Source organism: Scatophagus argus, chromosome 22 (assembly GCF_020382885.2).
Source record: "Scatophagus argus isolate fScaArg1 chromosome 22, fScaArg1.pri, whole genome shotgun sequence".
NCBI lineage: Eukaryota > Metazoa > Chordata > Actinopteri > Scatophagidae > Scatophagus > Scatophagus argus.
In genome coordinates this window covers 18,096,374-18,168,462 of record NC_058514.1, presented here as the reverse complement: position 1 = coordinate 18,168,462, position 72,089 = coordinate 18,096,374, and the positions used below count along the sequence as shown (strand labels likewise).

Sequence of the window (72,089 nt, the reverse complement as noted above, 5' to 3'; positions counted from 1 at the left end):
ATTAAAATAATGTTGTATTTGGAGGTATCTGAAAAAGTCACTCTGTTCTAGGCCATGTTTGTCCTGCAAAGACTTGAAACTCTGTGTCTTACCCATGTGTGGAAATGAAAGATATGTTGTAAGACCTTTCTTTATCCAGTTTTCAATTCTTTTATCCATTCTATTTGGAGTGAACTCTGAATCATAAGCACATCATCTTATCAGTTCCATTTGACTTGACCAACTTACACCATATTTTAAATGTAACATTTATTCAAGGTTTTTTTTTTAACCCTTCAAATTGAGCTGCGAGACCTCTGTTGGTAATTATTGCTTGTAGAGGAAAATTTACTGCCATTTCTAATTCCAACTCTTTCCATTTGGCCTTGTGTAATGGGGAGTCATTACACCAATACGACAGAGGAACTAGCTGTGAAGCATAAAAATAATCTCTTAAACAAAGTAGAGCCATGCCTCCACTGGTTTTTCTTAGTTGTAAGATATTGAATCGGATTCTTAGTTTCTTTCCTTGCCAGACAAATCTGGAGATCCATTTATCCCATTCCTTGAACTGGTTGTCATTCACCTCCACTGGAAGAGTCTGGAAAATATACAGCAATCTAGGAAGGATACTCATTTTTACCAGGTCTATTCTTGAACTTAAACTCAAAAAAGGGTTAAGGTTCGATCTATGTAAATCAGATTTTTTTTTCAAAGACAGTGGTCCATAATTTGCTTGTGATGATTTTGAGAGACCTTTTGTCAAACAGAATCGTAAATATTTTAATGTTTCAGCTTCTCAATTAATGTTATGTTTGTCCTTAAGATCCTTTGAGACAATAAAATTTTGTGTCATAACTTGTGTTTTCAATATGTTAAGCCTGATACCTTCCCAAAGACATTCAGTAGTGTCGTCAAACATGAAAATGATTTTTCAGGCTCCTCCAGATTTACCAGGACATCATTTGCAAATAAAGCTACTTTCTGTTCGATCCCTGCCACCTTAATGCCTCTGATACCTTCATTTTGTCTTATTGCTTGGCTTAAGGGTTATATAAATAGAGCAAAGAGGAGAGGGGAAATTGGGCAACCGTGCCTAGTTCCTCTCTCCAATGTAAAGAAATCAGTAAGATCTCTTAATCTTTATTCATGCTGAAGGCTAATCATATAGACTCTGAATTATTCTAATAAATCTATCTTGAAATCCAAATTTTCCCAAAACTTTATACAAAAACAACCATTTGACTGAATCAAAGGCTTTCTCTGCGTCTAATCCCACTATCATTGATTTAATTTTATCCTTAGTTATCTGTTCTAGAATGTGCAGGGTCCTTCTTATGTTGTCTAGGATTTGTCTGTGTCGGATAAATTCAGTCTGATCTAGGTGGATGAGGTAACAAGTTTTCCAATCTACGAGCTAAAGTAGATGTAAATAATTTGTAATCCAGATTTAGAACACTGACAGGCCTATAGTTGCCACATTCTTGTTTGTCGTTATCCTCCTTGGGAATAATTGAAATAACTGTCCTTTTTGCATGATCCAGTTAAATGTACTAGTTAAGTAATAGTGGAGATAACTGTGGTTTTAAAGATCTGTACCACTCTGTGGTAAAACCATCAGAGCCTGGAGACTTACCAACCTTCAATTTAGAGATAACCAAATCCAGTTCTTTGTTAGAGATTGGCCGAGTTAACTCATCCTTATTTGAACTTGTGAGTTTGGGTAATTCTAGGGAACTCAGGAGAGCATCAGTTAGGTTGGGAATATATCTCACGGTAAAATACACTGCCTGGCCAAAAAAAAAAGTCACCACCTGGATTTGTTTATCCTATTTTTAATACTCTGCACTTTTCTTGGTCGGGAATACTGCATGTGCAATGTCTGTAAAAACAAGAATTTCCCTCCAGGGATAAATAAAGGAATTCTGATTCTGATTAACTAAGCAAATAGGTACGAGCCTCCTATTGGATAATTACTGCATTGGTGATTATCTTTCAGCTAGCAACAAGTTATTGAACCCCAACTGGTGCAATGAGTTGCTCCTCATTTCTTAAACAACCATGTCGAAAGACACATCCCGTGGTCGTGGAAAAGATGTTAGTCTGTTTGAGAAGGATCAAATCATTGGCATGTATCAAGCAGAGAAAACATCTAAGGAGATTGCAGAAACTACTAAAATTGGGTTAAGAACTGTCCAACGCATTATTAAAAACTGGAAGGATAGTGGGGATCCATCGTCTTCGAGGAAGAAATGTGAAATGTGGCCGGAAAAAAATCCTGAATGATTGTGATCGGCGATCACTTAAATGTTGAAATCAAATCGAAGAAAAACAACAGTAGAACTCAGGGCTATGTTTAATAGTGAAAGTAAGAGCATTTCCACATGCACAGTGCCAAAGGAACTCAAGGGATTGGGACTGAACAGTTGTGTAGCCTTAAGAAAACCACTAATCAGTGAGACTAACTGGAAAAAAAGGGCTTCAATTTGCTAGAGAGCATGAAGATTGGAGCAATGGAAGAAGGTCATGTGGTCTGATGAGTCCAGATTTACCCTGTTCCAGAGTGATGGGCGCATCAGGGTAAGAAGCGAGGCAGATGAAGTGATGCACCCATCATGCCTAGTGCCTACTGTACAAGCCTGTGGGGGCAATGCTATGATCTGGGGTTGCTGCAGATGGTCAGGTGTAGGTTCAGCAACAGTATGTGCTCAAAGAATGAAGTCAGCTGACTACCTGAATATACTGACCAGGTTATTCCATCAATGGATTTTTTCTTCCCTGATGGCACAGGGATATTCCAAGATGACAATGCCAGGATTCATCGGGCTCAAATTGTGAAAGAGTGGTTCAGGGAGCATGAGACATCATTTTCACACATGGACTGGCCACCACAGAGTCCAGACCTTAACTCCATTGAGAATCTTTGGGACGTGCTGGAGAAGGCTTTGCACAGCGATCAGACTCTACCAAAATCAATGCAAGATCTTGGTGAAAAATTAATGCAACACTGGATGGAAATAAATCTTGTGACATTGCAGAAGCTTATCGAAACAATGCCACAGCGAATGTGTGCCGTAATCAAAGCTAAAGGCGGTCCAACGAAATATTAGAGGGTGTGACCTTTTTTTTAGGTGGCGACTTTTTTTTTGGCCAGGCAGTGTATCTCAAAACTCTCCTGAATTTTCTCTAATTTGTCTTCGACCACTCTTGTTATTGGATTTTTTTATTTTATAGATCATATTGGTATTTTCGACCTGTTGTTTGTGTAATTTGTAAGCTGTTTTGCTGATTTGCCTCCTACTTCGTAATTCTTCTGCTTCAGGAAGAGCAGCCTTTTCTGTGTTTCTAGTGTATATAGATTAACAATTTCCCTTTGTAGTTGTTTAATTTCCCTTTTGTGGTTAGTATTACCTCAAGTATTACCTAACCCTATTAATATCAGCAATTTGTAACTGCTTGTTTTTCCTTGTAGGTCCACCAGTTTTTGACCTTTAAGTTTCCTCAAATATGTCAAATTAGAATCAGAATCAGAATTCCTTTATTTATCCCCAAGGGGAAATTCTTTTTCATACAGACATTGCACTTGCAGTTTTCCCGACCAAGAAAGAGAAGTGAAAGATATAAAAATAGGATAAACAACAAGATAAGTATAAATCTCAAAAAATACAGGTATTTACATGTGTACCATATATACACTGTATATACATTGTTGCCCATAAAGTTGGAATAATTTTGTTTTCAGACACAATCCTCTGTTCCTTCCTCTTTAAATGCATCAGTAATCACTTTTGACCAGGTGCAATGATTACATCATGTGTCCCAATTACCCAGGTGAAATGAATTCATGCATAGCATTTGTTTGGCACTATAAAAGACAAGACATTTGCTGTGTTGTCCATTCCTGCTTAAAGCCTGTATGCAATAGGTCCACATTTTCAGAATTGTCTGAAATAATTTTCAACCAGATTTGACACAGAACTTCCCTCAGCTATGCCTCGTCCGACGCCACTGGCAATATGCCAAAGAGTGCTTGCACTCTGACAGGATGGATACAAACACGCCGATATTGCTGATTTGCTTGGAATATCCCAGGGCACGGTCTGTAAATTCTCAAAGTTCATCGAGAGGAGGGTCATTTGAGGCCAAGAAAATCTCCAGGACGACCACGACTGACTACCAGAAGAGATGATCGGCAACTGCTTAATCTGTGCCGTAGAAACCGGAAAATGCCAGCAAGCCGCCTTCATCGTTTGTGGAGAAGACACCATGGAATCAACGCTTCCATCCCGCCAAACTGTAAATCAAAGGTTGCTTCAGCATGATTACCGAGCAAGACGAATGACCAAGTGTCCACGCCTAACTGTTCAACACAGAGTTGCTCGACTTCGCTGGGCTAGGGAGTACAGAAGACAACGGGTTTGACGATTATGTGGCGAAAACCTTTGCGATGACTGCATCCAGGAAACCACTCAAGCTGGTGGTGGCTCAGTGATGGTATGGCATTTTCTCCATAATGATGGCATTCATTATGGAGGAAAGACACTATTGGTGTTGCTGGATGGAAACGTCAATGCCATTGTGTACAGGGACATCCTGGAGAACCATTGCCTCCCATATGCAAGACGGGTCTATGGGAACAACTTTCGTTTGCAAGACGATAACGCTAGAGCACATAGGGCAGCTGCAGTGAGAGAGTATCTTGATGCAGAGAGGGGGGCAGCAGATGCCATAGCCCGCTTGCTCCCCTGATATGAACCCTATTGAGCATGCCTGGGATGCCTTAGGCCGAGCCATCAATGAGAGGTTGTATGTTTTGGACACTCGGGTGAAGAGAGGGGCTGAGTTGTCCACCGATCACCACCTGGTGGTGAGTTGGATCCGCTGGTGGAGGAGGAAGCCGGACAGACTTGGCAGACCCAAACGTGTTGTGAGGGTCTGCTGGGAACATCTGGCGGAACCCTCCGTCAGAGGGGTTTTCAACTCACACCTCCGGGAGAACTTTGACCAGATTCCGAAGGAGGCTGGGGACATTGAGTTCAAGTGGACCATGTTTTCCACCTCCATTGTGGAAGCTGCTGCTCAGAGCTGTGGCCGTAAGGTCTCTGGTGCCTGTCGTGGCGGCAATCCCCAAACCCGGTGGTGGACACCGGAAGTAAGGGATGCCGTCAAGCTGAAGAAGGAGTCCTATCGAGCATGGTTGGCTTGTGGGACTCCCGAGGCGGCTGACGGGTATCGGAGGGCCAAGCGTGCAGCAGTCCGGGTTGTGGAGGCAAAAACTCGGGTCTAGGAAGAGTTTTGGGAGGCCATGGAGGAGGACTATTGGTCGGCCTCAAGGAAATTCTGGCAAACCATCCGGCGCCTCAGGAGGGGGAAGCAGTGCCTTGCTAATACTGTTTACAGTGGAAGTGGGGGGCTGCTGACTTCGACTGGGGATATTGTCGGAAGGTGGAAGGAATACTTCGAGGATCTCCTCAATCCTGTTGACGTGTCTTCCGTTATGGAAGCAGAGGCTGAGGACCTTGAGGTGGGTCCATACATTGCCCAAGCTGAAGTCACTGAGGTAGTTGGGAAGCTCCTTGGTGGCAGAGCACCGGGTGTGGATGAGATTTGTCCTGGGTACCTTAAGGCTCTGGATGTTGTGGGGCTGTCTTGGTTGACACGACTCTGCAGCATCGCATGGCAGTCGGGGTGGTCCCTCTTTTTAAGAAGGGGGACCGGAGGGTGTGCTCCAATTACAGAGGGATCACACTCCTCAGCCTCCCCGGGAAAGTCTATGCCAGGGTACTGGAGAGGAGAATCCGGCCGATAGTCGAACCTCGGATCCAAGAGGAACAATGCGGTTTTCGTCCTAGTCATGGAACACTGGACCAGCTCTACACCCTCTGCAGGGTGCTTGAGGGTTCATGGGAGTTTGCCCAACCGGTCCACATGTGTTTTGTGGACTTGGAGAAGGCATTCGACCGTGTTCCCCGTGGCATCCAGTGGGAGGTGCTCTGGGAGTATGGGGCCCAGGGTCTTTTGCTAAGGGCTGTGCGGTCTCTGTACTCTCGGAGCAGGAGCTTGGTCCGCATTGCCGGCAGTAAGTCGGACCTGTTCCCAGTGCATGTTGGCCTCCGGCAGGGCTGCTCTTTGTCAGAGTGCGAAGCAGCTGGGATGAGAATCAGCACCTCTAAATCCGAGGCCATGGTTCTCGACCGGAAAAAGGTGGTCTGTCCCCTTCAGGTTGGAGGAGAGTTCCTGCCTCAAGTGGAGGAGTTTAAGTATCTCAGGATCTTGTTCACGAGTGAGGGAAGATGGGAGCGTGAGATTGACAGGCGGATTGGTGCAGCGACTGCAGTAATGCGGTCGTTGTACCAGCCCGTCGTGGTGAAGAGAGAGCTGAGCTGCAAGGTGAAGCTCTCAATTTACCAGTCGATCTACGTTCCTACCCTCACCTATGGCCATGAACTTTGGGTCATGACCGAAAGAACGAGATCGAACGAGATACAAGCGGCTGAAATGAGCTTTCTTCGCAGGGTGGCGGGGCGCTCCCTTAGGGATAGGGTGAGGAGCTCTGTCACCCGGGAGGAGCTCAGAGTAGAGCCGCTGCTCCTCCACATCGAAAGGAGCCAGTTGAGGTGGCTCGGGCATTTGTTTCGGATGCCCCCTGGACGCCTTCCTGGGGAGGTGCTCCGGGCATGCCCCTCCGGGAGGAGGCCCCGAGGAACACCCAGGACACGCTGGAGGGACTATGTCACTCGGCTGGCCTGGGAACGCCTTGGGGTCCACCCGGAAGAGCTGGAGGAAGTGTCTGGGGAGAGGGAAGTCTGGGCATCCCTGCTCAAGCTGCTGCCCCCGCGACCCGGTCCTGGATAAAGCGGAAGAAGATGGATGGATGGATGGATCAATGAGAGGGACAATATTCCTTAAACTCAGGTTCAGGCTCTGACCGAAGAGTAGGACGCCCTGCCCACTGACAACATCGACAGGGTTGTGGACAGTATGCCACGACGTCTTTGTAAATTACATTTAACGTGAACATTGTTTCTAAGTATATACTGTTTTCATCTAGTTCATTGGTATTCTTTGAAGCCAAGTTATTATTTCAATGTTTTCATTGGACGTCAAAATGGGAGCTTTTATTTTGAAAGGGCTTCACTTGTAAAAGCGGACGGAGTCAGCAAGCGTTAAAAATTGCGCCTGTGTCTAGAGAAGAACGTCCACGGAATGAGAAGAGATCACGATCGATAGTAATCTGCGAGACAAGAAAGCACAAGGACTCCAGGGAAGAAATTGAGTTAGTAATATGCATTAATGGGACATAGATGTGTGCAGAAGGAGAGGGAGAGGAAGAAAGAGCTCAGTGCGTCATGGGAGGGCCCCCGGTAGTCTAAGCCTATAGCAACATAACTAGGGGCCAGCCTAGGCCAGCCCTAACTATAAGCTTTATCAAAGAGGAAAGTTTTTAGTCTACTCTTAAATATAGAGAGGGTGTCCGCCTCCCGGATGAAACCGGAAGATGCTTCCACAGTAGAGGAGCTTGATAACTAAAGGCTCTGGTTCCCAATCTACTTTTGAGGACTCTAGGAACCACAAGTAGTCCTGCATTTTGCAAATATGATCTCTTATGCTGGTTCTTGTCAGTAGTTGTGCTGCAGCGTTCTGGATTAGCTGGAGAGTTTTTATAGATTTATTGGGGCAGCCTGATAGAAGGGAGTTACAGTAATCCAGTCTAGAGGTAATGAATGCATGGACTAATTTTTCTGCATCTTTCTGACTCAGGATGTGCCTAATCTTTGCAAGATTGCGGAGGTGAAAGAATGCAGTCTTTGAAATATTTGCTATGTGCGAGTTAAAGGACATGTCCTGGTCAAAGATGACTCCTAAACTCCTAAATTTCTTACAGTGGAGCTTGAGGCCACAGCTAAGCCATCTGGCAATGCAATATTCAAATTCAAGAATTTCCCTTCAGGGATAAATAAAGGAATTCTGAATATCACTGCATAATTTGTTTCTAAGGTGTTCGGGGGCCAGAACAATAACTTCAGTATTGTCTGAATTTAGAAGTAGGACATTGCAGGTCATCCAGGTTTTTATGTCTTTAAGACATGCCTGAAGCTTGACTAGCTGATTTGTTTCATCTGGTTTCATTGATAAGTACAATTGTGTGTCATCCGCATAACCATGAAAATGTATGGAGTGTTTCCTAATAATATCACCAATGGGGAGCATATACATACTGAATAATATTGGCCCAAGGACAGAACCTTTAGGAACTCCATGACTAACTTTTGTGAGTGTGGACGATGTATCATTAAAATGAACAAATTGAAATCGATCTGATAAATAAGAGTGAAACCAGCTCAATCTGTGCAGTAATATAGAGTGGTCAATTGTGTCAAATGCAGCACTAAGGTCTAACAGTACAAGGACAGAGATAAATCCCTTGTCTGATAGGAGGAGGTCATTTGTGACTTTGACCAATGCTGTTTCTGTGCTATGATGAGCTCTAAACCCAGATTGAAAATTTTCAAATAAGTTATTATTTTGAAGAAACTCACATAACTGATTGGCGACTGTTCTTTCAAGGATCTTGGAAAGAAATGGAAGGTTAGATATTGGTCTGTAGTTGCTTAAAACCTCTGGGTCAAGTGTGTGTTTTTTAAGGAGAGGTTTGACTACAGCTACTTTAAAGGACTGGGGTACATAGCCTGTTATCAGGGACAGACTGATCATGTCTAATAGACAGGTGCTAAGTAAGGGTAAAGCTTCTTTGAGTAGGTTAGTAGGGATGGGGTCTAAGAGGCATGTTGTTGGCTTGGATGAATATATAAGTGAGTATAGCTGATGGGGATCAATAGGTGAAAAGCAGTTAAGATGATTATCTGTTTCTACAGTTGGTTCTAAGACATTAGTGTTTGATGTTAGATCAGTACCAGCTGAGGTCAGTAGGTGCTGAATTTTGTCTCTAATGTTTAAGATCTTGTCATTAAAAAAGGTTATAAAGTCATTGCTGCTAAGGGTCACAGGGATGCAAGGCTCGATAGCACTATGACTCTCTGTCAGCCTGGCTACAGTGCTGAAGAGAGACCTGAGATTATGCTCGTTATCCTCAATTAATTTCGAGTGATAGGCTACTCTGGCAGTCCGTAGGGCCTTCCTATATAATCTGAGAATGTCTTGCCAGATTGAGCGAGATTCAAAAAGTTTGTAGGAATGCCATTTCCTCTCAAGTTTTTGCATGTTTTGCTTTAATTTGCGAACCTCTGTAATTATACCAGGGTGCAAGTTTCTACAGCATGTGCAACAGCATGTGAATCCTCAACAACCAGTGTCTTCAGCTTTTACACAGCAGCCCAATGTTACAGTGACAGCATCACTGGCACACACAGATGTGAGTTATCTGGCTCAAGCAGTCCAAGATAGCATAGTTCTGAACAGGCTCCCAATGCCAGAACCGTCTGTATTTACTGGTGACCCTATCCAGTTCAATGAATGGAAGACATCCTTCATGTCACTCATAGATAAAAGGAACATTTCTTCAGCTGACAAATTGCATTATTTGAAAAAAATATGTAGGAGGCCCAGCTCGAAAGACACTTGTGAGAGACCAGAGTGGTCTCCCCGATTAACGGGATCTCGGCAAGATCGGACTCAGGCGGAAGAGGTTGAAAATAGGAGGCAGCAAAGTGTCAGGTGCCAGGAAAAACCCTTTTATTTTCCCGGAACACGAGGTTTTCACAGCCAGACAAAATGCAGGAATAATGCAGGAACTAAACACCAATAACAAACACTCACAGCAGCACATGGTAGTTCTCCCTGATGATGAAGAAGCTTATAAAGATGTATGGAACCGCCTCAACCAACGGTATGGTCAGCCCTTTGTTATACAGAGAGCATTCAGGGAAGTCAGTCTGAAGTCAGGCCATAATGCCAAGAATTGCCGCAATAGACATTCATGTGATAGCTGCAAAGGGAGGCATCCTACGCTTCTCCATGATAACAACTACACTAAAGCCAAACCCACAACAGTCTCAAATCACAGCACTACAGAAGAAACAGCAACCACTTTGTCTCTCACTGTGGAGACTGAGGAACCATCCACCAACACTTCAATGATCGTGTCCATGTGGGTTTCCTCTGTCAGCAATCCAGGTATGGAAAGACTTGTTTATGCACTACTTGATACCCAAAGCGATACAGTTTTCATTGACCAGGAAGTTAGCAATAGTTTACAAGCTAAGACACATCCTGTAAGGCTGAAGTTAACGACAATGATGGGAAAGGATGCATTGATGCATAGTCAAAGAGTGTCAGGTCTAAGAGTGAGAGGTTACAGCTCTACAATCCACATTGATGTCCCTCCTGCCTACACCAAGGATTGTATACTGGCAAATTGAACACACATTCCCACCTGTGAAACGGCAAGGCATTTGTGGCGGCACGAGGGCGAGACCTCCGCGTGCTAGAGAAAAAGGGCTATGGAAATCGATACCAGTTGCCAGAAAACGCCACCCTGGGAATCTCACCCAGGGAACTCTTTCCAGGGGACTAACTCCCCAAGAATAGGTGACATTCAGGTTCGTCCACAGCTGAGGCAGAGACCGTAGCTCGTAAAAATAATAATTTTATTTACAATAAAAAAAAGAAGAAACCAGACACTGAAAATACATGAATTCAGAGAAGAAAGCACAAACCTGTCACTCAAATTATAAAGAAAAACCAATCAGGGCTGAACCTCTTGGGCTTGATCCAAACAATAATAAAAAAGAGAACCCCTGGAACACCACACGTGAAGCAAACCAAAACTGGGACAACAAAATCCACCCGGCGTGCAAACAACACAAAAGGGACACCGCCACCAGGACCATCCACCACCGTAGGTTCAGCACCTGAATGGGGGAAAGTTGTGGGTCCTTTCTGTGTTTTTAGTCATCGCTGAACTACACTTTTCGGTGCAGCGATGCAACTCCTAGCTGCCCGCATTGTTTACACTCAGGATCAGCTGATGGACCTGAAGCCGGCCACCGCTCAGGGAAAACACCAAGAGTAATCCCTGCTGAATGCTGGACCAAGACTCACAGAGAATGCAGGGGAAATAAAAAGGAGGGAAGCTTTGAAGCAATGGAGGCTTGTGACTAGGAAGTTTAAGCCGTGTCTCCCCTCTTTCGTCATGGGAAATGTGAAGTCACTCATGAATAAGGACTGACGGCACTGTCTCAGAGTCAGAGGGAATACCGGGAGTGCAGTTTGATGTGTTTTACGGAGACATGGCTGGACCAGGACATACCCGATGACAATACGACAGTAGCATTATTTTATGTCACTAACTGTGTGTATAGTTCTCCTCGTAGTTTTGTGTCTCTCCCTCCCTTTCTCTCTCTCTCTCTATATATATATATCTTTCTGCAGGTATCTCTCCATCCAGATCTTCATGTTGAACTGTAGCCGACTCTATGACCAACCCAATGTCTCCTGTTGACATCTGCCTGTCATTCTTCTGTGCACCGACTATCGGCGGGATGGTTCTCCCTTGCGGGCCGAAATTGAACTGAATAGAATTCATAGGATAGTGATTTTCAACAGCACATAAAAAATACATGAATGATACAGCAGTTCATTATAATTTCAGTCTTGTGAAATGTTAAAATCATATTGAGGTGGTATCAAAAGTGAAACTAAGCAGTTGAGATTTTGTTTTACTTGTCTTTTTAGTAATGTCGTTCTCATGTTGTCAACTGCTTTCCTGCCTGTACAATATCCATTGCACATCTGCCTGTCCTGGGTGAAGAAGAATCTTTATTGGCAGTATATATATTTTTTACATACACATACTGAATTTGACTTCTGCCTTTAACCCATCCTTAGTTGAACACACATGCAACACCCGGCAAATTATATGCAAGGGCACTTTGGGCCCTTGCGCAAGAGCACATGCCCTTGCGCAAGGGCACAAGCCGCTTCTCCAACCTCTAGGCCACGGCTGCTCTGTTGCTCACTCTAAGGTTTCTTCCATTTTTTCCTGTTAAAGGTTTTTCTGGGAGTTTTTCCTCGATGTGAGGGTCGAAGGGCAGAGGATGTTGCTGATGTTATGTTAAGCCCTTTGAGACAAACTGCTTGTAAAAATGGGCTATACAAATAAAGTTTCTTTTCTTGTCTTCTCTAACGGGCTTCCATACGGTCTGTGCAGACAGAGACTGCGCTGCTAGCGGTAAGCACAAAGGGGGAGGGCTTGCTGTGCTCGTTAACAACCGGTGGTGTAATCCAGCTCACGTCACAGTGAAGGAGCGCATCTGCAGCAATATGCAAGGACTACGTAGATATTACTTGCCCAGGGAGTTTTCACATGTTGTCATGGTGACTGTTTATGTTCCACCCTCCGCAAACCCCAGCATGGCATGTGAAACTATTCACTCTGCAATAGCCCGGATACAGACTTAGCACCCGAGTGCATTCATTGCAATCTCGGGTGAACCATACTAACCTGGACAAAACACTCCCCAATTTCACTCAGTTTGTGAACTGTCCTGCCAGAAAGGGAAGAACAATAGACCTGCTGTATGCTAATGTAGGAGATTGTTACAACTCTTCCCCTCTTCCTCCACTAGGCAGGTCAGATCACAACCTAATCCACCTCTCCCCTTGCTATGTGTCTCTTGTAAAGCGTCTGCCCATAATTTCAAGGACTGGGAGGAGATGGACAGACGAGGCCAATGAGACACTCCAGGGCTGTTTTGAGGTGACAGACTGGCCCGAAGATGTGGCATCCCGAAGATGCCACATCCCGAAACTAGAGGCCTTTGGCTCTGCCGTCACACTTCATGAAGACCCTGGAAAGACTCATCCTGGAACAGCTCCGGCCCATGGTCCAACCACTTCAGGATCCCCTTCAGTTCGCCTACCAGCCCCGCCTTGGAGGAGATGCCATCATCTACCTGCTGAACAGGGTCTACACCCACCTGGACAAGCCGGCAAGCACTGTGAGAATCATGTTCTTTGATTTCTTGAATGCGTTTGACACCATCAGGCCAGCTCTGTTGGCTGAGAAGCTGACAGCGATGCAGGTGGATGCCCCACTGGTGTCCTGGATCGCAGACTGTCTGACGGCAAGTCCGCAGTATGTAAGCTTGAAGTGCTGCTTGTCAGATGAAGTGATCAGCAATACCGGGGCTACACAGGGGACCGTCCTCTCTCCCTTCCTCTTCAACAACTACACCACAGACTTTAAGCACTGCACAGAGACCTGCCATCTTCAGAAATTTTCTGATGACTCTGAAGTGGTTGGGTGTATTACTCGGGGGGATGAGAGAGAGTACAGGACAGTAGTGGACAACTTCGTCACATGGAGTGGGAAAAACCGCCTACAGCTCAATGTGACAAAGACCAAGGAACTGGTGGTGACCCCTATCAACATCAAAGGGGCCACTGTGGAGGTGGTGGAGGAGTACAAATACTTGGGGGTGTACTTGGACCACAAACTGGACTGGTGCAAGAACGTGGACACTTTACAGAAAGGGCCAGACCCGCCTCTACTTTCTGAGGCGGCTGAGGTCCTTCAACATCTGCAGGACGATGCTGAGGATGTTCTATGATCCGGTGGTGTCCATTGCCGTCATATGCACTGTTGCCTGCTGGGGCAGCTGCCTGAGGGTGAGGGACACTAACAGACTCAATAGAATCATTAAAAAGACCAGCCATGTTGTGGGAGAGAAACTGGACTCTCTGACAGTGGTGTCTGAGAGGAGGATGTTGTCCAAAATAAGGACTATACTGGACTTTCCCTCTCACCCTCTCCACAATGTGCTGATCAGTGCTACAGGAGCTCATTCAGCAACAGACAGTTACACGATGCACCACAGAGCACAGGAAATCATTCCTGCCTGTCCCCATCAAACTGTTAAACTCAGCACTGTGACGGACACACATACTTTTATATATACAAAGTATATATAAACGGTTTTACACTTTTCTTAGACCTGTCTAACGCTGAGGGATAACCTCTGTATTCTAGCTGGACTAGAGGGCGCTCAGCCTTGATAACAATCGTGATAAATTTTTTTGTTTGTTTTGTTTTGTCTCGACAAAAAAAATTTTCATCTAATGTATGAAAATGTATTTACTGTATAATTATGAACCTATACCCGATCCTTTTCAGTCTTAAGTCAGTCTATGTTGTCCGTTTGTTTACGTCTAAAAACAGCTTTTCCCTGTAGTTTGGTGAGTCTGTGCCGGCTTCCACGACCACTGGATCCTCTCCAGAAGTGATTACTTTCACTGGCAATCCCCGGGCTGCTAGTCCTGACATTGCCTCCGCCACCGTCTCATAGGTTTTAGTCCTGTCCTCGTAGAAAACGGGCTGGGAACAAGGTCTGGAATCTTACGTTATTTTCCCTCCCTCTGTCTGGCCAGAATGGCCGGTGCATAATCATGGTCAAGGTTGATTTTGCAGTTGTTCCATGTGAAACCTTTCTTTTTCCATGCAAGTTTGAGCACTTTTTTCGTCCTAAAACTCAGGAATTTGACGAGGATCGATCTGGGCTGAGCGCTCGCTGGGGACTGGGCTGCTATTGCTCGGTGGGCCCTGTCTATTTGTAAATCTTTCGTATCTGGAATGTCAAGGTTCTCTTTGTGCAGCATTTCCACAAATGGAATCATTGATGCAGATCCGTTTTCAGATCCCTAGGGTACCCCGTATATCCTCACATTTTCCCTCCTTGCACGCCCTTCTTGGTCTGCTAATTTTGACCAGAGCTGCTCTTGTATTTTTAGCATTTCTGCTAGTACCTTCTCCTTACACAATCCTCACCTCAGCTTCATCCATCCTAGAATTAGTCTTGGCTATTTCTCCTCTGATATCTTCAAGTTGTTTTTTATTGGCCAGAGGCCAGAGTGACAACGTGTTGCCAGAGTGGAGAGGTTTCCAGTAAGTGACTTGTGGTGAAGATCCAGGTTACAGAGAGTCCAAATCTGGAGAGTGCAGGACGGCTTTCCCCTATTTGCGACAACTCGCATCATGTCTGACAATGAGAGGAAAAGACTTAACAGCTAACAGCTGATGAAGCTTATGAAGTTACCATTCACTTTGATCCAGTGAAGGGGCTTGACAGAGTTGAGCAGAGATGATGAGAAGAGCTGTGTTGAGAATATTTCTGCCTACATGAATAGTCCAACACTTTTAGAACTGATAGATGAGGGTATGACTAGGGTATGTTACAATGTTTATAAGATAATAATGATTAGGTGATTTCAAACAGTGACAAGAGTACAGTGCTTTCCAAAGTTAATGATGAGTTTAGCGATGAGGTTGAAACTGATACTTCTGTATGGCCATCTTTGATCCTGTCATCTGTTGTTAATGCTAACAAAACACACAAGTGGGTAAGACACATGCCAGAACTGACCACACTTTTGAATCTGAAGTTCATGATACTGACATACTGAATCTGCTGAAGCTGAAAAGCTTCCCAGGAGAAAAGAGCCGTCAGAGCTATTTCAGATTGATGTGGACTACACAGCATGACAATGACACTCCACAGCAGTTCTGAAATCAAATGATAGGGCTGAAACAAAAGATAATGTTCAATGCTAGACAGGTAAATTCAACTTTCAAGCATGATACTGCCACACTCTGGGGTGTGTTCTTGAATGCAGTCTACTAATGCATGGGAGAGAGACATGAGAATGTGAGACAAGAACTGAAACCACTCCTGTTTCTGATGAAGCTCTGGTAAGACGGGTTAATAAGATCACAATGGAGGAAAGTGGAAGCACAGACATGGACACAGCACACTCGCTTAATCCGGGGAGTAGAAGAGCTTAAGTTGGGACAGCTCGTATGAGCTCGCAACCGTCATGTGACTGCAAGAGGGTATGGGTCATTGTCCTACCCAGCCAGCATGTGAGTCATTAGTGTCTCATGTATCCAGGTGTTAATGACCTTACTCAGGGTAGGTGCAACAGGAGTGACTCCAACTCACTTGAATTGTTGAACAAACATCGTAGAACTAGAATAGCTGATACTATTGTCTCTTTGGCCCCCAATACGACTGTGAGGAACCTCGGCGTTATCTTCGATCAGGACATGTCATTTATCCATCACATTAAACAGATCTCTAAGACCGCCTTCTTTCACCTCCGTAATATTGCTAAGATTAGGAGGGTCCTCTCTCAGAGTGATGCTGAAAAACTTGCCATGCTTTCGTTATTTCTAGGCTGGATTACTGCAACTCACTATTGTCAGGATGCCCAAATTACTCTATTAATAGCCTGCAGCTGATCCAGAATGCAGCAGATAGAGTTTTAAATCAGTAAAAGCGATCATATCTCCCCCATCTTAGCTTCTCTTCGCTGGCTTCCGGTAAAATTCAGAATAGACTTTAAAATTCTCCTACTTACATATAAGGCCCTAAATGGACTAGCCCCATCATACCTGCAGGATCTGTTTAGTAAAGCATATAGTTAGCCCCAAATAAAGTGTGTAGGACTGGTAGGCATAGTTGTATAAAGAGTTCGCTCGAGATGATGGGGGACATAGAGTGTATCCCAAGCCTTCAAATGTCAATCAATCTAAAAGATAACATCCCAGTTCAGCACACATATGCTGCAGTACTTAAAACCTTTTAGAAAGAAATACAAATCCTACTCTGAACATGTGGACGGAGTACATTGAGTTTTGCCACCGAGAGGTCAGATGCGTGGGAAGCTAATCTCAGCACATGGTGAAACTTTGAGTGACCCAAAAGACATTGATACCATAATGTCTCAAAAGAAGAGAATACCCAGTACAGCTGGAGAAGTGCAGAAGTTGTCCGGCTTCCCACACTATTAATGAATGTACATCTAGAACTTCTCTTGCATTGCAAAACTATGAGCTATTGAAAGCGAAGGGAAGTTCTACAATGGCGCATGGGAATCCTAATAGACTGAACATGCTCCCGTCTGTATACATGGGGAGGCGTTGCAGCGGGTGGACAGCATAAAGTTCCTGGGCATCCGCATTTCCTCTGACCTCTCCTGGTCTGCGAACACTTCATACCTGGTAAAAAAAAGACCCAACAACGGCTCTTCTATCTCAGGAAGTTGAAACGGACTGGACTCTCTTCTCAGTGTGGCAGGACACAATTGGTGGTCCGATCAGTTTCAGCTGGGTTGGGATTTTGGCCAATCATTGTGGCAGGAGATCGCTTAAAAGCGGATAGAGAGCACCTGTCTTCCTTTTTGGCTTGTCGGAGGCTGGGTCATAGCACTTCCTGGCATTCCCCCAGTTCCGTCCCGGCGTGGTGGTAGAGGCCGTTGGGGGTGCGCTATGCTCCACTGATTGCTCGCTGCGGGTAGGTGTGTTGTTCTCCTGTGTCCTATATAATGTGTCCTATATGTATAACCCAGCTGCTGTGCAATGTCAGCCGATCAGCGAGGGAAATCACTGCTGCTTTGCCTCGTACCGGAGATTGTTTGGCTGTAACAGCGACTAACTGCTTTGCCTCGTACCGGAGATTGTTTGGCTGTAACAGCGACTAACTGCTTTGTCTCGTACCGGAAATTGTTTGGCTGCAACAGCGACTAATGGCTTTGCCTCATACCGGAGATCGTTGGCTGTAACAGCGACTAACTGCTCTGCCTCATACTGGAGATTGTTTGGCTGTAACCGCTACTAACTGCTTTGCCTCATACCGGAGATCGTTTGTTGCTGACAGAGATTGACCGCTTCTGCTTCACGCTGGATACGGCGTGCCGTCAGAGGGATTAACGGCTTGCCTCGCCTTGGGCTTGATTGCTTCGCCCCGGGTGCGTGCCGTTCCACTGCAGCTGGCTTGGCCTCTAGCTGGCCGTTCGGCGCTCCCTTGGCTGGTTGGGGCTTTCTCCCTGTGGTGTAGCCTATATATATCTATATGTATATGTCTGCGTGCACTAATGTGTGCATGTGTGTGTATGGCGAAGAGTGAGTAGCGGGAGATTATTCTGTTGGTTCTCTTGTGTGTGTGTGTGCGCTTGTGTGTATATATAATTTCTTTTTTTTTCCTTTCGTTTGTTTTGTTTTCTTGGTTAGTGGTTGCTTGTTTCTCTTTTTTTATAACCTGTTGATTTTTGTGGTTTCCCCCATTCAGGTGCTGAACCTACGGTGGTGGATGGTCCTGGTGGCGGTGTCCCTTTTGTGTTGTTTGCACGCCGGGTGGATTTTGTTGTCCCAGTTTTGGTTTGCTTCACGTGTGGTGTTCCAGGGGTTCTTTTTTATTGTTTGGATCAAGCCCAGGAGGTTAAGCCCTGTTTGGTTTTCTTATTTGAGTGACAGGTTTTTTTTTCTGAATTCATGTACTTTCAGTGCTTGGTTTCTTCTTAGGAGGGTAGTCCACTCAGCTGAGCGGACAATCAGAACAGAGAGCTGAGAAGATCCTCAGGCAGCCCCATCACCCCGGACACTCACTCTTCTCCCTGTTGCCATCAGGCCGTCGGTTCCGCTGCCTGAGAACCAACACGGAGAGGATGAGGAAAAGCTTCTTCCCCCAGGCCATCCATCTGCTCAACAGTGAGCATTAAACTGGACAATCCTACTCCCACCTGCACTACATGCACTACATGTAAATACTGCACATGTAAATACGGCACATTCTCACATTTTTAATTTTATTTTTCATTAAGGTTTTTATTTTACAATATTTAATTTTTACTTTTTACTTACCTATTTTTGCACATTGTATCGTGTATGATTGTGTATGTGACAAATGAACCTGTCTTGTATCTTGTATCTTGAATGGAAATGAAACAGTAATAATAGGAGATGGAATCTCAGACTAAATGGGTTGAAGGAGCAAAAAGAAGAAAACACATGTGAGATGATCAAGGATATCATCGGAAAAATTGCGCCACACTGGAAGGAGAACATGGATTTCATAAGACTCTGTGCATCGTTTAGGTCCAAACAACACCGAACATCCTCACCGGATAATCATACAGTTCACTGGAAGGCTCTTCAGGGATGAACTCTGGTGTACCACCAAACATCAAACCATCTGCAAGGATCAAGGAACTTTATTGTCATACCAGCTCACATTTACATGTTTATGGTATGAAATTGGGACTCAGGTCCCAGGAGCAATAAGTATAATATAGAAATATAAAATGAAAAATTGAATAAAATAATAATATAAGCTAAGTAAAAATAGAATATATAAGCTAAGTACAATACAATATAAAAACTAAATATTTGAGAAAAGAAATAAATAAATAAAGAAGCCAGTTTTAGCATGTGCAACATAAATATGCATGTGCTAGTATGAGGTAGTCCAGGAAGTATTCCGTAATATTGCACTTGTAGGTGTAAAGTGTTTGTAGTGCAGGTCTGTGTTGTTGGGGGTGGGGGGTGGGGGGTCTGCAGGGCATGGCTAGAGTTCAGCAGTCTGACAGCTTCAGGGAAGAAGCTGTTTCTGAGCCTGGTGGTCTTGCTCCGGATGCTCCTCAGCCACCTACCTGAGGGGAGGGGTTGGAAAAGTTTGTGTGCAGGATGGGTGGAGTCCTTCATGATGTGTAGATGTTTGAGGTGGTTGGAAGGCTGCTTCCCATGGTCCTCTGTGCAACCTTTACCACCCTCTGCAGAGCCTTCCTCTCAGCAGCGGTGCAGTTGCCATGCCACACAGTGATGCAAGGGGCAGAGGACGCTCTCCACCGCACAGTGGTAGAAGCTCCTCAGGACTGAGCTCCCAAGCCCAGCTCACCGCAGCTTCCTGAGGAAGTAGAGACGCTGGTGCGCCTTCCTGACCAGCCGGGAAGTGTTGGCGTTCCAGGTGAGGTCCTTGGTAATGTGCACATCCAGGTACCTGTAGCTGGAGACAACAGGCAGAGGAGAAGTCCCGGAAGAACAGTTGGACGAAGGAGTTTCTGGTGGGGGTCCACAGTGACGTTGATAGAGTCTTTGAAGTGGGCCATGACCTGCCTCTCGAAACACTTCATGACTACCGGGGTCAGGGCTGTAGGTTGCTGGTCGTTCAGGCCTGTCACTGTGGAACACTTTGGGACAGGGACAATAGTGGCAGTCTTAAGCAAGATGTCTGTCAGGGGTAGGGGTCGCTCTGGGATGTTGTCTGGGCCAGCAGCTTTGCGGGGGTTGATACCTTTGAAGGTCTTCCTCACATCTGTTGTGGACACACAGAGGGGCATGTCAATGGGTGGTGGTTTAAGTCTGGTGCAGGGTGGGGGGGTGTGTCATCATCCTCGAAGTGAGCATAGAACCTGTTGAGTTCGTCCGGCAGGGAGGGGTCCCTTGGGCATTGTGCATCTCTGATGTTATAGTCTGTGATGCACTTTATGCCCTTCCACATACTTCGGGGGTCGTTGGAGGTGAGGTGCCCCTGAATTTTGCAAGTGTATGTGGCTTTTGCCCTCCTGATGCCTGCCGTTAGTTCTTTCCTCACCACTCTCAGTGCTGATGCCTCACCTGCCCTGAACACAGCATCCCTAGCTTTCAGGAGAGCTCTCACCTCAGCATTCAGCCAGGGTTTCTGGTTGGGAAAGCAGGTTACTGTCCTGGTGGTGGCGACATCATCAGCACACTTGTAGATGAAGCCGAGGACGGAGGAGGTGTTCCTCCAGGTCCACCTCTCCCTCATACGTAGCTGCCTCTCTGAAAACCTGCCAGTCTGTGCACTGGAAGCAGTCCTGGAGCACCGAGGCTGCATCACTGGGCCACACAGTGACAGCCTTCTTTGTTGGCCTGATCCGTCTCAGCAGGGGGCGATAAGCTGGCGGGATGGAGATGTGGTCGGAGAGACCAAGGTGGGGGCGAGGAAGAGCTCTGTATGCATCGCCAATGTTGGTGTACACACAGGCCAGAGTGTTGTTTCCCCATGTGGGTACGGTGGGTATGCTGATAAAACCTGGGCGGTGTCCGTCAGTTTCACATTAAGTCCCCCGCAACCACGTAAAACCCCTCTGGGTGCCTAGTCTGTCGCAAGCTAATAGATTCATGTAGCTCCTGTAGCGCTTTGTTAGCATTAGCACCCTGTGGGATGTAAACAATGGTGACAAACACCGTGGTCCCGAGGCAGATAGTGCGGCTGACATTTCACTGTCATAAGTTGTGTCGCCTCAGAGTAGTAGGTTTTTACCAGTCCACAATTTGTTCACCAATCTTCATTCATGTACGCACAGAGTCCTCCTCCTCGTGACTTCCCCGACCGGTGGTCGCGGTCCGCCCGGAAAAGCTGCAGGCCATCGATCTGGAACGCTGAGTCCGGCATGTTGTAGTTTAGCCAGGTTTCCGTGAGGCAAAGGACAGCACAATTCCTCATCTCTGTGGAAACACTCAGCCTCAGACGTAATAGGTCCACTTGTTGTTGTCCAGGGAGTGGACGTTGGCCAGGAAGAGAGTTGAAACTGAAAGGAGCTCAACATCCGCTTTGCAGAAGATCTTACCAAAGAACAAAGAGAGGCATGTAAAGCTGTATGGCCAAAAACGGAACAAGCAAGACAGACAGGACTTGAGACTATGTTCCGAGGCCCCCTTGCCTTCATCAATGGACAGAGAGTCACACCGTAATCAAAGTAAGAGGTTGGACTTTATTCCCACAAACAAGTGAGTTTGGATAAGCAAAGGACACGTCTAGGGTTGTGCTACTATTAAGGTTCAGGTTAACTAATGCCTACTCTTATTTAAACAGTTCAGTTCTATTAATTCATCTCAGTCTTTGTTTGTTTATGTTATATGTTCCAGTTAAAAAATGACATTTCTCTGATATCTGGTAATGCAAAGAGTCTAAGAGACATAACCAAAAGAAAAAGGTTTTTTTTGTTTTGCAAAGGGAAACATGTTAATTTTATTTTTCTACAAGAAACGCATTCCAAGGTTGAAGATGTCACTTTCTGGTCAAAACAATGGGGAGATGAAGTGTATTTCAGCCACGACACTTCAAGATTAGCAGGGGTTGCCATTCTACTGAAAACTTTAAGGGTCAGGTTATCTCTCATGTGGCAGATGTTAATGGTCATTGGCTGATACTTGATGATTTCAAATTCATCTTAGTCAATATTTATGGCTACAACAGGAGCACTGAAAATTAAAGCCTATTAGAACAAATTGGCTTACAATTAGATAATATTAAATCAACATACTCAATTCCAACTATAAATCCAGAATTGACTACTGGTTAATTGCAAACAACCTCCTAAGTTATAACTTCAGCTCTGATATCTCTGCTGCTCCACCAGCTGATCACAGTATTATCTATCTATGTGTAAAGCCTAACAACAGGAGAACTTGTTTAAACAAATTTTGGAAGTTCAACTCTAGTCTAATTGAGAATGATGATTACTGTCAAAAAATTAAATCACTAACAACACCTGTCAAAACATGGGAATTTCTGAAATATAAAATACGCCAATTTACCATCTCATTCAGTAAAAAACATAAAAAGAATCTTGAGAAAAAGGAACTAGACATTATAAATACTAAATCTTCAACCTAAATTCGATGAAATGTATATTCAAAGAGCACACAGGGCCTTTATTAGATCTAGAGCTAAATGGGAAAAAAACTCAGCATACTTTTGTGGCCTTGAAGAAAGAAAACAAAGAAAAAATAACATCAATCAATTTACTATCAATACCTTGATAGTAAATTATATAGAAATCACAGAACCAAAATCAGTCTTAGAAATTCTAAAATTCTATAAACAGCTTTACAGATCTAAATTCTCTAATGAAGACTGCCACACATTTTTAAAGGATATAGAAAAATATATTCCCAAAGTTGAAGATAACTTCAAACAAACATGTGATAGCCAAATACCAATGGCTGTGATTGGCCACCTCTCTCTTAATAAAGCATCTAGCCCAGATGGCCTCACAGGAGACTTTTATTGACATTTTTGGGAAGACATAAAAAACTACTTCATCAAGTTTTTTTGGAAATATTTGTATTTGAAACTTGTATACTTCCTCCCACAATGAGACACAGGCTTATTATCTCGATTCCTAAACCTGGCAGAGATCCTGGCAGATTCATAGAAAACAGAAGACCTATTACTCTTAGAAATTCTGATTATAAACTACTCACCTATATTTTCTCCACTTGTCTTCAAACAGGAATTTCACATCTTATTGCAGAATCACAATCTGGGTTTTTAAAAGGGAGATCAAGCCACAATAATATAAGCTTGGTAATGGACATTATTGAATATAGAAATCAAATTGAAAATGATGGTTTTCTTTCCTTTTTAGACTTCTATAAAGCATTTAATTCGGTAGAGCACCCAATCAAATTTAGAAACTTAGTTAGTGGTTTGTATCAGAATATCAGCATTGTACTTTCTCATGGCACCACCCCCAGCTTAGTTAGTGTAGGAATTCCACAAGGTTGTCCCATTTCACCATATTTATTCATATTGGTCACAGAAATGTTAGCAATATACATTTAAAATTGAAATGAAATTAACCATTTAAATGTCTTAGGTACCGATGTTGTTATCAGCCAACTGGCAGATGACACCGCAGTTTTTTGTACTACTCTACTACTGTTGAAAAAATACATTTTTTTTCTAAAGCTTCAGGGTCCTTAAACTTACCTCACGTGTATTTTGTATTTTATATTTTTATATTTTTCTTAAGTGTGCAATTTTAATTTTCTGCTGCTATTTATAAGTGTGCTTTTAAGCCGAGAATCTGCACAAAATTTCGTTATGCTTGCATAATGACAATAAAGACTCTTGAATCTTGAATCTTGAAATAAATGTGAACTTTTCGCAATTCATGATACAACACTAAAACACATCTGTAATATCCCTATCAAATCGGAAATCAATTACCTAGGAGTATACCTTACTAAAGAGCAAAAACAAAGTCAATACTTGAATGTAGAACAAAAAATAAAAGAGAGTAAAGCCAAACTAAATTCGTGGCTCCAAAGAGACCTTTCAATTTATCTAACCAAGATGGAATGTCTATCAAGATGTATTTATCCAGCCTACTCTTGCGCTATCCCAAATAAATAATAATAAAATCTATTAACCAAATTAAAGATGGCGGTCTAAAAGTTATTGATTTGGATTGCCTTAATGGAACTTTAAAAATTAATTGGCTGAAATCTTGGAACAAACACAGCAACTTATTTTGGTACTGTATTCAAAATGCCTCATTTAATAAGACTGGAGAATTGAGATATCAATTTCAAAAATTCCACAAACAAATTCTATCCATCCATCCATCCATTTTCTATACCACTTATCCGTCAGGGTCGCGGGGGAGCTGGAGCCTATCCCAGCTGACTAAGGGCGAGAGGCGGGGTACACCCTGGACTGGTTGCCAGTCAATCGCAGGGCCAACACACAAAGACAGACAACCATACACTCTCACACACACACACACACCTAGGGGCAATGTAGAGTTGCCAATTAACCTAACGTGCATGTGTGAGGGACCAGAGCGGTCTCTCCGAATAAAGGGATCTAGGCAAGTTTGGATTCAAGTGGAAGAGGTTGGAAACAGGAGGCAGCGAAGCTTCAGGTGCCAGGAATAACTTTTTATTTTCCCAAAACACAAATGCTCGACACACAGTCTGAGAGCAGGCAAAATGCAAGAACAAAACAACAATATCATAGATTCACAGCAGCTCATAGCACTTCTCTCCAAGATAACCAGAAGCTAAATGAGGCTCCTTTAAATAGGGCTGCTGGTTGAGCCCAAATGGTTCAAACCATTATTGAGGGGATCACCGAAAATTAGTGATGGGTAAATGATACCGAAGCTTCGGAGCTTGTGTCACTCTTCCTGAAGCAGAGTGATTCAAAGTGTTGTGTCAGAGCTTGTATCAAAACACCAGTGTCACGTGACCGATGACGTACGAAGCTTCAAACGTCATCGCGCTTCGTTGCTTCAAAATGTTTCGAGGCTTTTCATTGGCCCATAGTGTGTAGGTGTGTGTCATTGGCTCATGGCATTTCAATGCATTCTGAGCCAATGACATCTTGACAGGTATGACAAATTTGAATGATTTGGCACTGGGGAGCTGGTCAGCCAGAAGAGGAGCCGACTGAAGCCTGCAACTGTCGAAAACATTATATTTCTTAATACAAATCTATAAAGACTCATAACTTGCCTGCCTTTGTGAGTAATCATTCCAAATCAACCATACAAGTCCCCAAATCACAAACCCTTATCTTTAAAAACACTTCACACACACAAAAAAAACATGTTTCTAAATTCAAACACCATGATCATTTGCAAAGTAGGATCTCTAATCTTGTTAGGGACTTTTAGTACAGTTTTTAAATAAATCTCAAAGCTTTAAATAAACCCTAGCACCAACATTTAACCCCTAATATAATTTGAATTTATTCTTTAAGTTAATCTGGAATGTGTTTTAGGGTATGGGGGAGAGCATCTGAATATTTTATTGTAATGACGATGAATGCCCACACAGACTTTTCTAAACTTTTATTGCTGTCATGGGAATGAAACAGTGCCAGTGCTTCAGTCGTGCTCTTTAGAGGTTGCTAAAGTCTTGAAGCTTTGAATCTTTTTTGGCATAATTGTTAAGAAAGCCTCAGTGCTTCGTGAGGCCTCACTTGCCCACCACTACCGATACAATATTAGTAACCATAATAAATCAAATACAAAAATAAAGAATGCGCATTTTCATTTACCCACACATCATACAGTCACACACCACACAATAACTTTATACAAACACTACGTAACCAACACCGTAAAGAAATATAAACTCCCCTGAGTGCAATGGGATGTGCCCCCTTTCCCTGTGCTCGATAAAGTCCGCCCCTGCAGTGCCGCATGCTTCCACAGAGGAGCAATGGAGCCGGACCGGGAATACAGGTGAGTATGTGTATGTGAGTGTATGAAGGACGAGAGTCTTTACAAACAGACAGATTAAGAGAGAGACGAGTAGTGGGTACCTCACTACATGCCTGGATGCTGGACCGGGGATAAAACTGTCACGGGTGAGTTGTGGTTGTGGTGAGTGAGCGACGTGGCGGGCCGAGTTTCCGGCGCCGAAGTGTCCATGGCGCACGCCATGCCAAACATGTCACCGAGCACCTAAAATATGTACAAACTGATAAAGAGTCCATCTCTGTGTGTGTGTGTGCGTATGCGCACCCGTATGTACATGTGCCACAAAGTCCAAATAGTCTTATGTTCTCCGACGCTGCCTCGCAGGCCACGTCAATGACCCAGTGTCCGTCGCGGGAGATAGTGGGGGGGGGCTCACCTTCTCATGTTTTTGGTATTGTGGGAGGAAACCAGAGTACCCACAGAAAATCCACACAGGCAAACCCTTCTATGCAAATCTCAAGGAAATTCAATCGAATGAAACTGGACTTAGTTATTTGTCTTTGAAGACGTTTCACCTCTCATCCAAGAGGCTTCATCAGTTCATGCTCGCTTGACTAGTCCCAGCCTAGTCAAAGACAAATAACTAAGTCCAGTTGCATTCGATTGAATTTCCTTGAGATAACCATGACCTGGATGAATGAGAATATTCACAGGCCCTTCTATGCAAACTCCTCATAGAAGGGCCCAAACCGGGATTCAAACCTGGAACCCTCTTGCTATGAGGCCACAGTGCTAACCACTGTACCACTGTGCCGCCCACAGACAAATTCGATTATATTGGAGAATGTTAAATGTGTGAAAATGACATTGAAACTGTGGACCATATTTTCATCTCTTGTGGTATGATACAAGCATTCTGGAATAATCTTCACAGCCGTGTCCTAGAGGTTGGAGAAGCGGCTTGTGATCGGAGGGTCACCGGATCGATTCCCCCACCGGACGGGCAGGAAAAATTTGGGTGTGGTGGAGTTATTAATGCGAAAAATGCCCCCCCCCCCCCTCCATTAGCTGGCTGATGTGCCCTTGAGCAAGGCACTTAACCCCCAAATATGCTCCCCGGGCGCTTGATGCTGCCCACTGCTCCTGTGTGTGTTTCACTGCATGTAATTTGCCGGGTGTTGCATGTGTGTGTTCAACTAAGGATGGGTCAAATGCAGAAGATGAATTCAGCGTGTGTCTGTAAAAATATATACATTGTCAATAAAGCTGATTCTTCTTCGTCTTAAATGGATTAAAAGACAAATTGTATTGTTCCCAGCTTCAGTTTCTAGAGATGATATTAAAAAGTAACATCATGATGGTATGATCTTGAAAAACACAAAGAACTATGTAGGAATGTGATCTTATGCTTAGCAAAACTTTTTATTCACAAGAATAGAGTACTAAAATCACCCCCCAAATTTAATGTATTTATGAATGAATTTAAAATATATAAACTAAAACTAAGAACAATAAAGACACAAAAAATATATGATCTCTTAAAGAATTTCCCTACTGAATTGAATAGATGAGATCATTCTAAAATTGCCCGTTGTGGAATTTGTCTTATTATGTTTTTTATTTACGTAGTTATATATTTTTTTCTCTTTTCCTTTCATTGTGTTCATTTTATTATTTATTTTATTCAATCTGCTATTGCACTTTATATTGAAGGATTATGTGATACGTTGCATTAATGTCAGTGTTATGTTCCTTTGTCAATTTCTCTATAGTTCTGGATTATGTATTATGAATACAATGACACTTTTGTTACTGTTATACTTTGTCAATAAAGGGATAAAAAATTGCTAGTACACCATGAAAAAAAAAACACGTGTATTGTCGCAGAAAATATACGTCACTTAAGCGGCATGACGTTTTCATGTATGTTATAGTTCTTCTATATTTTCCTAATTATAGCTACAACAGATGTTTGAAGCGTCAAAACAAAACAAAAACACCACAAATTCTTACAGAAAGGTGTTTCGCTACAAAAAGGGGGTACGCAGAATAAAAAAATGGTTACTTGGTTTTGAATTTTTTCTTTTAATTAACATTATTAGTATTGTTATTGTTGCTGTTGTTGTTGTTGTTGTTTTTGTCATATATAAAATAATTATAAATAAATAAATTATAAATAAAGAAATTTTACCGGAAGTTGCTCCTCGAAGAGGAAGGAGAGCGCAAAATGCGCCGCATGCGAGTGGTCGAGCCTTTTAAGATGAGATGGCTGCTATTGGAGTCCACTTCGGTTACACAAGCGCGTGTGTAGCAGTATTTAAGGTGAGTTGCGCCTAGTGAACACCGACCTGTCCTTGTCCTAATCGAACAGTTTTGGGTGGATTTAATTTAAACTCTAAAATCCCGCTGAAATACCGCATTTTGTTGCGGTAGTAACGCGGCATATTAATACACTGTCGAGACGTTGTGCGATAGCTCCGTAACGTCAGTCTAAGTGCAGTTGTAGATATCTGTTATGGTACCTACATCTGGCAATTTCATTTCTTCAACAGTTTGCTTTTTATGTAGTCTTTAACCGTGCAACTGCGCCGTGTTCACTCGGCGAAACGTAGGCCTCGCACTTACACGGTTTTGAATCCTAGAAGCAGCACAGATGTTGCTGGGATTCACGCAGTATGTATTTAAAATGTATATTTTTCTCACACTTGATATTTAACACTTTATTCTTTACTTAATTATTGTTGAGGGGAAATCCAGCAAATGTTGGAAATGAATTTCGCTTTATTTAGCATACCCATTAAAAATGCCTGGAAATGTAGACCAAGTTGACTCATCCCTACAGTCTATAATCTTCTTATCACAGTATTGATGATGTATGACAATCAGGGTTAGAACTAAAGCTTTTTAAAAATATATCGCTTAATCGATCAATTTTTTAGACATTCGTTTTCTATCACTTATCCAGGTTGTAGTGGCCGCACGCTAAGCAAGGTAATCTATAATGTATAGGGCCATTATTGTAGTATAACTATTTAAAAATGTGGGTAGTTAGTTGCGTACCTGTAGCTCAATCTGTGTATGTGTAACCAGTTTGTAAATGTTTAAAAGTAGCTCTTCATGCATATTAAGATGAACTTTATTGAAGATTTGTGAATATTTGAAAAATATATACAAATATTTATTCATATTTGCATATTGAATGATATTAATCAGTAATTGGTATCTTTAAAAAAAAATCCAAAATGTGACATTAACATCTACTTTATCAAATCTCTTTGTAATATGTCGATGTCTGTACTTGTCTGTACTTGTCTGTCTGTAATTACATTGCTGAGGCGAAACTGAACCACTGACTATTTTGATCGATGTTTGTACTTTATGTGGTCTTTTAGTCTACTACAACCTGAGAGAAGTAGGAAACAGGTTGATTTTAGCCCCACTCTTTATGGTACTTTTACGATGATTTAGACAGTAGGTCAACTCAGCTTATGTGGATTACTAATGTCAAAATATCTTCTGCTTTTAGCGAGTGCTTTTAAAGTGTTCACTATGGATGTACACGCATAGATAGTTGAAAAAAATGCACTCATCGGGTATATTTGTTTTTATTGGCTGAAATATATGTATACTGATTATGACCTTCACTGCCAGATATTAAAAAATTATGAGATGCACTTAAATGCACCATGAGGTCTCTGTCTGCACCCACATACTTTGCCGAACAAAGTGGTTGACAACCTAATGTCCCTCCAGAGTTAGTAAAGTTTATCTTATCCCGACAGGCTTGTGACATATAATTGCCAGTCTACCTGCATTTGGAGCTTGGTGCATTTCAAGATTGTTTTACACATTTACAGATCTTTGCTAAAATGTCATGTTTTCGACAGATAGACTGTATAGAAAATGGATGGATGAAGAGATGTTCACCTATCACACTTCCATATAAAAATTATGTGTACAAATAGGGCCAGTGACAGGTCTCACGAAATCATATATAGATATAAGGCACATTCATATGTGCACATTTCCAGGTGGTCTGTGAATTATAAATTGCATGCACACAGTTAAATATAATACATATTAATATAATAAATGTGATTTTTTTTTTCTTAATTTTTGGTTTTTTTGGTGCATGCCATTTTTGACTTTTGTGCACATACTACATACTACTACTCCTCTTACACATTGCTTTAGAAATAAGAACACAGGAACAAAAATGTTTTTTGCAGTTGAAGTGTGTGTGTGTTGTTCAGGATGGGCGGGCTGATGTGGTGGCTAATGATGCAGGAGACAGAGTGACTCCGGCTGTGGTGGCCTACAGAGACAATGAACAGGTACAACATATGCCTTCTCTTATGTCAGTTTCCTCAAGAACCTTTTGACCTGGTCAGAAAACTGCTTATTTTGACTTTTGGCTTATTAGCCAAAAATCCATCAGATGGAATTTTATGGTCCAAGAGGCTTTTTTGGAGAGTTGAATTGTGTGTAAAGTTTCTCAACAGTCAGACATATGGTGTTAGGGACATGGCCTTGAAAGATTTAAAAATTTTTGGCCCTTAATTACAGCAGCACCATCTTACCAATTGTGCTTATATTTTTTGGGAAGCACAGTCACTTAACAATCATAATGATAAGCCAAGATGGCAAACTATACAACACTTTTATCGCAAATTGGGAAACAGAGGAATGCTGGGAGAAAGAATGCTGATTGTATTTGTGAGTTAACATACTTATTTAACATACCACCACTTACTTAACATACCACTAAATGCCATTATCATAATTTTCTAAACTGACAACTGTCCATTGTATACTTCTGAAACTTTAAACTTGATCCAGCATATTTAAAAGTGATATGCAAGAACTGCATTTAGTGCTTTCTCTGTCCCATAATATTAAGATTAAGATTAAGATGAACTTTATTGATTCTACAATGGGGAAATTCACTTGTCGTGGCAGCTCACAAGAACAGGAAAGAGTGCAAAAAGCAAAAAGTGTGCAAAAGCAGTTACAAAAATATAGAGATAATGAATTAACAAGTAAACACAGTACAATATACAGCTATATACAAGTCGACATAAGGGAGGAAAAGAAGACAAGACTGTTGAGTTGTACAGTCTAACAGCAGTGGGAATGAAGGACCTGTGGTAGCGCTCTTTCCTGCACTGTGGACGTAGCAGTCGGCCTCTGAAGGAGCTGCTGAGAGCCTCAACTGTCTGATGCAGAGGGTGAGAGGTGTTGTCCATGATGGATGTCAGCTTGGCTAACATCCTCCTCTCACCCACCTCCTCCACAGAGCCCAGTGGGCAGCCCAGGACAGAGCTGGCCCTCCTGACCAGCTTGTTCAGTCTCTTTCTGTCCCGATCCCCAACAGACCACAGCGTAGTGAGTAGCAGAGGCTACCACAAAGTCATAAAATGTCTGTAGGAGGGGCCTGCACACTCCAAAGGACCTCAGTCTCCTCAGAAAGTGGAGACGACTTTGGCTTTTCTTGTACAGAGCATTGGTGTTATGTGACCAGTCCAATTTATGGTTGAGGTAAACACTCAGATACTTAAGACTGTCCACCATCTCAGTGTCAGAGCCCTGGATGTTCACCGATGTATGTGGTAATGTCCTTCTCCAGAAGTCAATCTGCTAGTGTTATAGATAGATACTTTATTGATCCCGAGGGAAATTCAAGAGATGAAGTTCGAGGTGTAAAGGGTGAAGAGGAAAGGTGAGAGCACTGTTCCCTGGGGGCCCCCCATGCTGCAGACCAACACCTCAGACACACAGTTACGCAGTCTCACATACTGTGGCCTGTTGGTGAGGTAGTCGATGATCCAAGCAGCCAAATGTCCATCCACTCCTGCTTTCTCAAGCTTCCCTCTCAGCAGCACTGGTTGAATTGTGTTGAATGCACTTGAGAAGTTGAAAAACATGATTTTCACAGTGAGTCTGCGCCCAGTGCAGCAGGTAGATGACAGCGTCATCCACTCATAGCCGTCCATTGCTGTGGTCACCACAGAGCAAAGGTGGCTGAGTCTCTCCATGGTCTTCATCAGGTGGGAGGTCAAGGCGACAGACCTGTAGTGGTTTGGCTCTATTGGGTGTGCAGTCTTAGGAACTGGAACCACACAGGAGGTCTTCCACAGGACAGAGATCTTCTTCAGTATTCAGGGAGCAGATGAACAGACAGTAATCAATTCAATTCAATTCAGTTTTTCCAATTCAATTCAGTTTATTTATATAGCGCCAATTCACAACAAAAGTTATCTCATGACACTTTCCAATTTGAGCAGGTCTAGACCAAACTCTTTAATTAAATTGTAAATAGAGAGAGCCCAACATTCCCCCTTGAGCAAGCACTTGGCAACAGTGGCGAGGAAAAACTGCCTTTCAGAAGGCAGAAACCTCGGTGCAGACCCCGGCTCAAGATGGGCGGCCATCTGCCTTGACCGGTTGGGTTGAGAGAGAGAGAGAGAGAGCGAGAGCGAGCAGGAGAGCCAGAGAGAGAGAGAGAGAGAGCAAAGGAGAGAGGCAGAGGGGGTGGGGTGTGAGAGAAGGAGCACACAAGCAGAGATGCATAGCAGCAGTAATAATACCAGAAGTATCGGAAATGTAGATAATGATAATGACAATGAAGTATACAGAAGGCATTATGGTGATTTTGATAACAATAGTAGTAACAATAATGGTAGTAGCTGTACTGAGTCGTAACAGATTTAAATCAGATTATGACTAAACAGTAGTAATTGCAGTAGGTTTTGAGCAGGACGACAGCAGGACCGCGGCAGGAGGTCCAGTCATGATCGATAGGAATCTGTGGGACAAGAAAGCACAGGGACCCCAGGGAAGAAGTTGAGTTAGTAATATGCATTAATGGGACATGAATGTGTGCAGAAGGAGAGGGAGAGGAAGAAAGAGCTCAATGCGTCATGGGAGGGCCCCCGGTAGTCTAAGCCTATAGCAGCAGCAATTCGATGTCTTTAGTGCAGACTTGTTCCTTAACAGAGATGTGCTCCGGGTTGCACCATCTCTGGATAATAAACACCGCCAGCCCCCCACCTTTTTGCTTACCAGAGTCCTCCACTCTCTGGTCAGCACGCACAAGTTTAAAGCCATCCAGAGAAACCACAGAATCTACTGTAGTATCAGTCCATTCAGCTAGGTCTCAGTAAAACACATAAGCCTGCACTCCCTGTACACTCTGAGCGCCGTAAGCTTGTCGGTCTTATGGGAAAAAGAACGGACATTTCCCATAATAACGGAGGGTTAATATGGTCGTACCTCCGTTTTCTCTCCTGGATTTTTCCTTCCGCTCTGCAGCCTCTCGTTCTCCTCCGTATTTCCGCAGGAATCTCTGGTTTCTCTGGAAGAGCAGGGCCGCACAGAGCTAACAGCTGATCCTTGGTGTAAACAATAGAACCATGGCTGAAGCTGAAGGGGTCCCCCAGTGGAGTGCCACAAAGGTCAAAAAAAGGCAGAAAGCCAAAAACAAAACTTGTAAAAGTGGTATCTAGAAAAAAGTGGTAAAATTTACAATTTTTATTTACTGTAGGTTTCAAAAAGACCCAACACAAAACACTAAACATTGTATAATATTCTATGCACAGAACGTTGCAGTATACAGTCAGACACAAAGGTAGGCACATTAGTGTCTCATTTTTCTAGATACTGGTATTTTGTATTTGACCCTCTGATTGTATTTAACCCTCACCGTCTCATTTACTAATTTCAATTAGTTGTAATCGATCATTCCTTTGCCTCTATGGCAAATAAAGAATGACTATAACAGATTATAAAAGTGATTATGTTATCCTCCAAAATGGAGGCCATGTTCTTAAATGCACACCCATTTACCAGTCCGTGTATAAGATCGTTATATGTGGCATTTTTTGTAGTGTGGCTGGCCCGAGAACCACACATCTATCAAATTATTATGAGCTTGGAAAAGCAGCCTTGTTTTCTGATTTTTGACAGTGTGTTTTTTAAGAAATAGGAGAATTTTCTCAATCCAGAAATGCACACTTTATCCTTCAGTTTATCACAAATCTTGAAAATCAATACATCTGGTGATTCATGGTTTTCAGTGAACAGGAGGGTAATAAAAAAAACTGCAATCTAAAAAGTAACTAGTAACTAAAGCTGTCAGACAAATGTGGTGGAGTGCAAAGTACATTATTTACCTCTGAGATGTAATGAAGTACAGGCATAAAGTGGCGTAAAATGGAAATATTCATTACAGGTACCTTGAATTTGAACGTAAGGACAGTACTTGAGTATATATACTGGAAACTGGTGGAGATGGAAAGCAGATTGGCAGTTGGTGTCAGAGATTTGCAAAACATGTGAAAAAGCTTGTGTTAAACCCTTATTATACCCCTATCTAACCCCCAAACACATTTCAGGCACAGAAATTTTCCTGGTTTTGAGTCTTGTTAAGTTGTTGTGCCTTGGTTTGTAAAGATTGCTACATCATTAGTTTTATCCCCTAACACCTGTCATTTACATTTTCAGATTCTGCTTTTAAAAAGATATTGTGAATTGTGAAATTGCTACAAAACCTCTATAGCCCTTTCACGGAATTGCCCGGCTGCTTATTGTCTGATTTTTATCTTCTGCAGATTGTAGGTATTGCAGCAAAGCAAGGACAAGTCTGCAACTCTGCCAACACAGTTGTTAAAGTGAAACAAGTGCTGGGGAGAAGGTGACATACTTAATACTGTCTTTTGAAAATGTTAACGGCAGGTGACTGAGTGTCATATCAGAAATATATTGGTCTACTACTTCTAGAAAAACATGATGTGATAGTGATAACAGAGGCAGGTTGGTTTAGCTGTTTGTCATACAACACTGAAGCTAGAGCTCTTTATCAGTTGTAATCTATCTGGAAATTATATATTACCTCATTTGTTGAGTAACAGCACTGAACTAATTAGACAAAAATGAAACAATGCTTTCTCATACAATATTGTTTCTGAAAACATTTGCTTTTACAAAATAATGAGTAGCCTTTTTATTTATTTACTGATGTAATCATCTCATTGGCCAACCTTCAGGCAAAAGCACACCTGGCCATTACAGACTTGCCTTACATTACTAAATGTGTTGTAATGTGTTGTACATTCTGAATATATTTTTCTCTGTCTCAACTGACAGCTTTGATGATCCAGAGATACAGACTCACAGAACACAGACCAAGTGTCAGGTCAGTTTTTTTCTGCAACAGCTGCACTCTGTGTTTTCTATAACAAGACAAGAGTTTTTACTCTAGATTAAGGCTTTGCGACATACATTGTTTGTATATTCATCATACTGTATAGTAGTGCAGCTTTTATACGCTATGTGCAATGAGAAGCATGATGGCTTGTGTCTTAGTTTTAATTTTGAAATTATTTGCTGAATCCACAATTGACTGTACTGATCAAGCAGTGAATCCTCAGTCTGAAAACTGACTCCTGTGGACAGGTGGTCAACAGAGAAGGAAGGCCTCATTATGAGATTACAGCAGGAGAACACCCAGAGTATGTTGCTCCAGAGGATGCTGCCAAACTCATTTTCAGCAAAATGAAAGGTAGTTTGTGAAAAGCACATAGATGCACACTTGGTAAAGACACAGTATTAATATCAATATAATTTCTATTTTCACAGAAACAGCTCAGTCAGCTCTGGGCTCTGATGTCACAGAGGCAGTCATAACAGTCCCATTTGAGTTTGCACATGTTCAGAAGCGTGCTCTGAGGTAGGTCCCATTACTTAACACTACAGCAGCACTATTTTTTGTGAGGAAGTGGAAATTTTTCCATTTGTACCTTCAATTAAGTCTACCATTCTCTTTGTTTTACACAGGGAGGCAGCTGAAGCTGCAGGGTTCCATGTGCTGAGGCTCATCCATGAGCCTGCTGCTGCTCTGTTGGCCTATGACATCGGACAAGACGGTGGGGAGTCTGGGCGGAGGTACAGCAATGGTGCTGATTGGTTCACTGGTGTTTGACTTTTATTCAGTAATCACATCATTACTGATAAAATCAAGGACAGGATGGGATTTTATTCAGTTTGTCAATGAGTAGAGAGTCTAATTTGATATAAGGTACAACTAACTAGGTGTACCTATTACTCTGACACTGAGAAACAGGTGTCATTAATGTACATGGTAGCCCTGGATAGTTTCTGTTCAATGATAAGTAACAATCCAACATCATTTTACCATTCATCTACAGCACATGCTTAATATCAGATTTTGAGCTTGTGTAACCATTGATTAATGATAAGTTACTTGCACAGATTAATGCTACTTAAATTATATATTATATAATTTTTATCCTGGTTAGCCAATTTAAACGTAAAATAGGCAACCAGATTTTCATAAATTTAATGGATATTTCTCTATTTCTATTCTTCTTCTTCTATTCTTCTTCAAGGGGGGGCTATTGGCACATGTGTCTGATTTACACCTTGTTTATATTATTCATGGCTCAATGGATTCATTTCGACCGTTAATAGATTCCAAACAATTTTGCCCTCACAATGATCTGTGCTTGTTGACAGCCATGTCCTGGTGTATAAGCTGGGTGGAACGTCCCTGAGTGTGACAGTTCTGCAGGTCAGTGGAGGCATATTCCAGGTTGTCAGCACCCACACTGACCACAGCATTGGAGGAGAGAGCTTCACCCAGGCTTTGGCCCAGCACCTTGCCACTGAGTTCAGACGGTAGATTCTGTGTTTTCTGCTGTTTCTTGAAGTTCAACTTCCTGTGCACAGTTTTATTCGTAGAGAAGTTTCACCTCAATATAGCTATACATTTTCATGCCATTGTTTTTGTCTAATTACACATCTAAATACTGCTAGTCCCCAAAGCCCTCCCCCTATTCCAGCATATTTAAGAAAAAAAAATGCAGAAGACATATGCATAGGACAATCACTGCATGGCATATGGCCTTATGGCTATGTCGTGTGTAAGGAAACCCTGACCAGAATGACTTTCTGTGTAGCTTCAACAATTGCTAGAAGAACATTCATTGCCCCTTTTTTAACGTCTGTGGGAGATTTGATGATAGCTGAGCTCACATAGGTTCTCCAGTGTGTGTATAATGTATTTATGTATCTATGTGTGTCAGTATGTAGTCAAAAGCTCAAGTCCCAACCATGGTCCATGTCAGTGATGATTCTTGATCAACACATATTGAGTTTGATTTCACTGACTCCCATTCAAGAGTAGGTGTTATGGGACGTGGGCCACCCACCTAGACCTTACACAGACTCTGTTTTGGCATTGACTTTGCAGGGTTTAGAATAGTTTAAAATGCCAAACTGCTTGTTGAGCAATTTTCAACCAATTCAGTAAACACCAGTTTTTCTAATTTAGTAATAATTGTCAATATGAAAGCTTGGGATGTCTGTGACTGGTTGTCTGGTCAATTAAATTTTTTCCTCTTTTATTGCTTTTATATGTGGAATCATAATCAATGTCAAAGTGAAAACAGATTTCCACAAAATAATGCTAATTAATTAAAAATATATAATGTAAAATGACTGTATTAATGATACATTCCCTTCAAGTCAGTATTTAGTTGATGCACCCTTGACTGCAGTCAGACCACTTAGTCTGTGTGGATAGGTATCAGTCAGGCTTGCACATCTGGACAATGCAATTTTACTCCATTCTTCTTTGCAAAACTTATTCAAGCTCTGTCAGGTTGCATGGGGATCGGACAGAAACAGCCCTTTGCTGCACACATTTTACCTTCCACTGCTACTAGCCTTCTCTAGACTTCTGCTGAGAAACATCCACCATGCTTCACAGTGGTGACAGTGTTTGTGATGATGTGCACTGTTTGGTGTCTGCCAAACACTGCATCTAATCTGATAGACAAAATGCTCAGTTTTGGACTCATCAGACCACAAAACCTTTTTCCAGTTGACCTTGGAGTTTCCCACATGCTTTTGAACCAACTCTAGTCAAGATTTAATATGAGCTTTCTTCAACGGTGTCTTTCTTCCATAAAGCTTTGATTGGTGAAGAACACGGGCAATGGTTGTTGTAGGCAGTCCCTTCCATCTCAGCTGCTGAAGTTTCTAACTTCTTCAGAATAATCATAGGTGTCTTGTGGCCTCCCTCACTAGTCTCCATCTTGCACGGTGTTATGCCTGGCTTGTTCAAGAGTACAACAAAGAAGAGAGGTTCTCAAAGCGACCATGGAAAATAAGCATTAAGTTTTTTTTATTAATTTACATTACTTTGTAATCTTTTTTTTTAATATTTTTTAGAAATCTTTTTTATTTTGGCATCACAGAGATTTTTTGTCAATAAAAGCCAAATCATATTGACTAGGATTCCATTATAAAAGCAATGAAAGGGGAAAACATGCAAGGGGACAATGCTTAAAACATAGCTTATGCCAAGTTATTTGACATTCACTATCAGTGCAATAGGCAGGAGCAACATGCTCCGGAAGTGCTGAGAAAAGATGAAGCACAAGAGCTCCAGGGGAGGGCGAGTTAGTACTGTACAGGTGATGGGACATGATGAGTGAGTCCCCTTGCTCTGAAAGCTTGATGTCTAAGGATCTCCCCCAGCAATTTAAAACTATGGCAGCATAACTAGGGGTTGGTCCAGGCAGAGCCTGAACAGTCCTAATTACAGGCTTTGTCAAAAAGGAGGGTTTTAAGTCTACTCTTAAACATAGAGAAGGGTGTCTGCCACCCGAAGTGAGGCTAGTAATTGGTTCCACAGAAGAGGAGCTTGATAACTGAAGGCCCTGGCTCCATATCTATATTTTGAGATTCGTGGTATTACCAGTAAGTCTGAATCTAAGGAACGCAGCACCCTAGAAGGCTGATATGGTTCAGTGAGATCAGTGATATATGATGGTGCCAGACCATGCACGGCTTTTTAGGTAAGGAGGAGGATCTTAAATTCTACTCTAAATTTTACTGGAAGCCAATGTAGAGAGGCCAGCACAGGTGAAATGTGGTCCCGCCTCTTTGTCTTAGTCAGAACACGAGCTGCAGATGTTACGAAGGTGGAAGTACGCAGTACGAGATTTGTTTTATGTGCCTGTTGAAAGACACGTCCTGATCAAACCTAACGCCAAGGTTCTTTACAGTGGTGCTGGCAGCAGGAGCTAGCTAAAGATTGTCTAAGATGTTTTGGACCAAGTAGTAGAACCTCAGTTTTGTCTGAATTCAATAGAAGAAAGTTGTGGGTCATTCAAGACTTAATATCTGTAACACAGGATAGCAGTTGTGTTAGCTGATTGCTTTCATCTGGCTTCATTGATAAATGCAATTGGGTGTCGTCAGCATAACAGTGAAAATTTATAGAGTGCTTTCTGATCACCTTGCCTACTTGCCCAGCTTAAAGCAGTTCCCTTTATACCAATTTGATTTTCTAGTCTCTGTAAAAGAATCTGGTGGTTAACAGTATCAAATGTAGCACTGCAAGACTTCAAATAGGCTGTTATTATGGTGATACTTGCACAGCTGACTGGTGATGACTTTTTCCAAAATTTTTGAAGTGAAGACCAGGTTGGAGATAGTTTGCTAAAACCCCTGGATCAAGAGTGGGCTTTTTTTTTTAGCAGGGGTTTGATTACAGCAACTTTAAACGTTTGTGAGACATAGCCTGATGTCAGGGACAAAGGAGGTGCCAACACTTCCTTAAGTAACCCAGTAGGAATAGGATCTAAGAAAGAGTTGAGTTGTTCTTATTTTCTTCTATGAGTGATGAGTAATAACTGGCTCTGGCTGTACGGAGTGCTGCCCTGTATGTTTTTAAACTGTCTTTTAGACTGTCTTATTTTATGACAGCTTTATGATTATGTTATTATCGACTGTAACTGAATTCACGATCATCATTGTAGCATGGTACAATACCTACCTGCTCCCACTCTCCCTGAGGAGTCCCTGCTTCCTTTCCTTCTCGTACCTCTGTTCCTCACCTTCCCTTCCACTTACCTTTTCCTCTTTCTGTTCCTGTGTCTGGAAGTGGCTAGGTTCTTAATTTTTTTTTGTACCCAACTACTTTGGTTTTTACTAATTCATTTTGACTATTGACAAAGATACCTTATCATCCACTTCCGAGCCAAGGCACCTGACACGAGAAACAGAGGAAGAGGGAAGAAGCCCAGTAAGAGAGAGGCATGATTGGGCCAGACGGGTGTCAATTCAGAGAAAACAGGCCAATTTATGGGTAATTTACTTTAGCTAGGTATAGGTAGGTAGATAGGTTAAGGTAATTTAATTTCATTTAGTTTAATACGTGTTTCACTACTAAATTTGAATTTTGGCTTTGGTTTACTCTGTAGATATTCTAAATGATTATAAAATCTTGTCATATCTTGATTCAAGGTGTTTTCCTTCTCATGCACACATTTGCAATTTTATATTTGTCTCCTCCTAGCTATTCTCATGTTATTTGTCTGTGTTTGTTTTACAGCACCTTTAAGCATGATGTGAGCAGTAATGCTCGAGCAATGCTAAAGCTGATGAATGGAGCAGAGATGGCCAAACACTCACTGTCCTCATTAGGATCAGCCAACTGCTTTGTTGACTCCCTGCACAATGGTATTGACTTTGAATGCAGTGTCTCTAGGTAAGCTGTTCAGCTGACACAAAGCTAGTTAAAAGAGCTGAAGATAAAATCAAAACATGTAATATGTTGATATACTGAGTCAAAGAACTGACTATTTTGGAGCCATACATGACAGGAATGAGAGAGGAGAGATCACAACATTCACAATGGTCACAAAATTGAGCTTTAAAAAAAAAATTTGTTATTTGGGAATTCTGGTGCATATGGAGAAATTGTGTGTGTGAGAAAATGTGTTTGGGTATTAATACTACTGTGTTTTTGACAAGAACAAAACAGATTTCTGAAAGGACTTCAGTCAGCAATGTTAACTCGACATTTTCTCTAGCTAACTATTAGAATTAGCACTGGATTCACACAGGACCCAGTGCCAATATGACAACCTGACAGGAAAACCTATGAAAGGTCACTTTATTTGACCAACTATAACAAAAAACTGTATTACAAGGATAGACAACTTTGTTTAATATGTTTATCTGGAATTAAACAAATGTTTACATACCTAGACATGCTTTCCCAGATTGGATGGCAAATTTTTGTATGCAGTGGTGAAGGTTGTGCATGGTAAAAGGAGCAAACTTATAAATTTATGTGAACCTTTCTTCATTTCAAATATCTGAATATGGACTTTATACATGGCCATGATTGCTGTTGTGCTGAGGAGTCCCCATCCTTATGTGTTTCAGCTATCATTACAGTGTATGGCCTACCACATTTCAGAGAAGAAAAGAAAATTAATTTGCGGCCTTTAAAGCTGTGTTTCAAACTAGCAAGTAAAGACAACCTTCATAATAAAATATATGTAAAAGTATAAGCTTCCAAAATAATAATACTGTATACTAATACAGATATACAAAATGTACTTAAGTACAGTACTCAAGTAAATTTACTTTTTTACTCTTTACCCCTGCCGAGGACTGAGGCCACTTATGTAATTTATATTATGTTAATACTGTTTGATTGCATATAGAATCTAAGTAGATGTGCATCAAAAACAATTCAAGCTTTTTGTGTTAATATCTAACATTCACATTCACCAAACTGTCTTAGGTTTACAACTTTAATACTTAATCTTAGTATAACTGCATGTATAGAATCAAACTTTTCTTGAGTAATTAACTTATTTGAAGAAAGCAGGCAAAATTTGATACAGAATTTATGATCTGCTCCAAATCTAATACATGTAGCAGAGCTTTATATGTAGGATTGTGGATTGTGTAAGGATGTTCAGACCATCTGTATGTACAACCACTACACAACTCCCGACCAGTAAATCAGAACTGAAGAATCCTTTTGGATGAGAAGTGAAATGTCTTTGCTTTTAAACTGAAGTCCAGTTACCCCAACTAAAGCTCTTCTATGCATTTTACTTTTTGTTTAATGCTTTTATTTAATTTGCTCATATACTCAAGTGACAGAGCTTAAGTGCAGAAAAAGATTTCATTTACTCCATTTACCAAAAGTTAAGTATTGTACATGACATACTGTATATTGACAGCCATTTTAAAATGTGATTCGTATTCTGTTCAGTCTCTGCGTATTATATATATATATATATTTGTTTTTATGATGGCCTCATAGGACAAAACACCAGACAAAAGACCAACACAAAACAAAAGATCACACAAACCATATTGAACTTCACTCTAAATTTAAAAATGCTACAAATACTACAGATGTAAAAGGTAAGAGCAAGCAAACATTTGGAGAAACTGAAAACTTGATAGAGCTTCAAATATTTAAGAATATACACTACTGAATACGACACTGCCATGGACTGCTGTAACTGAATGAATGTGACAAAAACGTTGTTTTTTTTTTTTTTAGAACTGGTTTGGAATGGGTTTGTGATATTTTGCCTTCATGAGCAAATTTTCTGTAAGCGTATAGTGTCATATATTCTGCAAAACCATTCCAGACATCTGGATGAGTAGTTGTTTACAACATAATAATTTTTAATCTGTTGTGTTCTCAGGGCCCGATTTGAGCTGCTCTGCTCTTCACTCTTCAACAAGAGCATCAAGCCAATCAGACCCCTGTTGGAGAAGGCTGGACTTTCCACCAGCGACATTAACAAGGTACATTACGTGTAACTTTTTACAGCCACATGTATGTTCATATATGGTCCATTGTTTGAAATTATGTAACTGCAATTATGGTTGTATGATGTGGAGTTTAAGAAAATGAAAACCTTAACTCTATCAGTAGAAAATGCAGCATGCTTTTCATGTGCTGCATGCATTGTAGGTGGTTCTTTGTGGTGGTTCAGCAAGGATTCCTCGTCTCCAGCTGATGATCCGTGAAATGTTTACTGACGTAGAGCTTCTCAGCTCAGCACCTCCTGATGAGGTCATTGCTGTGGGAGCAGCCCTTGAAGCAGGCTTACTGATAGGCAGAGATGGCCTTGCCCCAGAGGAGGAGTCTGCCACAGTGGATGTTTCTGCCACCGACATACTAGTAAAGGTATACTGACTAATTAAAAACACATGTGTAAAGTATAATTTTTAGCAGTGAGAATAGTTTTTTTGCATGTACTTGAATGTAAAAGATTTAATTCTATTCTATCTATTAATTCTAATATCTTCCATCTGGCTTGATGCTATGTGGGTATTGCAGGAGGTGGATGAAAATGGAGCCGAGGTCTTCACTGTTCTCCTTCCGTCGGGCACGCCCCTCCCAGCTCGCAGGCATCACATGCTGAGTGGAGGCGGGAAACTATCCTCCCTTTGTCTGGAGATTTATCAGAGATTTGTCCCGGAGCAGCCAGAAAAGCTAGCTAAGGTATAGAAAAGCACGAACACAGGATCAAAAGTCAAACAACATACACTTCCTGATTTTGTTTGAGTGCCCAGTGCCACTTTCAGTTTGGTTTCCTTTTAAACTTAAGTCAACTGTGTTTCAAAAGAGTGAACTAGAAGGAAAATCTTGGGAGCTTAAATGTTATTACACAGGGTAGTGTAGGCTTTATTTTAATGGTGCAAGCATGATGACAGCACAATCTTGTGCTTGTAATGATCTTGTGTGATCTTGAGTGTGTGGGAGTTTTTAATTGCTCCTTGTATTTTTGTTTTTATAGGTGTAATAATGCTATGTAAAAAGTAATGTAAAATAAAATACATACTATCAATCAACAGAATCACTAGCCACCAACCTTGATTCAGTACAGACAGATGGCAGAGAGCACTACTCCATAGTTTTGAATGGTGAGACAAACAGCAGCGATTGGACAAGCTACAAAGTGAAAAGAGGGAGCAGGAGAGCATAGTTAGTGTGAACAAAAGAGTGCATCAAAAAAATAAAACATTATTTGAAAATAAGAATTGTTTCATAATGGCAATGTTCTGAACCAAAAAACAGTCCTGGGTAAATGTGGCACACTACTGGATTTTGTGTCAATTCGGTCAAAATGCATGCTTTATTCTGTTCCCTGTGTGTGAAGGTCAACCCTGCCCCAAGCCATGCACAGGCAGATGCAAGCGTGCAGCTATGTTAATCAGTGTTGTCATCAGAAACCTGTGTCAGGTCACAGGGAAGAAGTTTTTAGAGTGGCTTTGGAAAATAGACTTTTCATTTTAAAATGTGTAAGGGGACTGGTATATTTCAAAGTTTGCATTAGGTTACATAAGGACACCTCTACTGGGAAGCAGAACAGTATAAAAACCCCAAACACACAAAAAAATGTCCCTGTCCTGAAGATAATTTATTTAGTTTGGAGTGTTATGCTGATATGCTGTCAAGTTTGATTCTAGTTTTAAATTTAGTCTGTTGTACAGTGGCCAAGAGAGCTCAATGCATTGCAACTTAAGAAAAGACATGCATATAAACAAAAACAACAAATTAAGAAAACATCTTCATCAGTTTGAAAATATATGGGTGGTATTTAGGAAGCTGCTAATACACACAATTTACCAAAAACATGGACATGCTCTGTTTCCTTCGTCATCCTTGGAAAAGAAATATTACACTTGGTGGAGTCACTATTTGCTTGTGCAGAGAACAACAGTAGTATTATATCAGTCCAGAACCCAAATGACTGATTACAAAATGTAGCAACAAGCATGTCCAAGCCAATTTCAGCACTTTGCTGCACTTTTCTGTAATGTTTTGTGCTATTTGCAGCATGTTTCTGCAATGTGTTGAGTAGGGCTGTAGTCTCCCAGTTGACTGGTTGATTTTTTGGTCGCTACGTTCTGGCTCGACCAAAATTCTAAGTGGTCGATTTTTTTTGCTTTTTTTTCCTGTTAATTTCATCATGAGGAAAGTACCAAGTGCTAATGGGGTTGTTTTCAGAGCACCCGGGTCTGTCTGCAAAATAATTAGGTAAAAAATGATTTAATATAAAGCAAACAGAGTACTAGTCTTTCTAGTCGTCCCCACCAGAACCTACCAGAACTCCAGAAATATTGTGCAACCAAGTCTTTGTTGAAAGCAGTTATGTAGGCAGGACATGGGATGAGAGAACAGTTTTCTGGCAATTTTTGTTAGCTCTTGGGATAAAAATAACATGTCATATCCTGTGCAACCTTTGCGTATCTCCTGTGACAAATATAATTTCTTTTCATTGTTTTCTCTGCTAAAACTTTGAGACATTTGCTATTTGCTCCATGACAGACACCATACTTCATTGGGAAATGTCTGCTGAGGCACTGCAGTTTTATTATGTGGTGAACTGTGTTGCAATAATATAACTGGAATACAAATGGTGATTATACAGTGGCTTGCGAAACTATTTGGCCCCCTTGAACTTTGTGACCTTTTTCCACATTTCAGGCTTCAAACATAAAGATATAAAACTGTAATTTCTTGTGAAGAATCAACAACAAGTGGGACACAATCATGAAGTGGAACACACTTTATTGGATATTTTAAACTTTTTTAACAAATAAAAAAACGAAAAATTGGTCGTGCAAAATTATTCAGCCCCTTTCCTTCAAGTGCAGCAAACTCTGTCCAGAAGTTCAGTGAGGATCTCTGAATGATTCAATGTTGACCTAAATGACTAACGATGATAAATGGAATCCACCTGTGTGTAATCAAGTCTCTGTATAAATGCACCTGCACTGTGATAGTCTCAGAAGTCTGTTTAAAGCGCAGAGAGCATCATGAAGAACAAGGAACACACCAGGCAGGTCCGAGATACTGTTGTGGAGAAGTTTAAAGCTGGATTTGGATACAAAAAGATTTCCCAAGCTTTAAACATCCCAAGGAGCACTGTGCAAGCAATAATATTGAAATGGAAGGAGTATCAGACCACTGCAAATCTACCAAGATCTGGCCGTCCCCCTAAACTTTCAGCTCATACAAGGAGAAGACTGATCAGAGATGCAGCCAAGAGGCCCATGATCACTCTGGATGAACTGCAGAGGTCTACAGCTGAGGTGGGAGAATCTGTCCATAGGACAACAATCAGTCGTATACTGCACAAATCTGGCCTTTATGGAAGAGTGGCAAGAAGGAAGCCATTTCTTAAAGATATCCATAAAAAGTGTCGTTTAAAGTTTGCCACAAGCCACCTGGGAGACAAACCCAACATTTGGAAGAAGGTGCTCTGGTCAGATGAGACCAAAATCGAACTTTTTGGCAACAATGCAAGACGTTATGTTTGGCGTAAAAGCAGCACAGCTCATCACCCTCAACACACCATCCCCACTGTCAAACATGGTGGTGGCAGCATCATGGTTTGGGCCTGCTTTTCTTCAGCAGGGACAGGGAAGATGGTTAAAATTGATGGGAAGATGGATGGAGCCAAATACAGGACCATTCTGGAAGAAAACCTGATGGAGTCCGCAAAAGACCTGAGACTGGGACGGAGATTTGTCTTCCAACAAGACAATGATCCAAAACATAAAGCAAAAGCTACAATGGAATGGTTCACCAAAAAACATATCAAGGTGTTAGAATGGCCAAGTCAAAGTCCAGACCTCAATCCAATTGAGAATCTGTGGAAAGAACTGAAAACTGCTGTTCACAAACGCTCTCCATCCAACCTCACTGAGCTCGAGCTGTTTTGCAAGGAGGAATGGGCAAAAATATCAGTTTCTCGATGTGTAAAACTGATAGAGACATACCCCAAGCGACTTGCAGCTGTAATCGCAGCAAAAGGTGGCGCTACAAAGTATTAACTCAATGGGGCTGAATGATTTTGCACACCCAATTTTTCATTTTTTATTTGTTAAAAAAGTTAAAAATATCCAATAAATTTTGTTCCACTTCATGATTGTGTCCCACTTGTTGTTGTTTCTTCACAAAAAATTACAGTTTTATATCTTTATGTTTGAAGCCTGAAATGTGTCAAAAGGTCACAAAGTTCAAGGGGGCCAAATAGTTTCGCAAGCCACTGTATATTAAAGCTGATGTGGGATTGTGTTTGAAATATTTTTAAAATATGGTTAGACTTAAAGTTGTGTTAAAGTACTGTGCAAAGTACTGTGTCGGCTGCTTGAACGAACCTATACGATCTGAGATTGTCATTGTCATTTGATACATATTTATTCTAAAAATGTCAATTATAGTCACTTTAATAATGCGGTTTATAGCATATAATATATGCACTTAGACTTTGGTGCCTTGACAGTTTCACAGTTAAGTCAGTGATAAATAGATAGATTGTATGTGAATTATAGATGGAACATATGCAAGAGTAAAGATAAACTATAAAAAAAAATATAAAAGTAAACATTAAGCAACTTCCAATTGCCTCCAAACCAGACCTAAGTCACATGACCTCTCCGTCATCACGGAATCCTGGAAGACACATTACAGAAACGGAAAAGATGCTAAATAAATAAAATAATGAGCAAATAGATAGGGGAAAGAGACAGACAGATCAGTATAAACTTCTCTCTATATAAAAAACTATAACTTATAACTGATAATGATGTAGCTGGTTTACAAAACCTGTTGCGTATTTTGATGTTCTGCTCTTGGTTGGCAATGTCTTACCTTATGTATCTAATTCTATCTTATAACTTCTAACAAAAAAAGGAAGTTGAAGTTGAAATTAACATTTACCTGTTTGTGTGTTTGTGCATACAATGTATAGATTATCTTGAGAAACCTGCAACACAGAGAGGAGAACCATAACATTGACACCGTGGTGACCATGAAAAGGTATGCACCATTCCAGGATCTGCACATGGGCCACTTGATGCGACAGCTTGTTTATTATTGTTTTTGTATGTTGCAGGGATGGCTCTGTTAATATTTCCTGTGGAGAACAGAGCAGTGGAAGGCCAGAGGTCATCAGCATAGCAGCTACATCATGAAGCCACTGATCTGCAATTCAAACAACCAGCATACACTGTCAGTGCAATCTTTCTCTCTCTCTCTCGCAATAAATATAATCAAAGTAAATGCTTGTATTTATTACTTGAGAGTAAATGTTCCATTCTGAACATGAACCATTTGCTTTATTTGTTTTGAAAGCACACTTATAGTATCTCATTTTTCAGTCTCAATTCAAAGTCTCTCCATACAGCAAGTCTTCTTAGCAAGTACAAAAGGAGAGTGACTGTATTTTAATTGCCATTTCAAATCAGTGCACTTTGGTCAGGTCTATCGTAATTACCGCTTACATGTCTATATGTACTCTGAAAGAGTCATTGGTGGCTTTGAGTGTTAGTTCTTCCCATACTGGCTGTTAAGTAATCCCTTTCTAACATGATTACACACAACCCTTAATGTATGTATAATATGTAAATAAGTGAGTACTGCATTTAGCCAAACTTCAAAAAATTGCTTAAACATAAAATGTTAGCATTCACCGAACTGAACTGAACTTTGGGCCTCAGGGCATCACCAGAGCATCATGACTGATAAAACAAATCACACACGATGCTCTGAGGACTTGAGGTTGAAAGGTGTCGTTTCTTGCAACAGCAGTGTTTACACAGTGTCACTTTTCACAAAATATCTTTTAGGAATGATGAAAAACATTGCATCCATGTTTTACAAATGTTTTTATGGCATTACTATATTTGGATGATGTATGTTTACAGAGGAGTTTGTCGTAGAATGTATTGCACTTATTCTGTCTTGTTCATAGTCAACTCATGTTTGTACAGACTAATATCAGGCATGAAGTACAGGATGGGCAGACTCTTTGGGTTCCAGTAGCAATTCATTCATGACAAGAGTGAACATATCTGTTTATCAGTGAAAATCCCATAATGCAACAAAAACTACAGTGTTATCTGTGTAGTTTGTAACTATGGCTTTTTCTCTCAATATGCTGATATTTCCATAAGTTAAACATAGCTTCCATTGTTTTCTGGCTTTTAGCATCCATGCTCTGGAACAATGCGACACTTCAGAATCTTTAGGTAGTTCTGGACCTTGTTGGAATCACGACGAAAGCAGTAGAGGAGGTCATACTCTTTCATCAGTCGCCACTCAGCACTGTCGGATGATACCGAGGCCTCAGGAGAATCTAGGCTGGTGACAGAGTTACTTATTATCCCCAGCTTCTGCATCTGGAGCAGAGAGGACATACTTGAGCTTCATACAAATATGGCAAATGCATTCACAAGAAAGAAGCCATAACTTTGTATCTGAGTAAACACATATCCTCACAGTAGTCATGTTATTTAACCCAGCTGTTGTTGATTTAAATGTGGTGCACAAAATAATGAAAAAACACTTGTCAGTATAAAGGGTCAGCCTCTTGAGTTTTAAGAGATACTTTTGCGGGGATTTTTATGTGTCTCTATCTTGAGCTTGCTCATTCATTCATTGTTTATTTCACCCATTTTAGCATACATTCAAAAATGGAATCCATACAAAATATACATTGTCATCTAATTGGTTTATATACATTTGAATGACCCCAAAGACCAGGAGGAAGAAACTCTTATTGCATGTAATTTTCTTACAAACAAAATAAAAGTACAACCTGTTACCAGCTCCAAGCATCTGCCACCATTGGTGATAAATTACGAATCCCATTTTATTTAAGGTACAATGCAACATCACATGTTGCAACTTTGGCTCTAAAACCTGTTCTAAAAGTCTAAAAAGTTCTTTAAAAAAAATTAACTCTACACTTAAAGCAAGAATTGTAACTGGGTATGACAGGACTCAGGCAAACTACCTCCCACACCATTTCACTTTGGAATTTATTTAGGACATATAGTTACCTTTTCAGCCACTTTCTCTACTCCTTTACGTAACTCGTGCACCATGTCACTCATCTGAAGAGCTTTACTGGAGCTGAGATTGTTGAAGTCCTGGTGGTGAATCATGCTTTGGTGGAAATGCCACAGAGGATCCCCCCATGCCACTAGGAGCTTGAGAATAACCTCCGTCAGCTCCTCTCTCTACAGTGACAACAGTACAGGTGGGAGAGTTTGAAGTTATTTTTCAAATTTCTTTATTAGTGGAATGTTGGATTGAAAATTGAAAATTGAGGGGGAGGTAAGGTTTATTTCTGCAGGATAAACAGAGTAATGAAAGGCCAGAGGTCATCACCATAGCGGCTACATCATGAGACCACTCATCTGCAGTCTAAAACACATCTGCACATGCCATCACTGCAATGTTTTTTTTTCCCCCCACAACTTTGTATTTTTCTTTAGTTAATAATTTTCTATTAGTGGAATGTTAGGTTGAAAATTGTAAAAGGTTATTTGTATTTTTGTCATGACCTGGATGAGAGGACTACCTCTAAATACCTGATTTAATTTAGGTCTGAATGACTAGGCAGGACTAGGAAAGCCAATCTCACAATCTCTGTTCCAGTTCATCCCAGAGGTGTTTGCTGCAGTTGCAGTCGGGGCTCTGTGTGGGCCAGTCAAGTTCTTCCACACCAAAGTCATCCAACCATATCTTTATGGACCTTGCTTTAGGCACTGAGGCACAGTCATGCTGGACCAGAAAAGGACCTGTTTTCACAAAGTTGGAAGCATTGCATTGTCCAAATTGTCTGAAGCATTAAAATTTCCCTTTACTGGAAATAAGGGGCTTAGCCCAACCCCTGAAAAACAGCACCATCCCAAAACTTCTATATAGTGTACCTGTGACAATGACAAGTGAACAAGGAGCTAGGCTGTGGACCTTATCAATATTATTGTCTTTATTTCTATTTTTCTATCCAACATTCCACAAGTAGAAAATTAGAAAAATGACTTCAAAATCATAATTATGCCTTGCTGTGACAAATGAAAAGAAAAAAAAGCAAAATATGATACACTTTCCTAATTTATATTTTTCGTGTTATGTATAGAAAATTGAATTGGTAAGTGTTACATGGACTTTGGATCTATTATATATATATTTTAAAATCAATTCAAACTGAAGCAATCTTTTAAGTCAGTTTAACAGTTTTGTATGGTGACAATAAAATTGGCATAATGCAAAGTAATTGGATGTTTGAGATGATGCAAGAATAAAAACAAAAAGACACAATGCATACAAAAATGGAAATTTCAAGATATAAACAGCATGTATTTAAAAAAAAATTAGACATCCATGTAGTGGTATGTTGTAGATGCTTTGACAGGATGAGAATACTTTGCATTCTTACTGTAAATATGTCAACAGTGCATGTCAATGAGAGGAATAACTTTTATAAAGATTAATTCACCGCCAATCTCTGAGCGTTCTCTTTGCCATTTGGGGTGAGGATGGTGGAGGTGTGACAGATGCGACTGACCCGGCCAATTTGATTCTTACTGGGCAGGAAGTACTGCTCCTAATAGGACAAACATGAATACAAGAATGAAATGTCAGAGGTTGGGTGTGATCTAAATGTCAACTGTGCGTAGAGTACAAAAAGTGATGAATGAAACAGTAGAATAGTTTGCTATTGCAAATTATTACAAATGACTAAGATGTGTGTATGTCCACACATTGTTATCAATCTAAAACTTATAGTACTGTAATAAATCATACCTCTATGAAGATTATAACACTAAATTCTTGCTGAAACTGTTTTAAAGGTTTTCATTCATCTGTAGGATCATTTTATAGGTACTGACAGGTGGTTCTGTACATTTTTTAAATTTTAAATCTGTAAAGGGAAAGCTAAGTAACAGAAACATCATAATGCAATACAATTCAATGGCAATCCTCCACATCGAACACACTGTTGAATCAATCACTTCTCCACAACATTTTCAACACAAACTGAACATTAGAATCTCCATGAAGAGAGGATTTCTTTCAGGTTTGTTGCATTCAACGTCTTTTATTATCTAGGTGTACTGAGCGTACATATGTATGTAGTATCCTCGGTGAACAGTGTGTATAAAAATGCACCCTGTCTAATCAGATAATGAAAGAAAAAGAGACGCAACACCATAACACATACCACCTTAAAGGTTGCTTAAGGAGCATCTACACAAATACATACATGAACCTATATCAATACTGCCATTACAAAATCAAACAAAACAAATCAATCCAACAAATTATAGACTTACAAACTCAGAGTGGAGGTCATTTGAAATGCTATGCATCCTGGCTGAGTGTTGGATGACCCGGTCAAACAGGTTGGCCAGGGAGAGGATGTTGCATGCAGCTTGGTCATTGGCACAGATGGGTGCTGCCCCCACACTAGTCAGTCTGCTGCAGAACAACAGACAGACCAGCACCACCCACACAGAAGGCACTAGAAAGAAGACCATAGAAACTAGATAAAACAAAAATACTCCTGCACTTAAGAAAATGATCCAAATCACAGAGTAAGTCTCCATATTAATCATATGTTATTCTTAAGAATTTTGGTATAACTAAGATAAGCCCATGTCCTCCTTTTTTGAGGTGGGTATATTTATATCTTTGAAGATTTTGAGAGGGTGAAAAATCAAGTACAGATAAGATAAACCTTTATTAGTTCCACAGTGGGGAAATTCTCTACTGAATGCAATAAAGAAACAGAATCATAATGGTGAATAGGAAGAGAACAGGATGGCATGCAGAAAGGGGACTGACAGTTCTTACTTTGCGCTCATTTCCACGAAGTTCTGAAATAGCTACCTGATCTGATGTTTCCAGGCATTCTGCAGGACGTTGAGTAGCTCCTGTCTCCAAGCAGAGGAATGCTAAGAGAGACCCCTGCAGCTTCCTATTAAGGACCTTTACTGAAAATTTCTGTCTTCCACTTTAATATCAAAAAGAAAGAAAGGGAGATGGGGGAGGAGAGAGAGAGAGAGAGAGAGAGAGAGAGAGAGAGGATGTGTGCAGGGAAGGGAAGAGCATTTACACCAATCAGTAGCTATGCTATGCACATCACTGTGTGTGTGTTAGTGGTGCGGTGTCAATCAATTCATTGAAATTGATTAATAGCATTATTTTTATCAGCTCAGCATTCAATACATTGTCTCCCATGAAACTGAACTGAAAAATTAACCTTCTGGGTTTGAGTACCATACTCTGTAACTAGATATTGGGCTCCCTCATGAACAGACCCCAGACAGTTCATATTGGCAGTCACACCTCCTCCACTCTAGTATTGAACACTGGAGCACCCCAGGGTTGTATGCTCAGCTCCCTCCTGTTCATGTTGTACAGTCATGGCTGCATTCCCAGGTATAGAGAGAACTCTTTTGTGAAATATGTAGCTGACACCACCATCAACAGAAAGATTATAAACAATGATGAGATTTCATATTGAGTGGAAATCAATAATCTTGCTTAATGTCAATAAGACCAAAGAGCTGACTTTTGATTTCAGACAAAAGGAGGCCAAGTCATACATCCCTGTCTACATCTATGGACCTGAGGTGAAACAAGTGGACAGTTTTAGCTTCCTGGGAATCAACATCACAGAAAATCTGTCATGGACGTCACACATCTCCACCCAGAACAGAACATCACTGATACCCAATTACAGAGCATCAGTGATATCTGTGAGGTGAGTTGTCTGCCGAGAGCCCAAAGTATACTAAAAAACAACCCACCCAGCCATAACCTGTTTACTCTGGTGCTATCTGGCAAAAGATGCTGAAAAAGATTATGGTTTTTCTCTGCTCCTTGTGTTTCTCCTCCTTCCCCCCTTCCCTCTCTCTCTCTCTCTCTCTCTCTCTCTCTCTCTCTCTCTCTGTGTGCGTGTGTGTGTGTGTGTTTGACCTTAGCCAATCCACAGCGAAGCTGGGCGGTCTTCCTCTACCTTCCACTCATCTGCCCACCTACATAACTGTTCTTCATTCCCTACAATCAACTCCTTCTGCGCTCTCTCAATCCATAGTCGCAAGACTGTACCTGTTACTGACTGGTATACATGTCAGACCGACTCTTATTTCTCTGCTCTTGTCTTGCGACCTTTTTGAACTAATGTTTGCTTCTTGTGTTCAGGTTCACTAACTCACCTCCGCCTGTTCAGCCCAGCTCCGGCTTCAGAATCGTTGTTCGTTTTTCTCATCAATCAGAACTTACCTGCACCTCTGCTCCGCCAAACCCAAGCTCTGGAAAGCACAGAGCACATGCACTTACCTGCTGTCCCAGTTCATTGTGGGATTCCTCCATTCTAGAGACTCTAAGTTTGAGCATTGTTTTTTTAAGAAAAGACTTTTTCCTGTACAATTCTTTGAACAATTCTTCAGTAAAAGATTTCTTTAATGTCGATCTTAGTCTCGAGTTTTCCACTTATTTGAGGCTCAGTTTTTACTTAACATAACAGAACTATCTACTACCCTCTAATTTTCAGCAGGTGTTTTGTCTGTTTTTGATCTCCCAGATTTTCTTGGAAGTGCCTCTACCCGCTTTTTATCTCTGAAGCAGGGTGACATAAGTATTGCTGATTACTCGAACGCGTTCTGGACATATGCCACTGGAATGAAGAAACACTCAGAGGAGTTCTTCGCACTTCTCGCCCCTGTTCCCAGCTGCCTGGTGTCACCAGCTGTTTGGAGACTGACCCCACACCACCAGCAATGTCTTCAGAGAAACCCACGCAACTAAGAAGATCGAGGCTTTCAGCCGAAGAACTTAAGCTTCACCCTCACCTGCTCGTTGACAAGTTCCCGCCACCCTAGCTAACCATCGGGTACAACATGCAAATTCCCTGGAGAAAGAGTTAGCCATACAATGCCTTCCATCCCCTATACCAGCCACTGTACTTGATGGGCATCTACTGGCCACAGTTACTCACTGCACTGCACCATTAGAATTAACTCTCTCAGGCAATCATAGAGAATCTATTTCCTTTGAAAAAAATTGACCTTACCACCTGATCACCACAACCTCAAAGAAGTGTTTAGTAAAAGCAAGGCTCTCAGTCTAACCTCTCGCCATCCTTATGACTGTGCCATTGAGCTGCTCTCTGGCGTCCCTCTACCCTCTAGCCACCTTTACAACGTGTCCACGGATGAGTGAGCCACTATGGAGGGGTACATTAAGGACTCCTTAGCTGCAGGCATAATCTGGCCCTCCCTGTCTGTGTTAGGGGCAGGATTTTTCTTTGTAGCCAAGAAAGATGGGTTGATTTGTCCCTGTATTGACTATAGGGGTTTAAACAACCTAACTGTGAAAAGTAAATATCTACTACTCCTGATAAGTTCTAAGTTCGAACCCTTACATGTGGCTTTACTCTATGTTTACCCTAAGCTAGATCTGGTAATGCTTACCACCTAGTCCACATTAGGGAGGGGGATGAATGGAAGACTGCATTCAACACCCCCCTTGGACGCTTTGAGTATTTGGTTATGCCTTTGGCTTAACCAATGCCCCAGTGCTCTTTCAAGCCCTGGTGAATGATGTTCAGACTTCATCAACCAATTTGTGTTTGTCTATTTAGATGATATCCTGACTTATTGTAGTTCCCTAGAGGAGCATTTTGTTCATGTCAGTTCAGAGTTGCAAATGTTACTAGAAATCTTACTCTTTGCCAAGGCGGAAAAATGTGAATTTCACTCCTCCTTCTCCGATAGCAAGGTGCAAACCGACCCAGACAAGGTTTAGGCAGTGGCTGATTGGCCAGAATCTCAGACGCAGAAACAGTTGCAGCGTTTCCAGAGTCTTGTTTTTGGGGCACCAGGCTGGTTATCAGGCCCCCTCCCAGTCTAGGACACATATGAAAGGTGCACATGAGCCATAAGAGGTCCAGGGTTAACTTGCAGTCAACGACAGGCTCCCCACTGCTGGTGTGTGTGTGTGTGGGGGGGCTTGCAGTGCTTCACCGTTCCTGTTTTAAGCTTGTGTATGTGCCCCTACAGGATTTTTCATCCTTTGAATGTCTTGCTTTGAAATTTACTTGTAGCTCATCACTACTCCTTTTACTTATCTACCGGCCTTCAAAAGCAGTCTCTTCACAGCCATGGGGAAGAAGCTATTCTTCAGTCTGTTGGTGTTATTTCCTGGTGTTGAGGCTGAGGTGGTTGTTACTGCCCCAGGTTGCCAGTGCTTTGACCTCCTGCCTATATGATGCCTCGTCATCATTATTGACCACAGTCATGAGTGTACAGCGGGTACAAGACTGGATGTCAGGTCTCTCACTGTCTGACTTCCTGTTTTATTTTTTTGGATTCCTTCATTTCCTGTTTGTGTTCGTTGTTGGTGTTTTTACTTATATTTGATTGTCTATTGTTTTCACCTGTGTCTCGTTAGCCCTTCCCTCATGTGTATTTATAGACCTGCCCTTCCCATTGTTTGTTGTCAGATCGTCTGTGCCCTTGTGAGTAGTTTCTGGCAATTTCTCCTCGTGTATACACCTTCAGTCTAGTTTGTCTTCCTCGTGTTTTTGACTCCTGTCTGTTTTTTCGACTACCCCTCAGCGTAGTGTTTTTGTACCTTTTCCTGTGTTGACTGCCTTTTTGTGTACCGACCTTGGACTGAATAAACCTCCTGCACACCTACTTGTCTCTGGTCTGCTCTGTGGGTCCAAGCCAGTCTGTCTAACCCTGACACTGGACTCAGAACACAGCCCTGGGGAACACCAGTATTGAGGACTATGGTGGAGGATGTGGAGGTGCCCTCCTGACATGCTGGGGTCTGTTAGTCAGGAAGTCCTTGATCCACAGAGAGAGGTTCCAAGTTGCAGTGTCTGCAGTTTGTTGATCAGTCAGCTAGGGCTGATGGAGTTGAATGTTGAGCTGAAATCCACAAACAGCATCCTGATGTATGTTTTGGCTCTTTCAATGTGGCTGAGAGTGTTATGGAGGGCGATGGAGATGGCATCATCTGTGGATCTGTTTGACCTGTAGGCAAACTGATGTGGGTCAAAGCCAGATGGGATATGGGCCTTGACATGTTGTAACACTGGTCTCTCCATGCATTTTATGATCACCGGAGTTAGGACCACAGGCTGGTAATAATTCAACCCTTTGATGGCAGAGGATTTGGGCACGGGGATTATGGTGGTAAAGATGTTGGTGAATACAGCAACAAACTCACGGGCACATGATTTCAGCACCCTCCCTAGTACTCCTTCTGGTCCTGGTGCTTTGCTGGTATCGATGCCTGGCAGGACTCGCAGTACCTAGAGTTATTGGATGGTGAGGGGCTGGTCATGCTCTGATGGTGTCATCTGTGTGTCATCTGCCTGTCTGCTGTCCTCTTCAAAGCATGAGAAAAAGGTGTTACGTTGATCTGAGAGAGAAGTGCCGGTGGGGAAGGGGGTGTTGTGACATTGTTTGTAGTCTGTAGTCTGAGTGGGGGTTGTTTTCCCTGAAATTGGCCTCTGTCTGCTCTCTGTATTTCATTTTAGCAGCCTTAGTGCCTCTCTTCAGGTCCACTCTAGCCTTCCCGTAGGCCTCCTTGTCTCCTGACCTCAGTGCTGAGTCCCTGGCCTGGAGTAGCGCTCTGATGTTGGTGTTGATCCAGGGTTTTTGATTAGGGAATATTTTCACCTGTTTCCTCGTCGTTACATTGTCCATGCAGAAACGTGATGTATGACGGTACAGAGGAGGTGAGTGTCTGGTTCCTCAGAGAGCTCCCATATGGTGTCCTCAAAACAGTCCTGCAAGGATAGTGTGACATCCTCAGTCCAGCACTGTATGGACTTGTACTGTGGCCTAGACCTGCAGATGAGGGGCTTGTCAACTGGTGTCAGAAGAGGGAAAGATGGTCTGAGTGTCCGAGATGAGTGGAGGGGCAGGCTTTGTAGGTTCCAGAAATGTTGGTGTAGACCTGGTCTAGTGTTCTGCCCTTCTTTGTTTTAATGTCCACATTCTTGTAGAATCTGGGGAGCACAGTCTTTAAGTTGGTGTGGTTGAAGTCTCCAACCACAATGAAGAAGCCCTGTGGGTGTTTGTTCTGCTACCTGCTGATGCTGTCATGCAGTCTGCTCATAGCTACATTAGCATTAACTCGCAGGTGGATATAAACAGCAGCTACAAATACTTGAGTGATTTCCCTGGGCAGATAAAAAGGTCTGCATTTTAACACTAGAAACTCTGGGTCTTGACAGCAGTGTCTTTCACTAACGGCAGTGTGCATGCACCAGCTGTTGTTGATATAAATGCACACACCTCCTCCTTTTGTCTTACCCCAGTCTGATGTGCAGTCCGCCCGGACTGTCTGACTTGCTAGATCCACAGCTAGGTCCGGGATGTTTTCATGTAGCCAGGTCTCCGTTATTACCATGATGCAGCTGTCTATCTGGTTGTTAACATCCCGTAGTTTGATCTCGTCCATCTTGTTGACTGGAGGTTGGCGAGAAGAACACTTGGAACTGCTGGTTTGTGTGGAGTCGCGTTTAGCCTCGCTCTGATGTCAGCTCGTTTGCCCCGCTTCAGGCGTCTTTTGCAGCGCCGCTATCGCCTCCTCTCTGGTCGCTCCTGCAGGCATATCCTCTTTGGGAATGAGTCAAACGCTTGATGTGTAGCTGCTGACTATAGAGGAGCACCGGGTCGCTGCATCTACACGCGCCGCCATCTTGAATCTAAAGCTGTCTTGTTCAATACTGCTGTCCCTGAGCATCACTGCCGCCCCTGTCCATCACACTCCATCACGTTTAGGAACACCAAGAACACTGACATAGCTGAATTATCAGACATACTGCAATCACAGCTCACAGATCAGTCACTGAACACATGTCCTGTTGATCTGGTTCTTTTCTATAACACTCATCTATCTAACATATTAAATAAGATCGCCCTGTTGAAAACACACACTGTCATCTTCCTACGCTCTGCTCCATGGTTTACACCTGAGCTATATAAAATGAAGGTTAGCCGCCAACTGGAGTGGCTTAGCAAAAGACTGCACTAACGGTACATATGCAGGCATATAAAGACCATGTCCTACAAGGAGGCTCTTAATAAGGCTAAATCTATACATTACACCAACATTATTGCCAAAGGCCAGAGTAACCCTAGACCCCTCTTCTCCACAGCCAGCAAGATATTCCAGCCCGTCAAACAATTTCCACTCACCCATTCAACTGAAATCTGCTGTGAGTTTCTTAATTTTTTCCAAAACGAAATCAGTGCCATCCACAGTCAGCTTCAATCACTCTCTACTGTTATCACACTGAGTGGTACTCCCATTTCCCATACCTTACCAGCTCAGTTGTTTCCTGCCTTAACACCTATCAACGAGCACTTCATCCTTGCCACTGAGACTAGGACCACTATGTCATGCCTGGTGTTTTTGGTTATGCTTTGTTTTTGATTTTTTGAGTCCATGTGTCATGTTCCATGTGTGTCTTGTGTTTCCATGTATTATGTTCAAGGTTTTCGTCATGTTTTTGTCACAATCTTGACAGAACGCTCAGACCACAATGTACCCCGTAGAGTCTCCTAATGTGGGCACCGAACTGGCGGCCCGGCCTCCCAATTTGGTGGAACTGTGGGAGGAGCAGATGCGCCGCTTCAGGCCCCGGGGAGGCCTGCATCCAGCGAGAGGCTCCCCGCTGCCAGGGCGGAGTCCACGGATCGAGCCGCCAACCGTCACGGAGATCAGCGCCATATTCCAGACCCTGATGGAGCGGCTGTCTGCCGCCTCCGCTCTCCTCGCCTCAGCTGATGGACCGCAGCCCACTGTTCCAGGTCTGGGTCCACCAGCACCCCAAGCAACGCCAGGGCACCCTGCTTCAGCTGATGGACCGCAGCCCACTGTTCCAGATCTGGGTCCACCAGCACCCCAAGCTACGCCAGGGCCCCATGCTTCAGCTGATGGACCGCAGCCCACTGTTCCAGGTCTGGGTCCACCAGCACCCCAAGTTACGCCAGGGCTCCATGCTTCAGCTGTTGGACCGCAGCCCACTGTGCCAGGTCTGGGTCCGCCAGCACCCCAAGCCTTGCCAGATCTTTATGGCGCAGCAGACGGACCGCAGCTCACCGTCTCCGGCCTGGGTCTGCCTGCCTTCACGCCCCGTCTCACCAAGTCTCCACGTCTCGCCAAGTCTCCACGTCTCGTCAGGTCACCACGTCTTGTCGCCAAGTCTCCACGTCTCGTCAGGTGACCACGTCTTGCCGCCAAGTCTCCACGTCTCGTCAGGTCTCCACGTCAGGTCGCCAAGTCTCCACGTCTCGTCAGGTCACCACGTCAGGTCGCCAAGTCTCCACATCTTGTCAGGTCTCCATGTCAGGTCACCGGATCTCCACGTCTCATCAGGTCCCCATGCCTCGTCAGGTCGTCACGGAGACGGCTCATGTATCGGCCACTCATCCAGGCCCAGCACTCAGGCAGACTGCCTGAGGCTTCATGTCAGCTCTTGGCCCGGCATTCAGGCAGACCGCCTGAGGCCTCATATTGGGTTCTGGCCCAGCAATTGGGCAGACCTCCTGACGTATCGAGCCCCACCTGGGTGTTGAACTGGGGCCGCCCGTCTGAGACTTCAGGTCGGGCCAATGCCTGAATGGCTGCATCACTGACTTTGTTTTTTCTTGATTTCATGCCCTTTGGTTTTTCCCTCCTTCCTGGTTCCCCTCCACCCGCCCAGCCTGGTTTAGCACTGTTTTTTTTTTTTTCTTTTTGAGGGACATCTGGGATCTGTCCCTTAAGGGGGGGGGGGGGGGGGGGGGTCTGTCATGCCTGGTGTTTTTGGTTATGCTTTGTTTTTGATTTTTTGAGTCCATGTGTCATGTTCCATGTGTGTCTTGTGTTTCCATTGTGTTCCATGTGTATTATGTTCAAGGTTTTTGTCATGTCCTGTTTTATTTTGAAAAGCGTCACTTCCCCTGTGTGCCCTGTTTTCATGTAGCTTTGCTTTTAGTTTTCCTGATTACTTTCTCCCTCCTGATGTGTGTCAGTGTGTGTTGACTCTGCATCGGGGATCAGCTCATTTCTGCGTCAGCGACGCCGACCCATCTTGACACACTACTTGCCTCTTGGACCCTATGCTTACTCCACTGGTCAAAAACTGCCTGCCAGCTCTATGCCCCCTCCTTGTTCATATTACAAATTCATCTCTTTTAACTGGCTCTGTTCCTTGCTCACTCAAAACTGCAGCTATCACCCCTGTCTGGAAATCTGGAGCAGCTGTTGATGATCTAAAAAGCTATCAAGCCATCTCCAACCTTTCATTCACAGCCAAACTTCTTGAGTGCATTGTTTCTTCCCAACCCCAACAACACCTGACACATCACAGCCTATGGGAAGTGTTTCAGTCTGGTTTTAGGGCTAAGCATAGCACTGAGATGGCCCTGGTCAAGGTCATAAATGACCTATTCATTACTGCAGACACAGGCCATGTCAGCATCTTCCTGCTGCTGGATCTCACTGCTGCCTTTGACAACGTCTGTCACAACACACTGCTCACCCGGTTGGAAATACTCTTGGGCATGACTGGCACTCCACTCTCCTGGTTTACGTTTTTCACTACCACTACCTCAGAATTTAAAAACCCTGGCATCATTATTGATTCTACCCTCTCATTCGACTCTCACATAAAAAACATTATCAAAACACCTTTATTCCACTTCAAAAACATTTACAGACTCCGCCCCTCACTTAATGCTAGAGAAAAAGGGCTATGGAAATCAATCCTAGTTGCCAAACAACGCCACCCTGGGAATTTCACCCAGGGAATTATTTCCAGGGGACTAACACCCCAAGAATAGGTGACACTCATTCATTCAGAATTCAGAAAAAAAGCACAAACCTGTCACTCAAATAATACAGAAAACCAATCAGGGCTGAACCTCCTGGGCTTGATCCAAACAATAAAAAAAGAACCCCTGGAACAGCACACATGAAGCAAACCAAAACTGGGCCAAAATCCACCCGGCGTGCAAACAACACAAAAGGGACACCGGACACCAGGACCATCCACCACCGCAGGTTCAGCACCTGAATGGGGGAAACCACAAAAATCAACAGGTTATAAAAAAAGAAAAACAAGCAACCACTAACCAAGAAAACAAAACAAACAAAAAGGAAAAAAAAGAAACTATATATATATATACACACACACACACAAAAGAATAATCTCCCACTACTCACTCTTCGCCATACACACACACGCACACAGTAGTGCACGCAGACATACACATATAGATATATATCGGCTACACCACAGGGAGAAAGCCCCAACCAACCACGGGAGCGCCGAACGGCCAGCCAGAGGTCAAGCCGGCTGCAGTGGAACGACGCACGCCCGGGGCGAAGCAATCAAGCCCAAGGCGAGGCAAGCCGTTAATCCCTCTGACGGCACGCCGTATCCAGCGTGAAGTGGAAGTGGTCAATCTCTGTCACCAACAACAATCTCCGGTATGAGGCAAAGCCGTTAGTCGCTGTTGCAGCCAAACAATCTCCGGTACGAGGCAAAGCAGCAGTGGTTTCCCTCGCTGATCGGCTGACACTGCGCAGCAGCTGGGTTATACTTCCCCCTACAATCATAATCATACAGCATAAACAACTCAGAAGTGGCTGGAGGAGGGACCGAAGCGCTAGCCTACATATCAATCAGGCAGTCCTGGACGACACAGCATGGAGGAGAGGACGCCACACAGAAATGACCTGCAAACAAATACACAGGTTGCCACAAGTACAACGCCAAATAGGAGGGCACAGGAGAACAACACACCTACCCGCAGCGAGCAATCAGTGGAGCATAGCGCACCCCCAACGGCCTCTACCACCACGCCGGGACGGAACTGGGGGAATGCCAGGAAGTGCTACGACCCAGCCTCTGACAAAACAAAAAGCAAGACAGGTGCTCTCTATCCACTTTTAAGCAATCTCCTGCCACAATGATTGGCCAAAATCCCAACCCAGCTGAAACTGATCGGACCACCGATTGCGTCCTGCCACACATTCATAACCTCCAGGCTTGATTACTGTAATGCTCTTCTCTTTGATATTTATGCAATTAAACCGCCTTCAATACATTCAAAATTCCGCTACAAGAGTTCTCACCTGCACTAGGCCCTGGCAACACATCACTCCTATCCTCCATCAACTACACTGGCTCCCTGTGCAATGCCGTATTCAATTCAAAATAATTCTACTTGTTTTCAAAGCCCAACAAAATCTTGCACCCTCCTATCTTTCAAACTGTGATGGAAATTTTGTATCCTTTGCAGTAACAATGAGATAATGTTATACTTTTACTTTATACTTGATGTAACTAGTCTGTAGCCTTAGTTGTGTACTGACCAAACAATGACCTGTCGAGCCTACTGCTATAGCCCCATTCTAAATAACTTCCTGGGTAAAGCAGAAGGCAGGATGACATCTTGATCCCACAGGAGATTACACCAAGTCCCCGAGTTCCTGAAATGGGTCACTGCCTTTTTATTGTACCCGACTGCTAAATGGAATGAAGTCTTCAGTCAGTGGGGCACACCTCTCAACTGCCTACTTCTGTGTTCTGTGTGGTTTTGTGTGTTACCCCCCCAAAGGACAGATCCCAGATGTCCCTTCTCTAAATCAAAAATGACCAGTTCCAAAAAGAAAACCCAGCTTGGGCAGGTGGAGGGGGCATGGGCCCGGCCTGAAACCTCAGGCGGGCGGCCCCAATTCAACACCCTGGACATGATGCCTGAAACAGTCTGCCCAAATGCTTTGCCTGGACCCAACATGAGTCTGCCTGAGTGCAGGGCCTGGAAGAATGGCAGATCCCAGAGCGCTGATGGCACCCTTGCAGGCTCTGGGGCAACCTGACGAGACATGGCGATCTGACGAGACGTGGTGACCTCATGAGATGAGGCATGGAGTCTTGACGTGGTGACCTGACAAGACGTGGCATGGAGTCCTGACATGGCGTGGCATCCTGGTCAGCTGTGGCATTAAATCCTGCTGTGGAGGTCTGCTATGGTGAGGGAATGCTGTGGTATGGGATGCTGGCAGACCCAGCCCTGGAACGGTGAGCTGCGGCCCAACAGCTGAGGCGTTGAGTGCAGGCGGACCCAGCCCTGGAACAGTGGGCTGCGGCCTGTCTGCTGAGGTGTGGAGACCAAAGAGTTGGCACCGGCACTGACTGCAGGCCACCCCTGGACCTCAAGCGGCTCATGTGCACCTTCCAGTAGTGGCCCAAACTGGGAAGCAAGATTGTCAGTCTGGTGCCCAAGAATGGGGTTCCTATTGGTCGCTCCGTTCTGTCAAGAAGAGAGCTGAATCCTGATGCAGTCTCAAGGAGAGGCAGGGAGGCAGAGGTCCGAGATAATATTCTTTTAATTATAACAAACACAAGAAATCATGCACTTACTGTGGCAAGGGATCATGAAAACCGTGGCAACAAAAAAAAACTTGGCATGGCAAAAAGGTAAATCATGGCATGAATGCAAACAGCAAATACAAAACAACGGACCGACAAACGTGACTGGGAAGACAAGGACTAAATTGACAAGACAACGAGAAGGGAGAAAGCAGTTAGGATAAACTAAAGCAAAGGTACATGAAACAGAGACACACAGGGGAGATGACATTTTCAAAATAAAACAGGACATGACAAAAACATGGAACATAATACATGGAAACACAAGACACAAATGACACATGGATCAAAAATCAACAGACAGAAAACCCAGGGCGTGACACCATGAAAGTATCTCGTCATTATAAGAACAATGTTTAAGATGAGAATTAAGAGATACTGAGTTGATTTGCTATGGACTGTGACAGCAATATGCAGCAGTAGGTGTACACATGTTCACTTCATAAAAGTTTCAGTGATGAACAGAGGCTGGTCATCCACATGTCTCTGCTGCACTCTAATGCACACACACACACACACACACACACACACATGCAGACACTTAAATACACTGGAACATAGTGTTGTTGGGCAGATGGTCTTGTGTTGTCAAATTCAGGCTGACCTGCAGTGAAACAGGGTGACTGTTACAGCCAACATGCCCACAGGCCAGCACTCTCTCAAGCGTTGGCCTTTCACTCTATTTTTACAGTACAATAACTTCTCCTGTGACTACCGACTGGTAACCGAAGCTATATATTCAAATACTGTTTAGTTCATTCACATTTGTTTAAAAGAAACGAGACATCAAATTTATGGCCTAAGCAATTAACACTTTAATTTATATATTCACTGGTAGAGTTAAGTACCATGCTTTATTTGGTATAGTGTATGTTAGATGAGACACAGCATGTAGATCTGGACAGGCAGAGACCTGCAGAAAGATACAGGGAGAGAGGGAGGGAGGGAGAGACACAACACTACGAGGAAAACTGGACACACAGTTAGCAACATAAAATAATGGATCATAGGTCGACCTGATGAGAGGAGAGGAGGGGAAAGGAAGAAGAGGAGAGGAGGTGGGGGAATAGAGATGGTAGTGGTGTTGAGAAGGTGGGGGAACTGCTCAGTGGATCATGTTTTTGTCCCCCGGCAGCGTAGGCCTATAGCAGCATAGCTATGATAAAGATTAAAGACGAAGAATTAGTCAGCCCTATCCTACCTGTTGCTGTATGTCAAGAGGTAACTGTAACTATGCTTATCAGTCCTGCACACTTTGTTTGAGGCTAACTATACGCTTTACTAAACAGAAAGGTTTTAAGTCTGGTCTCTCACTCTGTGATCTGAATGTTTTATTAGGAATATATGGGACTATTACATCCTGCAGGTATTGTGGAGCTAGTACATTTCGGACCTTAAGGGAATTTTAAAGTCTAGTCTGAATTTTACCGGAAGCCAGTGAAGGGAAACTAAGACAGGGAGATATGATCCCTTTTGCTGATTCCTGTAAAAACTCTAGCTGCTGCATTCTGGATCCGCTGCAGGCTATTAATAGAGTAATTTGGACATCCTGATAGTAATGAGTTGCAGTAGTCCAGCCCAGAAGTAACAAAAGAGTTTTTCAGCACCACTCTGAGAGAGGATGCTCCTAATCTTAGCAATATTACAGAGGTGAAAGAAGCGGTCTTAGAGATATGTTTAATATGATGATGTTAGCCTGATTCTTTAATTGGAAGCCCAAGAACTGACCAGAGAGATCTTCAGTTCACAGAAGTACAATTAAAGTACAATTATTTAGATCACAGGTAAAGATTGTAGTTTAGACACAATGTTTACACAGATTGTAGTTTACATTTATCTTCTTGGGCTGGGTCTGCTCAGTACAGAGGTTGGACTTGCTCACAGCTATCTCTGAGGTGAACAGACCAACCACTGTTCACATGCACTTCCTGAAATGTGATATCAAACATGCGTGGATATTGTTATTGAGGCATGTATATACTGTAACAGACCTAGAAAGATTAGAGAGGATCTTGTGGGTACATCCAAGGACAGACTGTAGGTTACATGAATTCAGTAAGAAAATACAAATCTAAGTAGAAAAAAACAAATCTGAAGTGTCCACAGTAAAGACCAATCATAACAATGAATAAATGACATGTCCTGATCAAAGATAATGCAGAGTTTCCTCACAGTCGTGATGGAGGCCAAAGTAATCGTCCAGACAGAGAATATTATCAGCTATTCTAGTTCTGAGTTGTTTGGGGACAAAAACAATGACCTCAGTTTTGTCTCAGTTTTTGAGTTTAATAGTAAAAAATTGGCAGTAATTCAGTCCTGTATGTCCTTAAGACATAACTGAAGTCTGACTAACGCAGAGCCGGCCCTACCCGATGTGACGCCCTAGGCGGGATTTTACGTGGCACCCCTCTCCATCTGCAATTTTCATACGTTTACAAAAGAAATTGAATAGCATTGTTTTTACCATTGTCTTTAATTTATAAGTCACCCAACATGTCACCCAATTTACATGCTAAACAAATTACAAAAGAATACAAACAAATCTGAAATACACTATAAATACCCTTACTGCAAGTAAAAATCCTGTAAATAAGTGAATAAATAATAATAATAGTAATAAATTATAAAAACAACAATCAACATCAAGCTTCAAATTTAAATAACCACACAGTTTGTGCACAATAACTTTATACATAACATACATTTACATTTAACTGCAGTTTAATATGTCATGTGGGAATAATTAGTTATGGAGTATTAATAATAATTATTATAATGTGTACCTTGACACTGATGTAAAGTTTAAAACAATTACAATGCTTTAGACAATTTGAACTGTAACACAACAAACAACTTGAGCTAAAAATCTGATATATAAAGGAATGAAAATGGAATAGCATTTTGATTGACTATTAAAAGCAGGAAAAAAAGATAGCTAGCCAGATTCAAGGATTCAAGGAGCTTTATTGTCATTTCACACACGTAGAACATGAGTGGAACGAAATTAGTTTCCCCGGTCCCAGTATAAGTCCAATTTCCTAACAAAATAAATATAAATATAAACAACGCTATATAATATAAAAACAGTAGAATATAAGAGATGTAAATACAACAAATAAAAAAAGAGTAGATTAGGCCAATGTAGACAGCTACTGAGCAGGTTTAATGTCTACAAATGATTGATAGACCACTCCATGCCACCCAGCTACAGAAATATAAAACTGGTTATTTACGGATTAGCATACCATGTTGAGGTATGCTCAGAAACACGTTATCAACTTAACAGTACACGGTGCTAAACAACTGACCCAGTACAACTGGTGCTTCATTTCATTAACGTCATCCGTGGAAGAAGGTGGATGGATGTATGGGATCTGTATTTTGATGGCTCGTTAAAATCTTTTGGGGATTTGGTACGGCAGTTCAATGTTCCTAAGTCTTTTTCAGGTACCTGCAATGACGACATGTGCTGGTGGGGATTTTTGGGTCTGTTGCATCGGCTCCCCAAAGTGCAGAATTTCTAGATAAAATCATAAAGAGTTATGGGAAAGGACATGAAGCAGCCGTATATTATTCTATGATGATTCAGAATCTTGGTAACAGGCTCATTTCAGCTCTGCAGAATTTGTAAAAATGTTAAAGTAACTACAAGGGATGCAAGAGTATGCCGTATACAGTTCAAAATTATACATCATTTTTATTGGACTCCTTCCAGATTATTTAAATTAGGATTATTACCCACGTTGAATTGTTGGCGATGCAAATCTGAGGAAGGTGCTTTAGTTCATGTTTTATGGTCATGTGATAAAGTCCAACAATTTTGGAATACTATTTATGATAATCTGTGTGAGACCTGGGCGCCTTCCTGGGGAGGTGTTCCGGGCATGCCCCTCCGGAAGGAGGCCCCGAGGAAGACCCAGGACACGCTGGAGGGACTATGTCACTCAGCTGGCCTGGGAACGCCTTGGGGTCCACCTGGAAGAGCTGGAGGAAGTGTCTGGGGAGAGGGAAGTCTGGGCATCCCTGCTCAAGCTGCTGCCCCCGCGACCCGGTCCCGGATAAAGCGGAAGAAGATGGATGGATGGATGGATGTGTGAGACTAAAGAGATACAAATACCATTTAGCCATAGATTATTTGTTTTGGGTGATCACTCAGTTCTGACAGGATAAACATATCAAAGGATATGTCCAAACCAGTATTATGATTGGCAGGCAAATACTTATCAGGGGATGGAGGACGGAGGGGTTGCCATCTCTACAAGAGTGGGTTGTGGAGATGGCACGAGTTGCAGCATTCGAAAAATGTCATATAAACGACTGGGTAGATTGGATCTGATGCAAAGTGGGGAAAATACTTGGAGAGATGCAAATTTTAGTTATTTGGATAAATATATAACAGTGTTCTTCTTATTTTCATTTATTTATTTTTTATTGACCAAATATTTATTTAATGTAGAGGTTTCTTTATTTTATTTATTTATTTATTTTGATGTATTGACCATGTTTGGAGGTATTCCTGTATTTTATTTATTTATTATTTTTCTATAGTTATTCTATGTTTCGCTTACATTGATGTAACTAGTGTAATAGCTGTACCTGAAGAAGCACAATGGTAGTTGTTGGCAACCAGAAAGAGATCAGCATGAATGGTGGTGGCTTGGGAGGGGTTTGCATTGTATTGTTATTGTATTGTTGAAATAATGAAAATAAAAAATTGTTAATCTCAAAAAAAATTGGCTCATTGCTGGTAATAAAATGGTCCAGACAGCAAGGAAAGCACAACAAGGGTGACAACTTCAGAACTTTGCTCCCAGGCCTTTTATTATCTGTGAAATATGGTGGAGGGGGCATCATGGTTTGGGGCTGCTTTGCTGCCTCAGGGCCTGGACAGATTGTTGTCATCGACGGAAAAATGAATTCCCAAGTTTATCAAGACATTTTGCAGGAAAACTTAAGACCATTTGTCCACCAACTGAAGCTCAACAGAGGATGAGTGATGCAACAGGACAACAACCCAAAGCACAGAAGTAAATCAACAACAGAATGGCTTCAACAGAAGAGGAGTGGCCCAGTCAGAGTCCTGACTGCAACCCGATTGAGATGCTGTGGCATGTGGAATATTGCTGAACTGAAACAGTTTTCTACAGAGGAATGGTCCAAAATTCCTCCTGACCATTGTGCAGGTCTGATCTGCAGCTACAGGAAACATTTGGTTGAGGTTATTGCTGCCAAAGGAGGGTCAACCAGTTATTAAATCCAAAGGTTCACATACTTTTTTCACCCTGCACTGTGAATGTTTACATGTTGTAGGAGCCAAACACAATGTTATGGGGAAGAATGGTGATTGTATATTTGTTGTGGGTACCACAAGGGGCGCTGTGGTCATTCAGGCCATAAAGGGTATAAATGTAATGGGAAATTGGGGGCCATCAGGTGTCGTGTGACCCCGGAAGGGCAAACGTATTTTTTTACCGCTAGTGCACCACTAGTGCACCGCTAGGGCGTTGCTAGTGCACCGCTAGTGTGTCGCTAAGACACAGGTATTGAATGTTGGGGAAGATGAATGAACACATTCTGTTGCATCGAGAATAAAACATTGTATGGAACAGTCAGTGGAGACTTGTGAACTCATTCCTGATCAAGAAGGGAAATTGGGACAACTTAGCGCGTCAGAAAGGTCGCTCTGGGGTCAAACCCCTCAGTAGCTTGTAGTAGACTAAGCTCCTATACATGTTGTGTTCGATAAAACCATGAAAACTAATTTTTTTGTGCGGTATTAGTTTAAGCAGACTGTGTTTGTCTAGTGATGTGACTTAGACGAAGATTAGTGAAGATCAGAACATATTTTATGACCAATTCATGCAGAAATCCAAGTAATTCCATAGGGTTCACATACTTTTTCTTGCAACTGTAGATATATTTATATACATGTATATATGTATATCTATGTATATATATATATATATCTATAGATATATCTATGTATAGGGGGGAGCCGTGGCCTAGAGGTTGGGCGGCTTGTGACCGGAGGGTTTCCGGATGGGCAGGAAAAGTTTTGATGTGGTGGAGGGATTAATGAAAAAAATGATACCCCGCCTTTAGCTGGCAAGGCACTTAACCCCCAATATGCTCCCCAGGCACTTGATATTGGCAGCCCACTGCTTCTGTTTGTGTTTCACTGCATGTGATTTGCTGGGTGTTGCATGTGTGTTCAAGTAAGGATAGGTCAAATGCAGAAGACTAATTCAGTGTGTGTATGTAAAAAATATATATACTGCTAATGAAGTGATTCTTCTTCTTCTTCTATAAAAGCTTTGCAGCCAAGTTCACTTCTACTTTCTACATTTCTATGTCTGCAAAAGAGGGATGCCTGTGTTTGTGTGTGCAGGGATGTGGATTAAGTTGGAGTCTCCTATAAACAAAATTGTTTTTACACACCGGAGGCTCCGATCTATTAATTTAGCTCCTGGTCTGGCATCCCAGACCGCATCCCCAGGCAGGCAGGCTAAGCAGAGGCACACACAAGAAGGATGATAGCTGTAATTCAGCTGTATTCACACAAAATTTGGAGGGTTGTGTGGAGGCATGGGCATGTTTATTTGTGCATGATTATTGTAAAATAATTAGAAAACAGCCTTTGATTCACAGCCCTGATTCACTACTCTGTTTCCCAAATACAAATAGTCCTAGGATATCAAGGTCCCTTAATTAGATTGACTTCCTGGCCAATATGTCACTCTGTCTGCCCTACTCAGATTATGAAAAATACTAAATAGGAATTTTACATATTTAAAGAGATTTGTTTTACCTCACAAACATAAAACAGTATAAACTCTGATTTACAGTAAATGGACAAAAGTACTGGGCCACCTGACCATTACACCAACAGGGACTTTACTGACATTGCATTCTAAATAAACCCATAGACAACTTTCCACTCTTCTGGGAAGGCTTTCCACAAAATTTTAGTTTTTATTGGGTTTTGAAGTCAGGGCTGTGTGTGCTCTCGGTCACCTTCTTCCACTACAAACCAGGGCCGGTTCTAGGCAGGCATATATGAGGGGCCACTCAGAAATGTGAAGGGGGCAGCATGCGTACACATCATGCTCCAGCACTTTCCCCCCCTGTGCTTGTAGTAACAGTGTTTTCTTCATTGAATTGGGTTGTTAGCTATGTGTCCAACCCCAACCTGGATAAGTGGACTGCACTTTGTCAGGCCTCTACCTCCAGACCTGTCCAACTTGGGTGTCCCACCTGAAGACTAAGCTCCTGCTTTGCCATGGTCGTGTGCAGTACCAGGCATTGATTGAATGATCTTAATGTTGTACCAAATGCATGCTTTGGGTAACTACCCAGTATTGACTAAGATAGTGCATTGCCATTTAAGTCATTAGGTAGCTGAGCAGGCTGCTTTGGGGCAGCACTTGTTGGGGAAGGTACAGGAGAAGCAATGCTTGCTGATGCTAAAGTAGTGGTTATGCTAGCTGCTGTCTCTGATGTACTAGCAGCAGCATCATTGCTACTACTATCAATACAGGCAGGAGCAGCACTGCACTTTTTAAAAGCTCTGAAAAACAGATGCATTACACAGCATTAACTTTCTCTTTGTGAGCTGCTGAATGCTGGAGAGGAAAATAAGTAAGTTGCCTTTGTAAAAACCGCTGTGATTATTTGAAACAAAACCGTGCAGAACTACAGCCTGGTGTGCCTGAGAAAACGCTGCTGCTTCTGCTACATTCAATTACACTCGGAACGTGGATAGATCTGGGTCGGAAATTCCTACTTCCGAAGTAAATGTGTTTCACTCCTCGGAAAACATGACTGGCCACAGTAAGTTGATGTTTGTTTGGATGTGTTTCGAGCATTTAAAATACTTCTAAGGAAGTACATCAGCTACTTATGGGAGAGAGGAAAAGAGAAACGTCATATTCCGAGTGTAATTGAACGCAGCAAGTCCGTGGCCGTGCTGAAACCTGAAGATACACAGCGGAGGGACAGAGAGATGAGAGGAATCTGATACTGTATCGTGTCCATTTTTCGGCGGATTTTTCCGCTATTGTAGATATTTTGTCAACTTGTAATATATTAATTTTGTGAAGGTATTAAAATATTGTTTTTTCAACTTCTAAAATTTTGATTAGAGGGGGCAAGATATTTATTTGAGGGGGCGTTGCCCCTGCGTAGATTACAAACTAATCCAACAATGTCATCGCGGACCTTGCTTGATGAACCAGGGAATGGTCATAT

The 72,089-nt window shown here is 42.4% G+C and overlaps 2 protein-coding genes across 3 annotated transcripts; one reads left to right on the top strand and one right to left on the bottom strand.

The window, feature by feature from the left end:
• The first annotated feature begins 27,917 nt into the window (after positions 1 to 27,917).
• On the top strand, positions 27,918 to 48,983 carry hspa14 (heat shock protein 14). 2 transcript variants are annotated; one of them, XM_046378546.1, is made up of 15 exons: positions 27,918 to 28,053; positions 29,985 to 30,065; positions 34,341 to 34,423; positions 34,876 to 34,924; positions 35,185 to 35,290; positions 35,368 to 35,458; positions 35,566 to 35,673; positions 36,265 to 36,426; positions 40,154 to 40,309; positions 42,282 to 42,384; positions 42,554 to 42,769; positions 42,923 to 43,087; positions 47,349 to 47,416; positions 47,493 to 47,608; positions 48,587 to 48,983. In XM_046378546.1, the coding sequence occupies exons 1-14, from the start codon at positions 27,997 to 27,999 to the stop codon at positions 47,569 to 47,571; spliced, it is 1,524 nt and encodes a 507-aa protein (XP_046234502.1). In that variant the 5' UTR covers positions 27,918 to 27,996; the 3' UTR covers positions 47,572 to 47,608; positions 48,587 to 48,983. The 2 variants fall into 2 exon arrangements, with proteins under 2 accessions (XP_046234502.1, XP_046234501.1); XM_046378545.1 differs by lacking the exon at positions 48,587 to 48,983 and having other exon boundaries at positions 47,493 to 47,706.
• On the bottom strand, positions 48,151 to 52,396 carry prl2 (prolactin 2). Its single transcript, XM_046378552.1, has 5 exons — positions 52,280 to 52,396; positions 51,724 to 51,911; positions 50,886 to 50,993; positions 49,441 to 49,620; positions 48,151 to 48,777 (listed from the first exon to the last, which is right to left on the bottom strand). The coding sequence occupies exons 1-5, from the start codon at positions 52,299 to 52,301 to the stop codon at positions 48,583 to 48,585; spliced, it is 693 nt and encodes a 230-aa protein (XP_046234508.1). The 5' UTR covers positions 52,302 to 52,396; the 3' UTR covers positions 48,151 to 48,582.
• Positions 52,397 to 72,089: the final 19,693 nt, after the last annotated feature.

Coding starts and splice junctions, on each gene's coding strand:
- hspa14 (XM_046378546.1), top strand. CDS start 27,997: ATGGCTGCTATTGGAGTCCACTTCGGTTACACAAGCGCGTGTGTAGCA. Junction 35,291..35,367: donor CATTTTCAGCAAAATGAAAG/GTAGTTTGTGAA, acceptor CTATTTTCACAG/AAACAGCTCAGTCAGCTCTG. Junction 47,417..47,492: donor ACCGTGGTGACCATGAAAAG/GTATGCACCATT, acceptor TGTATGTTGCAG/GGATGGCTCTGTTAATATTT.
- prl2 (XM_046378552.1), bottom strand. CDS start 52,301: ATGCCTGGAAACATCAGATCAG. Junction 50,994..51,723: donor ATGACCTCCACTCTGAGTTT/GTAAGTCTATAA, acceptor TTGTCCTATTAG/GAGCAGTACTTCCTGCCCAG. Junction 49,621..50,885: donor AGAACGCTCAGAGATTGGCG/GTGAATTAATCT, acceptor TTGTCACTGTAG/AGAGAGGAGCTGACGGAGGT.